The sequence below is a fragment of the Lethenteron reissneri genome, chromosome 14, assembly GCF_015708825.2.
Source record: "Lethenteron reissneri isolate LAM-NWPU_2019-01 chromosome 14, ASM1570882v1, whole genome shotgun sequence".
Classification (NCBI taxonomy): Eukaryota; Metazoa; Chordata; class Hyperoartia; order Petromyzontiformes; family Petromyzontidae; genus Lethenteron; species Lethenteron reissneri.
The window spans coordinates 3,252,545-3,324,633 of record NC_083792.1 but is presented as its reverse complement, the minus strand read 5'-3'; the positions used below and the strand labels follow the sequence as shown (position 1 = coordinate 3,324,633).

General features: G+C 48.0%; 3 protein-coding genes and 1 long non-coding RNA gene across 9 annotated transcripts; 1 reads left to right on the top strand and 3 right to left on the bottom strand.

The window, feature by feature from the left end:
• The first annotated feature begins 19,752 nt into the window (after positions 1-19,752).
• Positions 19,753-24,109, top strand: LOC133342183 (cholesterol 25-hydroxylase-like protein 1, member 2). Its single transcript, XM_061551151.1, has one exon. The coding sequence runs from the start codon at positions 19,888-19,890 to the stop codon at positions 20,872-20,874; it is 987 nt and encodes a 328-aa protein (XP_061407135.1). The 5' UTR covers positions 19,753-19,887; the 3' UTR covers positions 20,875-24,109.
• A 9,669-nt stretch (positions 24,110-33,778) lies between these two features.
• On the bottom strand, positions 33,779-52,072 carry PITHD1 (PITH domain containing 1). 6 transcript variants are annotated; one of them, XM_061551302.1, is made up of 7 exons: positions 52,039-52,072; positions 44,714-44,916; positions 43,964-44,007; positions 43,391-43,468; positions 41,386-41,490; positions 37,272-37,380; positions 33,779-37,029 (listed from the first exon to the last, which is right to left on the bottom strand). In XM_061551302.1, the coding sequence occupies exons 2-7, from the start codon at positions 44,912-44,914 to the stop codon at positions 36,928-36,930; spliced, it is 639 nt and encodes a 212-aa protein (XP_061407286.1). In that variant the 5' UTR covers positions 44,915-44,916; positions 52,039-52,072; the 3' UTR covers positions 33,779-36,927. The 6 variants fall into 6 exon arrangements, with proteins under 6 accessions (XP_061407286.1, XP_061407283.1, XP_061407285.1 ...); XM_061551299.1 differs by having other exon boundaries at positions 52,024-52,069; XM_061551301.1 differs by lacking the exon at positions 52,039-52,072 and adding an exon at positions 51,840-51,973.
• Positions 52,073-55,120: 3,048 nt separating this feature from the next.
• Positions 55,121-62,102, bottom strand: TASP1 (taspase 1). The gene is made up of 3 exons (XM_061551297.1): positions 62,084-62,102; positions 60,790-61,120; positions 55,121-57,579 (listed from the first exon to the last, which is right to left on the bottom strand). The coding sequence occupies exon 3, from the start codon at positions 57,528-57,530 to the stop codon at positions 56,349-56,351; it is 1,182 nt and encodes a 393-aa protein (XP_061407281.1). The 5' UTR covers positions 57,531-57,579; positions 60,790-61,120; positions 62,084-62,102; the 3' UTR covers positions 55,121-56,348.
• LOC133342258 (uncharacterized) lies at positions 62,101-71,622 on the bottom strand. Its single transcript, XR_009755109.1, has 3 exons — positions 71,554-71,622; positions 70,660-70,724; positions 62,101-62,163 (listed from the first exon to the last, which is right to left on the bottom strand). It is a non-coding gene; the product is annotated as an uncharacterized LOC133342258 (long non-coding RNA).
• Between the last annotated feature and the right edge of the window lie 467 nt (positions 71,623-72,089).

The window sequence follows — 72,089 nt, the reverse complement described above, 5'->3', positions numbered from 1 at the left end:
ACCTGGACGCACTGCGGTCGGAGTGCTTTAATGACCTCGACCGGCCCTTTCCAGGGTCGGTGCAGCTTTGGTGAGAGGCCAACCGGCACCTGAGGACAGTGTAGCCATGCCTGGTCCCCGACTTTAAAGGGCTTGGCTGTCACTGTCCTCTCCCGTATCCGTACATTACTCTCTTGGCTCGTGGCCGATGCGGCCTCGGCTGCTTGGCGGGCCTCTCTCAAATAAATGAGGGAGGTCTTTAGTGCCTTCGGCCATGCGTCGGCTCTTGCGGGAATGTCCGTCAGCTGCACCTCAATAGGCGGAACGGGATCCCGTCCGTACATCAGGAAAAACGGCGAGAACCCCGTCGCCGCGTGTGGGGCCACCCTGTACGCCGCTAAGACAGATGGAATGTGGAGGTCCCAGTCGGAATGGTTTTCGTCCACCACTTGGGACAGCATGGCCGCTATGGTGCGGTTAAGCCGCTCTACCATCCCATCGGTCTGGGGATGATACGGAGATGTTCGGACCTTTTTAGTGCCCAGGATAGAGCAGACGTCCTTCAATAGCTGTGAGGAGAAATTCCTGCCCTGATCCGTGAGCAACCGCTCCGGTGCCCCCTTATCAAGGACATAGCCTCCCACGAAGGCATCGGCGATGGTCTGTGCCGTTTGGTCCGGGAGGGCCCACGCCATCGGCCACCTCGTGCAGTACTCGACTCCGACCAACAGGTATTTATTTCCCCGTGGCGTGACCGGCAGTGGTCCCAGGATGTCCAACGCAACCAATTCGTTGACCCTGGTCACCGTGATGGGCTGTAGGGGCGCCCGGCTTACCCGGGGTGGCGGCTTTCGCCGTGCACATTCGACGCAGGTAGCGACCCATCGATGCACGTCAGCGGTCATACCTGGCCAAAAGTACCGACTCTGTAATGTGTACAGTGTCTTCCGCCCCGCCAGGTGCAGCAGCTGGCGGCCGTGTACGTCCATAACCAATTGTTGACGCAGCGACTCCGGAACTACCAGGCATCGTCGGCGCCCTGTCGGGTCCCATCGCATGAGGAGGTCCTCCCATACGATGTACTCCTCCCCCCCTGCCTCTGCTGAGGCGCGTAGCGTTCGCAGTGGGGCTTCCTCCAGCTGTAGCCGTCGCCAATCGTCCAGGGTCAGCCCCAGGTCGTGGTCGGTCAGCTGGACCTCACCCTGTGCGTCCTCCGCCGTGCGTACGGGAGCGATGACTGTCCCCTCCGGCCTCGCCTCCTTGCAGCGTGCCCCGCCTGTGGTGCATGCACAAGGGCCCTGGGGCGCCAGTCGGGACAATGCGTCTGCGTTGGCATGTCTGGTCCCTTTGCGATGCACTACTTGGTACCTGTACTCCTGCAGGCGCTCTATCCATCTGGCCAGCTGGCCCGAAGGCTGGTCGATGCGGAGCGAATACTGCAAGGCCGCGTGGTCAGTGCGGACCGTAAATTTGCGACCATACAGGTAGGGTCGAAATTGCTGCACGAAGTGAACGACTGCCAGGAGTTCCCTACGTGTGACGCAGTAGCGCTGCTCCGCTGATGAAAGCACGCGACTACCATAGGCGATAACCACCTCGCGACCCTGCTGGACTTGCGACAAAACACTGCCGATGCCCACATCGCTGGCGTCCGTGTCCAGGATAAAGGGGAGGCCAAAATCCGGAAAGGCCAATGGTGGTGCATCTGTCAGACGTGAGCGCAGCTGCTGGAATGCCTCTTCCTCCAGAGGGCCCCAATAAAACCTCTGGTTCTTCGCCGTCAACACGTGCAAGGGCTTGGCAATGGTTGCGAAGTTGGGTACGAACCGGCGGTAATAAGAAACGAAACCCACAAACCGGCATACCTCTGGAACAGCCCAGGCCCTCACGCAGGCCGTCTTTTCCGGGTCTGTAGCCACTCCAGACTCACTGACGACGTGGCCCAAGTAGCGTACCGACGACTGCATAAGGTGGCACTTCGACGGCTTGAGCTTCAAGTTCGCGTTCCGGAACCGCAGGAATACCTGACGTAATCGGTCAATGTGTTCCTCGAATGATCGGCTGAAGACAATGACGTCATCCAGGTAGATGAGGCACGTTTCCCATTGGAGGCCTGCTAAGGCCAACTCCATTATGCGTTGGAACGTCGCCGGCGCAGTCTGGAGGCCCATAGGCAGGCAGTTGAACTCGAACAGGCCCTGTGGTGTCCGGAACGCTGTTTTAGGCCGGGAGTCCGCGTCTAGTGGGACCTGCCAGAACCCGGACAATAAATCCAGCGTGCTGAAAAATTTTGCTCCCGCCAGTGCATCCAATGAGTCGTCAATACGTGGTAGGGGATATGCGTCGGCCAGCGTGACGGCATTGAGGCGTCGGAAGTCCACACAGAATCTCAGTGACCCGTCTGACTTCTTGACCAGGACCACCGGTGCCCCCCAGGGACTCGAGGATGGAGAAATTATGTCGGCCCGCAGCATCTCCTGCACCGCTTGTTGAATGTGCCCTTTTTCCATTGGGCTCATTTTATATGTGTTTTGGCGCAGGGGTGCGGCATCTCCCGTGTTAATGTGGTGCTGCGACAGATTTGTGCGCCCTAGGTCGAACGGTCCCCGGCTGAACACGTCCGAGAACTCATGCAATAACGAGTGCAGCTGCTGTTTCTGGTCGGGCGGCAATCCCGGCTCAGGCCCCGCCAGCTGGTCCATCCACGATTCGGCCCCTCTGTCCTCGGACTGGCTGATGCTGCCTACAAGCTCGGGCTTTGTCCCTGGGGCTCCTAGTGACAAGGGACTAACGTGGGCCAGAACTGTTCCCTCCTGCACCGTCGCTGTTCTATCGGAGGTGTTCAGCACCTGAATGAACAGATGCTGGTTCCTCTGTACAATAGTTTCGGCTCCCACCAGCGCATGGCGATCCATGGCAGCTGACGCCGGAGACACCAGGATGGGTGAGTCTGGTCGGGCTGTCACGAGGGGAGACCGATATTGCAGCGGAATCAGCATCTGGGCTGCCGGGGGAATGGAGACAGGCTTACTGACCAGAGCCTGCACATAGGGTACACCCCGGCTGGCCCCCTCCGCCTTTAGGAAATGGAGATGCGTTCCCTGGACTTCCACCCGCCCATTGGCCAGATCGATTTTCATTGGCATCCGCCTCAGAAAGTCCGTCCCCAACAGGCAGGGTACGGGCAACGTTGCGGAGACAAGTATGGGTCCTGCTACCGAGAGCTGCCCAATCTGTATCGGGGCTTCAACCTGGCCCAGGAAGCCCATGCTGCCTCCATTTGCTGCAATGAACGTTGTCTTGACAGGGACTAAAGGTCGGATTTTATCCGGCAGCATCTCGTGCATGGTGCTCGAGATGATCGTGGCTGATGCCCCCGTATCCACCAAGATACGTGCCGACACTCCCGCGATTTCACCGACCAGGACCGAGGTTCCCGACGTGGCCGCTACCACCCGCCTTGCCAGCTTCCTCCATTGTGTGGCTGAGTCCGGCTACTGACCAGGCGGCGTCTCGTTATCCTGTGGTGCATGGTGAAATGATGGGGGATGGATGTGAATGGACTGAAGATGGGGTTCCTCCCTTTGGAGTGCGTCGCAGCAGGGTGAACGCGCCCTTGTTACGTAGTGTGGGTTGCGGGCTGGGCTCTCTATGTGGTGCAAATTGCCCCCCCTTGGTGACGTAGGGTGGGCCCCCCTTGTGGTGTGGGGGCCCCCCCCATTGTAGGGGGCAGTGGGGACTGGGGGGTGGGCCTTCCCGTGAGCCCCTCCCTTCCCTTTGTCACGGGGGCGTGGTCCCCCTGGTTCCGTCTCGCTCTGCCGCAAAGCGGTGGCGAGGCGGCCCGTGGAACTGCTCCAGGGCGCAATGTCAATCTTGTGGGCTGCCTCCGCCCCCGGGCCGTTGCCCCTGGCAACTCGCCGGCGTCGCAGGTAACTGGTGACGTCACGCCCGCCGGCGACGTCACGCCCGCCCGCGACGTCACGCCCGCACGCGACGTCACGCCCGCACGCGACGTCACGCCCGCCCGCGACGTCACGCCCGCACGCGACGTCACGCCCGCACGCGACGTCACGCCCGCCCGCGACGTCACGCCCGCACGCGACGTCACGCCCGCACGCGACGTCACGCCCGCACGCGACGTCACGCCCGCACGCGAAACCACGCCCGCACGCGACGTCACGCCCGCACGCGACGTCACGCCCGCACGCGAAACCACGCCCGCACGCGACGTCACGTCCGCCCGCGACGTCACCTCCGCCCGCGACGTCACGTCCGCCCGCGACGTCACCTCCGCCCGCGACGTCACGTCCGCCCGCGACGTCCCTCCCGGCCTCGGCGCGACTGCCGACGCGGTCTCCGGCCCCGGCGCGACTCCCGACGCGGTCTCCGGCCCCGGCGCGATCCCCGACGCGGTCCACGGCCCCGGCGCAATTCCCGGCACGATCCGCGACACCACTTTAGGCCGCAACGTCACTTCCGGATGCAACGTCACGTCCGTTCGCGACGCCACTCCGGGTCGCGACGCCACTTCTGGTCGCGACGCAATCACAGGCCCCGGCGCTATCCCCGGCGCGATCCCCTTCCCCCGACCCGGACAATGGGGACCGGGGAACGACACCGACGGCGCCCACCCCGAGGAGACTCCCGGTAAGTTCGCGGCGTCGGAATTGTAATTGCTCGGCCCGACCGAGAGGCCGGGCGGGACGGCGTCACTCGCCTGGATCCTGTCGGCGTTCGGCCCCGGCGGGTTCCAGGTGACGTTGGCGGCCTCCGGCTCCGTGCGGCACCCCCTCGCCACATGCCCCTATCGACCACAACGGTGGCAGACCCACGGGGCGTTCCGTCGGGGGGGCTCGGCGCGATGTTGTAGAGGCGGCTGCCAGCGACGCGGCGGCTGGTCGCGCCCATGGTCCCTCTGCTCCGCCAGTCCCCGGATCGCCGCGTACACCTCCTGCAGCGATGGCTCCGTCTCAGACGTCGGGGGTCCGTCCCCAGCTGCCCCACAGGCAGCCTGCGGCGACGGTGCAGGTTCGGCGGTTGGTGTCGCTGGACCCAGTAGCGCCGCGGCAACGGCTCGGCTGTTCCCCCCCGCCGCGCCAGCCACCGGGCCCACGGGTGGCGCCCGGCCCATGACCTGCTCGTGGGCTTGGATGGTCCGGGCAGCCCACAGCGAGGTGCGTTCCCCCGGCGTCACCACGGGCATTACAACGCCGGCGCAGCAAGCGTAGGCGATGAGGTGCTCGACCACGAGGTCCTCGAGCGCTTCTTCAGCCAGGCGAGGGAAAGCTCTCCTCGCGAACACGAGCAGTGCACCCCTGTAGGCTAAAGGGGATTCTTTAGCCCCTCGCTGGCGATCCTGGAACCGTTTAAAGGCTCCTTCCGCCGGGCAATAGATCTCCCCCAAAGCCTCGTAGGCCGCCTGTAGCGTGGTCTTGCTGTGCGAGGGAAGGGAGGTGTAAGAGGAGAGTGCTTCCTTGCCCAGAACGGATGGCAGCGCTCGTAGTGCCTCTTCGTCTGTCCACTCGAGAGCGTGGAAGGCAGCCTCGAATCGGCGGACAAACTCCTCCCAGTCTTCTTCCTCAGCCACGAACTTGTCGACGGGCCCCAGCCGACGCGGCCGTCCGGCCACCTGCTCTTCGTGTTGGGTGTTTAGCCCTGGGGGTTTTGGCGGGACCGGCGGCGGCTGGCGTGACGAGGTTGGTTGCGGCTCTTGCCCGGCCGGCTGGTCGGCCTCCGGGTCCCGTGGCCTCTCCTCCCGTAGTACGCGTGGGGGTGGGGGTTGAGGTGCTGGCGGGCCCCCCATAGGGAGCCTCTGTAGGAGCTCCTGGAGTGCCCTCTCCACGCGGGCCATGCGGTCCTCCATGGGGTCCTCCATGCGATCCGGGCCCCCTGCTGCTGCTTCTGATAGCAGGCCCCCTTGTTGCCCAGGATGGGAAGGATCCCCGGCCCCTGCTTCCTCCTCCCTTGGCTCTTTCCCGCGCGGATTTTTCTTTGTAGCCATGAGATCCCACCGCTGCCACCAGATGTAAAGTAGGAGCCGACACCAGATTGCAGGGGTCTCGTCCTTTATTCCTTTCCTTCCATCCACACCTGTCCCCCAGCCGTCCCAATATCGTTCCCGCCAAAGGCCCCTTCTTCCCGCCCGTTCTCTCCTTATATCTCCTCGATCACTCCTCCCACTAACCCATCTATTGGTGGGAATCCTTCCCCTGACACCCCTACATTTCAATAATTTTATTTCTATTATTATTTCTTATATTTTTTATTTTTACCTATGTAACTTTACCGAAAAAACCTAAGAGTATGAATCCTTGCAATCACGAAAGCTTCAAATCTAGAATTCAATAACGAGTTCGTGTATCTGAGGATATGGAAAAATAAGAATGTGTTTTACCCTTTATAACAATACAATAGGTGTTAAGATGTTCAAACGTAAAATAGAAAGTTGCCAAAAATGTCCCAGATCTATAGGAATCGATTGAAATCTGTTGAGTGGATAGGGGGGCATAATTATGATGGACTTTTTTTTATTTATCCAGGAAATCCTCACGGAATCTTATGACTCATCTTTCAAGAGGTTCCTGTCAAGTTTTCTCAGTGGGGGGGGGGGGGGGGGGGGGGGGGCTAATATAGAACTATTTAATCACCTGCTTATGACTTATGATTCAGAGACGTGGTGGTTAAAGAAAATGTGTGAACATCAACTGAAAAGTGCGCAGAGAAGCATAGAGACATGCACAAAGTACCTGTTTCAGTTTCATTTATTTAGTAAAGCCCTGTGGGCCATTCGGCTCTTGAATCGGGTGCAACCGCAACAAACAAAAACAAGAAACAAAAACATGAACAAGAAAACATCTTAAAGTGACTATGTGCAAACAGAAAATCCAGGAAAAGACAGCAAATTATTCCACAAAAAGCACCGTACACCAACGCTGTGTGCAAAAATCCCAGTGGAAAGAGGAACATGTGGATTAGGAAAACATACGCGGGTTAGAAACATCGTTTTGATCTTCACCCGTCAGTGGATGGTACACGATGATGAATGTATGTCGAGACGCATGCTTAGAATTACACTGAGATACACAGAATGAGGAATATGTGGATTGGAGAACATAGGGAGGTCAACCTTTTAACTAATTTCTTTAGAACTGCTTTCTTGTCTTGAGTTTGTTCTTCCCCCGCAACCGATTAGCACGGTCAGCTACGTAAGGTGGGAAATAAGTTCAACATGATACCAATAATAATTCAAATGTTTCATGCGCATTCTATCCTCGGATCCCAATGCACAATGCATGGAAAGCAGGAAACAAAAACCGAACCAGGTCAACCGACCAAACTAAAGAGCGAAGGCCACTTTAAAGATATGGGGGTTTTTAAAGCAGACTTAAATATATCGACCGACTCTGATGATGATGATGTTTGGAAAGCCAAATGGAGTTTACACGAAGTCACACCTCATGAGAGGCTCGATGCAGCAGCTATGCAGTTGCTAATTTGCTCACGACACAGCTGACGAAAAGGCCTCCTCCAAAAGTTCTGGAGGGTACAGCATTTGTTCTACTATTCCATGCTGTCCAGAGACGTGTTGGAACTCTCCATTGTTGCCACTTGTTCGAAGTGGAGAGACCAAGTACTACGAAAGCACTTGCAAATGGCAACATCACCCCTCGCACTTTCCTGTTTTTCGCCAGCCAGTCCAGGCCTCCCAGCATACTGGAGCTGGCTTCTCATTATTGCTGGGGACATCGAATTGAATCCAGGCCCCGTTTTCCCTTGTGGCGGCTGCGGCAAGAACGTAAATGCAAATTCTATCTAATGCAACGGTTGTAAAGCTTGGTACGACAAACGCTGCACTACTTTAGCCCGCATCCCCAGTTCAAATTCCGGCTGATTCTGCAAATATTGTACATCATCCACTCCAACAATTCCACGTTGCACAACCACACTAACACCACCACCTCATCCATCGCAACAACCGTTTCAACCACAACAAAACGTTCACAACAAAAACGGCCTAAAATCCTTCAAATAAACATCAACGGCATCAATAACAAATCTCTTGAACTAAGCACCTTTCTACAACAAAACTCCATTAATATAGCCGCCATCCAAGAAATAAAATTAAAATCAACTTCTCGACCGCCCAACTTTAAAAATTTCACTTTCCTCCGTCGAGACCGACCAACAGCTGGTGGCGGTTTAGCTTTTTTCATCCATAACAGCATTCAACTTGAAGGAATTAAAATCCTATTGCCTCCTTCTGATATCACCACAGACGTCTTAAGCGGCCATATCAAATATCATCTAGGCCCACTCCCTACAATCAACGTCTACATCCCACCGACCAGTTCTTGCCCTCGCAACTATCAGTTCAATATAAATAAACTTTTACCAAACAACGACTCAATTGTTATTGGAGATTTCAACGCCCACAACAAACTTTGTCACTCTTCCCTTTCAGATGCACGTGGCAACCTCATTGCCGATATCTTGAACGGCTCCCCCTATGGGGTACTCAATGAAAAGATGCAAACCAGAGTTCCGTCATCTGGCACTTCATCCTCACCAGATATCTCAATAGCGTCAGGAAACCTCCTTTCATGAATCGACTGGCAAGTCTTTACGGCCCTTGGATCCGACCACCTACCAATTGTGTTGACCGTCAATGCTGCCAAGCCTTCACAAACTACTAAAAACCGCTTGTATTACAACTTTTAAAAAGCCAACTGGCCACTTTTTACTTCAGAATCAGAAGTATTATTTGCCGACAACATCAACCATATCCACATCCGCACATAACTCTGAAAAGATATTCAGAAACATCATCGCAACTACCACCAAGCACACCATCCTGACGGGTTGCTAAAAGCACCACCTTCCCTGCCTCCCTAAAGAAGCCTCAACTCGAATAAACCTACAAAATACTATGCCGACTGAAAATCCTACATCGCCACAAATCCCAGCCTTTAATATTGAAATCACAAAGCTAATCAATAAAGCCAAAACAGAACGCTGGCACAAGTTTGTTGAATCTTTTGACCATCGCCAAAACTCATCGGAACTTTGGAAGACCATCAAAGCCTTAGACGGACACTCCAAACCGTCACCCAATTGTGCAATCAATTTCAACAACGAATCCGTCATAAACAACAATAACATCACCAACCACTTTAACAAACTTTTCTCATCAGTCATCCCACACTCTTTCAATAAATTGGCCCGTCAAAAAATCTGTCAAATCAAGGAACTACCTCTAAACGGCATCCCCCAAATTACCCTTGAAGATGTGAAACTAGCTATCAAAAAAGCCAAAAATCATTCCGCAATTGGTCAGGATGGCATAGCTATGCCCCATCTCAAACACCTCGGCCCCCTAGGCATAAAGTTTCTCGCCTCCACCATTAACGCCTCACTACAGTGCAACCTCATTCCGGCCGTCTGGAAATCATCGACAATCCCACTTCCAAAACCCGGCAAAGACCTAAATCAAGCAATGTCCCTACAGGCCAATCTCCCTACTTTGCCCATCAATCAAGATTTTAGAGGCCCTCATCCTTCCAATCATCACCACCAACTTACCTCCATCATCTCACCAACATGGCTTTCGCCCTGCACACTCAACAACAACAGGTCTTCTCAACCTAACCACCCAAATTGCAAACGGATTAAATGAGAAAAAGTCCTCATCTCGCACTATTGTCACCTCCCTCGACCTTACAAAGGCTTTCGACACCGTTAACCACCTCACGCTCATCAACATCATCCAGGGTTCTACGCTACCATCATGTTTGCTGGTTTACAAATTACCTAAGGGGCCGCCAATCACGCGCTCTCTTTCGTAATATCAATCCTCCTCACGAAACATTCATGCAGGAGTACGCCAAGGTTCCATAATATTCCCAGCGCTGTTCAATGCCTACCTCCACGATCTACCAACTCCTCCAAAAGGAGTACAAGTAGTCAGCTATGCCGACGACATCACAGTTTACAATTCTAATCAAAATATACCCAAAATGGAAAACTCCATCAACTCCTATCTAAAACGGCTCAGCACTTTCCTAGCCAATAGATCGCTTCAACTCTCAACATCCAAATCAACAGTCACCCTTTTCACACCTGATCCTCATCAAGCAAACTTACATCCCAACGTCATAATAAACAACCAGCGCCTCCCACTAGCAAAAACCCCAAAAATTATAGGTGTAACCTTTGACATCATGTTTAGCTTTGCTCAACACGGCAGAAACATCCATGCAAAAGTTAACAAACGAAATAACATCTTACGAGCTTTAGCCGGTACATCTTGGGGTCAACAAAAGGAGACTTTACTCCTAACCTACAAATCCATTGGACGCCCCATCATCAATTATGCTAGTCCCATTTGGTGCCCAAACCTCTCCTGGACAGGTTACCAAAAGCTCCAAACCTCCCAAAACCGGGCACTTCGCCTCGCTACAGGATACCACCTCATGGCGCCCATTGACCATCTCCACCAAGAAACCAAAGTTCTTCCGATTCAAGAACACTGCAAGCTTCTCACCGATCAATATCTGGCTTCATGCCACTCGACAACGCATCCTTGCACAAAGCTACTCAAAGCCACTGCACCTGCTGGGAAAATGAAATACCCCTTGCTTTCCTTCAGCTCTGCCAACATGCAATCTACTTTAAATGCTCTTTCACCAAATAGCACCACCAAATCAATTTTGAACCACTTGTACACCGCTACCACCATGCACTGCCTGAACGCCTACAAGCCCAATGTCGTGCTAGGGGGTTGGCCCCCATCCATAGCGGACGACGACAAATCCCTGACCCATTTTCTCAGTTGCCCAAAACGCGGACCAAAAATGTAATCGATTGATCTCTGGCTAAACCCTTCCAAAGTGGCGAAACAATGCCACCTATAAACAGAAAATGTTGGAAGATATGGGTGTACAACAAAGGGGCTGTATTTTCAGCGAATTTATTTTGTGATATCCTCCACAAAGACGCTCATTATATTGTTTAGGCCAGGGGTCGGCAACCAAAATAACAAGAAGAGCCATTTCTTTCCAATTCGGTACAAAATTCAGTATTTCAAGAGCCGCAATGCATCTGAGTACATACTGTACATACGTACATATCGTCAAGAAGCAGCCCGTAAAGAGCCGCATGCGGCTCCGGAGCCGTAGGTTGCCGACCCCTGGTTTAGGCTTTCGTGTCACACTCCATGGGAGAATGTTAAGAGAAGTAAATGGGCTGAAGCACGACATATGGCAAGAAGGGATGATGGCCGATGGTTCACTGAGGATGGGGACTATATATTTGTAGGCATTTAATACAACATTTAAAGTAATGTATATTTTTACCTCAGCTTATGCTTATAGAAAAACCAAAATAGGGTGTACATATGTTTTCCTTTGGTTCAAGTTGCAGTATAACCATGAATTAGATTGTATTTGTGCTAAATGTCAGATTTCCATCCTTTCTATAATATCCTTAGCATTTACATCAATCACTCACAATCTTCTATATGTTCGAAATAAGGATGAGACATTTTTGGAACGACTGGCCGCTTGGTAAGTTCCTGTTTAGATTACTGCAGAGCTGCTGCTGCTGCTGTAATATCAATGACAGCTGGCCCATGCTGACAACTGATCTATTGGACCACAAGGTTGCGGAACAGCTTAAGTACATGCATGTCCTGTGCCCATACCGTACACATTTTTTTTTCTACAGCCTCAGACCAGTGTGTAAATCTTGCCCAACTGTGTATGTATCTACGTTGAACTTCTCTGTGTGTGTAAATATGGGGTGTGCAGCGATTAACATACTGTGCTACGAAGTCAATGACCCGAGTTCGATTCCCGCTCACGGCCAACACCAGTGACGATTATCTGAATTGGTTCTGGGCCTCCCATAGGTCGACTCAGCCTCAAATGAGCACCTAATGCGGTGTGTAAACATCGCCACTGGGGAGAAAAAGGCGGCCTGGCGTGGTGCTGGCCACCCACTCCATCGTGTGCTGTGCCGGCCTTCATAGGTATTAGCTAACAGCACTTGCCCCAACAGTCTGTTTAGGCTACACAGGGCATCTTTGTCTTTGTGATGGACCGTACTGTCAACTTGGTGACCTGGTATAGGTGGTATGTTGGAAGTTAGTTTGCTCTTGACATCCCCTAGTTGACTCAGCCTGAGTTAATTATCTGAATCTGGTGTAGAAGCAGCCTCACTGGACAGACAAAAGGTATCCAGGCGAGTTAACAAAAAAAACAGACGGAAACGTGGAAAAAAAATCACTCAGCATTCGTGCACGATGCAAAAAAACCACCAGCAGCTCCTGACGAAGATGTCACCATCAAAATAAATTAGGAAAAAATATGACCGAAGTGACAGCAAGGCGAGCGCTGGCCACGCCGATCGGTCCCAAGTTGGTGCATCAGGGCCCCCAGATCTTTTTGGGACGTATTGGCAAGTGGCGGTGGTGAGTGAAGAATTATAAGGTACGGTTTATACATCTCATCCAATCTACAGTGGTGATTATTTTTGTTAACACGCATATATTGTGGGATTCCACAAAACTCGCTGGGTTGCGAGGCAATACAGAAAGCGGGTCCATGAACACACATTGGCAGACCTTGAAGATCCCCTTGTTTGCGTGGTGGGTTTTCTCTGGGTACCTCAAGGGATTGGTCAAAATCCCAATTAAGGCCCCCTTCTAAAGTGTCACATTTTAATTGGTGATGCTGCAATTGGCAGTGGTGCACAAACCCAATAAAAATTAAAGCATTCATCAATAACACTGACATCATAGGATATATATAATAGGTGGCATATCTGTCAATGGGCTTTCATAATCACAAAATGTGTTTCTCCACGACCTTTTGTTGTCGAGTTCTGGGCACAAAAAAAAAAAATGCGCTTATATGGACTACAATATTCGAGCACTCGGAACGCTAACGCGCTTATGTGCACTACAGAATCAAATACGGCTCTGATGGCCGCGAGGACAAACCGCCAGCCTAGCAACAGGCGTCCTTAGCAACGTCGCCTTAGCAACGTCGTCGCAAACAACGGCTGTCCCTAGCAACCTCGTCCCTAGCAACGTCGTCGCCAGCAACGGCTGTCCATAGCAACGTCGTCCCTAGCAACGTCGTCCCTAGCAACGGCTGTCTATAGCAACGTCGTCCCCAGCAACGGCTGTCCATAGCAACGTCGTCCCTAGCAACGTCGTCCCCAGCAACGGCTGTCCATAGCAACGTCGTCCCTAGCAACGTTGTCCCCAGCAACGGCTGTCCATAGCAACGTCGTCCCTAGCAACGTCGTCCCTAGCAACGGGTGTCCCTAGCAACGTCGTCCCTAGCAACGTCGTCCCTAGCAACGTTGTCCCTAGCAACGTCGTCCCTAGCAACGTCGTCCCTAGGCAACGGGTGTCTCTCTCCCCGTAGTCGTGTGGATTTTCCTCTGGGTCCTCCGGTTTTTCCCTCCACATTAAGAAACAACGCACGTTTAAAGTATTTGGCTGCTATACATTTCCACATGATGACCCACTTCGTTGAGCTATACAGAAAAAAAGAGCTATATAGCTCAGTGGGCCTTACCTGGTAAAATAAAAAATAGTTAATAGTTTAATTTGATGATGAAAATTAATGAGAAGATTGAGTGGTTTAATGAGGTAAGACTGAAACTTGTAGGAATGAGTGATTGCATGAGGAAATAATTATCTACATTAAAAAAATTTGATTTAAAGCTTTCGTGACTGCAGGGATTCATATTCTTGTCACGTAGAAGGGAAATAATAAAATAATAAAAATATGAAAAAAATAAAAATTCTCACGATGTTTCGGCTGTGGATTTCACACCTGATGATGACTGCTTGTGTTTCAGTCGAAACGTCGTGAGAATTTTGATTGTTTAATATTTATTATTATTTTATTATTTCCCTTCTACATGACTTTACCGAAAGAACCAAGAATAATTAAATACATTTTAAGTCAAAAGCATTCAAAATGTCTCCCTCAATGGATCAGCGTTCATGTCGTGAGTACCCAGGTCCGCCTGGGGAGACGAATGATCCTCCAAGCCAAGGCCGGAGCCATGGAGTCAACATTGGGGGGGACCAAATCTTCCAGGGGGTCTGGGGTCCCCCCCCCAGAAAAAAAATCTAAATTAGAAAACGAATTTCCTGCCATTTCCTGCATAAAATATTAAAACATTCACTAACACATGGGATGGACTTGTACTGGTAGGAACGAAGTGGACCAGACCACCAATAGATTAATGTGTCCGTCCGTCCGTCTGTCCGACAAGATGGCCGCCCGCTCCCCCTGCGATCTGTGAACTAAACAAGATGGCCGTCGCTTCCGGCGCCTCACGGCGAAACTTTAAACTTCGCTTCAAATTTACTTTACTGAAACGCAGCACGTTTTTTTTTTTAACACAGAGACAAGATACATTTATATTAACACAGACACGAGATACATTTAATCGCCTTATTTGCGAGGCCTACTGCAGAAAAGGCTTCGCGAGGCCTACTGCAGAGAAGGCTTCGCGAGGCCTACTGCAGGGAAGGCTTCGCGAGGCCTACTGCAGAGAAGGCTTCGCGAGGCCTAGTGCAGAGAAGGCTTCGCGAGGCCTACTGCAGGGAAGGCTTCGCGAGGCCTACTGCAGAGAAGGCTTCGCGAGGCCTAGTGCAGAGAAGGCTTCGCGAGGCCTAGTGCAGAAGGCTTCGCGAGGCCTAGTGCAGAAGGCTTCGCGAGGTCTACTGCAGGAGGCTTCGCGAGGCCTCGTGCAGCAGGCTTCGCGAGGCTTAGTACGGGAGGCTTCGTGAGGCCTAGTGCAGAAGGTGGTGGTGGGGGGTGGTGGGGTAGTGGCGGTGGGGTTGGGGGGTGGTGGGGGGTGGTGGGGAGGTGGTGAGGGCTGGTGGGAGGGGTGGTGTTGAGGGTGGTGTTGGGGGGGGGCTGTCAACTGCGCGTCACCAAGTCGTCGGCTCCCGCGAAAATCGCTGCGTTTTGTCGTCACGGCATCGTCGATTTGATGGCGTCGCTGAGATAAAAGCGCCTCCTCGCTGAAGTTGGTCGCCGTGAAGTCTGCAAACAACCACTTCGCCCCCAAGTAGTTGAAGACGGGGGACAGTCGACACAGCGGCGTCCACACGACTCCTCGGCCACCCACGATCACCACGATCACCACACGCCGCCCTCACCACTTAAGCCGGGTGCGTTGCTAAGGGGCGGGGTAGAGGGCGGGGACTCGGAGCCTCTGGCGCGCATCGCTCCTCCCGGAAGGGGAGCACCCCACGAGCCAATCAGCATGGTGCTCAGAGCTATTGATGGGCACCGGGATACAATCGCAATTATCTCACAAGATATTTATTGGAGCTATTCCCAGGACTCAACAAATTGATCGTTTGGAAATGAAAGACTACGAGTCTTTAAATCTCACAGCGTTTCTTGTCAAAACAAACACTTTTAATTAACGTTACACTAGAATACAGTAATTTTTTCTTTAACTCCTCTATACCCGGTCGATATCCCTGTACCGGTACTAAGTATTATTCCTACCAGCCCACCCCGCAGGGTCCTGTTTATTTATTTTTTACAATAATGTCTAATAGTGTATTGTATTACATTGATGTTTATTTTTTATTTTTTTACCTTTTCTCGTTTCATTGTATGTAATGGCAGAGATATAAAGTACAACCATAACCACAATCATATGAACAGAAATCTATGCATTGTTATATGAAGACAAGTCCAGATGTTGTGGCCAAGGTTTAGCAAATTGTTGTTTTTATTTACATAGTATCGCAATTATTATTTTTAAAACATTTTTATAGCAATATATTGGGCGGAACATTTTGAACATATTTGATTATTGGGGCCTTGCTACAAGCAGACTAAATTCTAAAAAAAGTTTCGTGAGAAGAGTCTCAACGAATCCTCGTCAAGGTCCCAAAACCGAGAAGAAACCGCCTCAAGGTTACATTGCAGTCGGACCAGCCCCTCCGAATCCTCCAACTCAATGTCGAAGACTTGTCGGCAGCCAAGCACAGCCTCATTGAAGTCCTTGCTGTCCAACACACTGCTGATATAGTTTGGCTGCAAGAAACCCACATTGGAATGGAAGAGGCCAGCAGCTACTCCATCAAAGGCGACGACCTCCTGTGCTATCACCGACACCGTCCAAGGAAACCACCTGGCAACAACCACCTTCACAGACAGACACCGTGGCATTTGGTGGTGCACTTTGAAGCTATCACGTGAAGTGTCGAAGGCTCGCTAACAGGAGGTCTCGGGACAGACCCAGGTGCCATGGGTTGGCTGATTGAGATGGCCGGTACATGCACCACCAGCTGTACCCCCCACTCTGCCAACGTTCTGTATTTTAGCCGCCCGGTGCTCCGCTCGTTGTTGTGTCATTCCTCTGCCCTCCGTTGTTGCTGGAGGGTGACTGCATCCAACAGCAGCGTCCATCACGAGCCTCTGTCACAGAGGCCGATCTTGACACCGCTGGTACCAGTCATCGGCAAGTCCACTCAGATCCACATCCTCCCGTGCTGTTGTGGAGTGACTTATGCAGCCAGCTATGGCTACAAAGTTTGGTGGTACATGTTGTTTATGTCGTTTATGGTGAAATTTCGGTCACAGTTCCTATGATCACTGTTACATTGCTTATGGCTTTATTTTGGTTATATCGAAAAGTTTTTTGGTTTGGACATGTTTGTTTGTTGTAGTACGGAGTTAGAATGATGGTCAAAATTTAAAATTTAAATTAATAAAAGTAAAATAAAATAAAAATCACGACGTTTCGGAGGCAACACCAACCTCCGTCTTCAGGTGGAACCGTCACAGCACGATAGCTGTATCAAGTAAGAGAAATTCCAAGAAAGCAGTCCTTGTATATATACTGGTTGAGGGTGGGAGGAGCCAAGGTAGGCCCTGGATATTATTATTGTGAGGTTGAAGCACGCTGTTAGGAATGAGCCTTTGTTGTGTAGACTGGTTGAAAAGAGTTGTTAAGGTGAGGCTGATGTAAAGATGCGTGTAAATGGGACTGAGCCTTTTGTTATGTAGAGGTGGTGAGGCTGAAACCGCTGCCAGGAATGAGTCTTTGTTGTGTAGACTGGTTGAACTGGGAGGTTCTAAGAGTTGTTAAGGTGCGGCTGATGTAAAGGTGCGGCTGCTGTGAATGGGACTGAGCCTTTGTTATGTAGATGAAACAGCACTTTTTGCTACGTTGCTGGGATTAATTCTAGATTTGCCAAAATATGTGTGGTAAAACTTAAAGTAGGAAAACCAGTGTGTTAAACTGAAGAATAGTGCCTGTCAAATAAGATGGTCCAAATATGTGTAGTTAAATCTTTTTTGCATGGTTAATAACATCTTTCCAATGATTACTAAGTTTGTACCCATCATCACGGTTGAAATTATGTCTGTGTTTGTATATTTGGATGGCTTCGTGTACAAACCTTTGATGGTAGCCAGGAGGTTTGCAGAGCACCTTGGTCTCGGAAAAGACAATTTCATGAGAGCCCACAGCATTGTAGCAATGATCGGCAACGGCGGAAGAATCAGTTTTGCCGTGTTTCAGATCTGACTTGTGCTCGCGGACACGATCAGAGATATGACGTTTCGTTTCTCCAATGTAGCAATCACCACAACTGCAACTCAGTTTGTAGACTCCAGGGTATTGTAAGTCAGGAATGACATCTTTCACAGATGGAATTAGATCACGGATTTTATGTACTGTACTGAATCGGACTTGGATCTTATGTTTGTTTAGAATTTTGGAGATCTTTTTGGTCACGCCTGCTATGTATGGCAACGTGATAGTTTTGATCGGAGTTTCATGTGGCTGTTTCTGTATGGTGGGAGAAACAGCTTGGCAGATGGTGCGGTCAGAGTATCCGTTCATCCTGAGGGCCCGATGTACATGTCTTAATTCACTGGCCAGGTGGTGCGGCGTCGCTGTCGGCCGGCGGTGCGGCGTCGCTGTCGGCCGGCGGTGCGGCGTCGTTGTCGGCCGGCGTTGGCCGCCCCATCGCTGCTTGCTCCTCGACATCGCCGTCTTGTCTCCATGGCCACTTCTGACTCCAAATGTAATGGGTTACAGTAGACACTTGTAGAGGTAACTTCTTTATTACAATCCAACACTCCAACAGTCCTGATACTCTGTTACAGCCTAGGTACACAGCCTAGGTACACAGCCTAGATCCACTACTCTGGCTATGCTCTGGAACTCGCCCTCACAAGGACGTAGAGCCGGGAGTTCCAGAGTCCCACCACTGGCTCTCACAGCATCCCAGGGTCCTGAGATGGCTGGTCTTGGGTCTTGAGCTACAACTGGCCTCGATCGTCCAGGGAGCTGCCCTTTTATGCCTCGTCTCCAACGAGGGGTGGGGTTGAGTGCGCCCCCAGATATCCCACAGAGCACACACAGCCCCCCCCCCCCCCCCCCGTCGGTGGCGCCAAGGGGCTTAAGCGTCTGGGTTGCCTGGGAACCTAGCGCCTGGCGCCAAGGGGCTTAAGCGTCTGGGTTGCCTAGGGTCCCAGAGCCCCCAGCAGCCCCTCCCCTCTTATGTCACTACATATTCACGAGTGATGTGGTCTCGCCGTGTGGTGTGGGGGTGTAGTGTAGGGTGTTACAAATTCTTTATTTGTCATATGTGTGTGGGTGTGATGGGTGTGAACGATGAGGCTGGTAACTGGTGAGTGTCATGCGAGTCGTGGGTAATGTCTGCTGAGTTTCAGGAGAGTAGTTTCTGTTTAGTGTCTACCGAGAGGTGAGGGTCAGGTGGATGAATGGTGGTGAGTGTTGGTGTTTTGGGAGTGGCGAGGTGTCTGATGAGGGTCGTGTTAGGTGAGTGTCTGGCGAGTGGAGGAGTATGGTCGTTAAAACCCGCCACCACCCGACACAGCCAACTAATAAGGGTTGTCACGTAAACAGTACATGCCAATTCGTCACTAGTACAGCACACCGTGACGAATTGGCATGTTTGATTTGAACCCTTACTAGTTGGCTGTGTCGGGTGGTGGCGATCTAACCCCAAAAACCTCTCTTACGGATATCACATTTGATGTAAATTGACGACCATCTCCCAAAAGTGTTCCTTGCGACGAATTTAGTTGAATGGGCACTTTCATGTTGACAAAGCAACATAATAAAGTTGTTCATGGGGAAAAACAGGTTTGTTGAGATATAGTGCAACATACTCAAACGTTTGTCCCTGTGACTTAATGACAATGATAGCAAATGCAGGAATGATAACTAAATAGGCTATTATTTATTATGGTTCTTTAATGGCGTGCAAAACGAAAAAATAAAATCCAAAAATAGGGGCGCACTTAGCTTTTATCAAATGTGGCGCTGGTATGTTTCGTGGAGAAAATCGATTATTCTTGGAACAAACTACGGTAATAATTCGTTACAATTTTATAATAATCCTTTCGTGAAAAACAAAAATATTTTTTTTGCATTGCATGAAAATCCACGGAGCCTACCCAGCGTTACCCCCAGCGTGCAGAGGGGCAGGCGTTAGGCACAGATCACCAAAACCATGCACGGAGATGTGGCTGCTTGGGTTAAATCTACCCCTATCGCATACGTGACTTATACGAAGCTCACTTTCGTCATGAAAGGTTCCATGACTCGTGCATTTTAGACTGTGGTCTGCGGGTTTCTGCACACATTTCTGCTTTCCTTGCTGTTTCAATGTAACCTCGTCACTGGTTCCTCCTGGGGCTATATAGGTCCCCCTTCATGACCCGCACCTTTTGAGGACATCGTTCGACTTGTGCGACACCGCCTCCAAAACGCTACATCGGTGATAGATAGACATTTTTTAAAAGTACCTCTTAATTTTCCTATTTAACTGCGAGCTGTATTTAAATATCGAAGGCGTGAAAATTAACAATATCTCAATATATGCATGCACGTCAACTGCCGGGTATAGGTAATGCACACAGCAATTCGTTGCATGATAGTGTTATTTATCGAGAGCTCGCAGTAAATCGCAACATTGCCGGACGAGTGGAGATGGGTCATCAGATGATGCTCGAAGTCGTGCAGTCGGCAAGACTCTGCAAGCTGCTGGAATCGTGGACAGGCGAAGAGTCTTTGCTGCAGCCGCTGTGGGACGTCCTCCGCCTGAACTACGGGCACACGCTGCGTTCGCCCATCTTCCCCGCCGTCCTGTCCGTGATGGCTTACTACGTGTTCTGCCTGCTCTTCACCGCCGTGGGCCTCGTGGCTCGCCGGCTGGCTCCTCACTTGCGCCACTACAAGATTCAAGCGAGCAAAGAGGAGCCGAGCCTGAGGGCCGTCTGCGACTGCGTGGCGCTCACTATCTACAACAACGTCGTGTTCGTCTTGCCGGCCACGGTGGCTCAGTGGTATTGGCGGCCGGCCATCGACCTGCCAGAGAAGGCACCCAGCCTCTTTGAGCTTTGCCACGGCGTTCTGGCCTGCCTGCTGCTGTTCGACTTTCAGTACTTTGCCTGGCACCTACTGCACCACCGTGTGCGCTGGCTGTACAGGACTTTCCATGCTGTACACCATGAATGTACCGTGCCCTTTGCGTGGAGCACGCAGTACATGGGCGGCTGGGAGCTCATGAGCGTGGGCCTCTGGACCACCATCGATCCCATCGTGCTCCACTGCCACCTTCTCACCACGTGGACGTTCATGCTGCTCAATGTCTACCTCTCCATCGAGGATCATTCGGGGTACGACCTGCCCTGGGGGCTTCATCATCTGCTGCCCAGAGGCCTCTACGGAGGGGCACCGCACCACGACCTTCACCACCAGAAGCCGACGAAAAACTTCGCCCCTTACTTCTGTCACTGGGACAAGATCTTTGGGACATCCGTGGAAGCCACACCAATGGACAAGTCTCTGCAAGCGTCACGCTGATGCTACGAACGCAGAGATGAGTGCCTGCGCGTGGCGCAAATTCGTGTCGCCCTTGGCTACAGCTCCACACAGTTGGTCGGCCACAACGTAATCCACCTCACTATCTTGCCGGAGCGAAGTTCCGTCAGCAAATGACGCTGGGCGGGATGCGTTTCAGTTACCAGGATTTGTTCTCTTCTTTCGTGGCAAAACGCGGCGAAAGCCACGCGCAGCGATGTCTTATTTTAAACGCTAAAAAGGGGAGTAAATTGTCCCTTAATATATGTGACAAGAAGTTATCATGCTTGAGCTGGCCGTCACGCTGGCTGCTCGAAGTCAGTGTTCTCATCAAGTGACAGAGACGGTAACTTTTTGAAGCTGAATTTGCAATGGAAATAATGATAAAAATGTGAGCAATGATTGTACATCTTTACAACGGAATTGCTGTCGCAAATATATGGTCTCCATCACAAGTACATGTTAGTTATAAATGGACAGATTATTTTTTTATCCTTCATGTATGTATGTTGAATTTCGTTCGCACCGTACGTAACCAACCGTGCTAATCGGAGGTGTGAGGGTAAGGACCACAAACTAAACACAAAAAAGCAGTTCAAATGAAATTCGCTTTCAATCTCGAATTAAAAGTGTATAGCTGATGTTCGTCTATCAGAGAGCAGGTTGCACTTTGTAGTGGACTACAGTGTGGGTATGCCCATCTCCAGAGTCACCTGAAAGCAAGTGCAAGGACTGCATTATTTATATTTCGTACTTACAAGTTTAGCGACTGCATTGGTGCTCCTAATTTGTTGAATTGGTAGGCGGGGGCCGAGTTTGATGTGGAATTCACACGTCGATGCCTGCTTCTCCTGTCTAACGGAATTTTACAGGGGAAGTTGGGACAGTGGGTGGTTCATAATCAATCCGTATGGATCGATTTCATATTTATTTGGACATTACAGGACAGCCAAAATCAAACTTTTTTTAAATAATACTCTGTCATGTAATGAGCCCAAGTTTTAACATATTTGGTTTTATTATGCAAAGTATCAGAATTACTGGGTTGGAATGTCATCTACATTGAAATAATTATTCGTATTTCCATTAGGCACTTGGGTTGAACCGGTGGGTCGCATAGCGGTTCGTGACATCGGTGGTGATTACTGAAACGGTCCTGGACCAGCTGTTCGCTAGACCACTACCAGCGTGGTGTGTGTATCGTCAAACAGCCTCCAGGACTGACACGGTGTGGGGAAGCCTTCACCCAGCAGTGGATTGACAAAGGGCTGTAAATTATTATTTGTAGATACTTGGTGCCTGAGTGAAATATCGCAATGCGTTTTAACGAAATAATATTTTTTTGTTCAAACCACGGTAGTGTGAAAATTAAATTATTTATAGTGAATATGCAGTAGTAGATTGTAGACTGTGATATAATTTTGCCAATCTGGCCTCAGATATATTATTTCAGCTATTACAAATGCATGTCAACACTCATTAATAAGTAGATAACACCTTAATATAAAGAGGACCGCAGACCATTTTAACGATTAAACTATTAATTTTTTTACCAGGTAAAGCCCATATAGCTCGTTTTCATAAGCGACCTGGCCACAAAAGATAGCTCAACAAAGTGGCTTATCGCGTGGAAATTTATAGCAGCCAAACACTCTAAACGCACGTTCCAGATGTCGAGGGAAATACCGGAGGACCCGGAAAAAAATCTACACGACCACGAGGAGAACACGCAAACTCCAAATATACAGCAGCAGGCGTCAGGGTCGGGATCGATTCTACAACCTCCTGTATACCAGGCGAGGTAGTTAACATCTCCTAGCCACCGTGGCGTCCTTGGGCAATTGTTGGTAGCACGAGGTCACCGCGTGCCCTCCCACTTTTCTGTGGTTCTTCTTCCCTGCGCCCTCTGAGTTGCTCTCTCTCTACGAGGGCGAGCGAACACTGTGTGGCACATTACAGGTTGAAATTATTATAATAAAATCACATTCGCCGCTTTTTGCAAAGGTTTGCGGTTCTATTCCAGTGGCCATCCTGGTTAATACTGCAGTGTGTATTTACCAAATAATACATGCCATGTGCTTCACAGTGGATGTTGAAGATCCCCTGATGGCCGTTGTGTACTGGAGAACGGGCTACAAATGTGCGGAATTCGAAATTGACGCAGTAAATTACTCAATTGAGATTACACACAGCAACAATCATCTCCCCCCTACTGGCAGACTAATACCCTAGGTCGCTCCTGCAAATGAGACCCATCCTTGTCTTTTGAGGTCTCGCCTAGTTATATAATAATGTACTTGGATTATATAATAGACGTGTAATGGCATGTTACATAACGATCGCAACAAATGTTATTTATAGTGTCGTTACGGTTGTTCAGGGGCGGAAAAAAAGGCTTGCTAGGAACTATTTTCATGACGGGCACCTTTGTACGGCCTACGATGTGCCACGGTGCAGAGTGCAGAGAGGGGGCCCCAGGTCTGGCCACACGTTGGGCCAATGGGCCAAACCCGGCCTCGAGAACTCACCTAGCCTGGGCACGTCACATCACTCCAAGTCGCCATTCAAAAAAGGCCCCGCGGAGTTGTGAAGAGAACATAAATAAAAGTCACCCTTTTGTTAAGACGACGGTGTGAAAGAGTTGAGTGATTACCGGGCCCACTGTGTGTTATGTGGGCTCTGTAGAGGCTTGGCATAGCGGTGGGGAAGTTGGTGGTGGCTACAACCTGCGGAGTGAGGAATGCAATGTGGCGGCGTAAGTGCTTTATGGACACATCTCTCCGACATCTTGTATCTCTGATTACATCTTTCTCCTATCGGACATCTGTCTTCTGCCGCCAAACTCCTGGCTCATTGTCTGATCTTCACCCATCTGGGCTAGCGTTATCATCTTCTTGTCTCCACGCCTCTGCTCTCACTCCCCTCCAACAAAAGCAAAATGATTCCGCACGAGTTATTTCCAATCTCCCCTTTAATTTTGCACACTTCGCCTCTCCTCGTTCAACTCCATTTCCGATGTTTTTTACCTACGTGACTTTACCGAAAAAAAGAATATGAATCATTGCAGTCACGAAAGCTTCAAATCTAGAATCCATTTCCGATACCGGTATTTTGAAATACCTGACGCTAGTCAACAAATATCTTCATGTCCTTGCCCCACCTCATCTTGCCTCTCTGATCTCCGTCCATGTCCCCTCCGTTCGTCCTCTTATTCCCAATCTACTCTCGGTATATTTCTGTCCCTCCTACTCCTTGTGCACAATCCCGTTTTCGATCCTTCTCCCTCCTTGCACCCCTCCACGGGAATCAACTTCCCCTGTACATTGAGCAGCACTGCTCATAGACTCAACACTGCAACCCATAGACTCAACACTGCCCATAGACTCAACACTGCAACCCATAGACTCAACACTGATACCCATAGACTCAACACTGCCCATAGATTCAACACTGCTCATAGATTCAACACTGCTCATAGACTCAATACTGTCCATAGACTCAACACTGCCCATAGACTCAACACTGCCCATAGACTCAGCACTGCAACCCATAGACCCAACACTGCCCATAGACTCAACACTGCCCATAGACTCAACACTACCCATAGACTCAACACTGCAACCCATAGACTCAACACTGCCCATAGACTCAACAATGATACCCATAGACTCAACACTGCCCATAGATTCAACACTGCTCATAGACTCAATACTGCCCATAGACTCAACACAGCTCATAGACTCAATAGTGCCCATAGACTCAACACTGTCCGTAGACTCAACACTGATACCCATAGACTCAACACTGCCCATAGATTCAACACTGCTCATAGACTCAATACTGCCCATAGACTCAACACTGCCAATCGACTCAACACTGCTACCCATAGACTCAATACTGCCCATAGACTCAACACTGTCCGTAGACTCAACACTGCACCATAAACTCAACACTGCCCATAGACTCAACACTGCTCATAGACTCAACACTGTTACCCATAGACTCAACACTCCCCATAGACTCAACACTGTCCGTAGACTCAACACTCCCCATAGACTCACACTGCCCATAGACTCAACACTCCCCATAGACTCAACACTGCTACCCATAGACTCAACACTGCCCACAGACTCAACACTGCACCATAGACTCAACACTGCTCATAGACTCAACACTGCCCCTGTACATTAAACAGTCCCCGTCCTGAACATCCTCCTATTCCTCTCTTAAAACTTACCTCTTCTCTATTCCCATTCTCTTCCTCCCCTCGCCCCTCCACTCCTTCTCGTCCCTCCCCTACCCTCTCGTGATCCCGAAGTACCCTCCAGCACTGTCACTCATTCCTAAATGCGTGTATGCTCTTGCCAACTACACCATCATTTCATTCTGTCATCGTTTTGAAAGCTTATGTCGAGCGCCTTGAGTGAAGGCACTCTATAAATATAAATTAGATTAGAATACAAGTACCCCTCTATTCTCAATACATCTCCTATATGGCTGGAAACTCTTTTGCGGATATATCTCTTATCGCCCATGCCCCTCTTTTGCATACATCACATATATTTCGTATATATCTCTTCTGAATACATCTCTTTATATATCTATCTTAGCTGTTCCAAATATATATTCAGTCTCTTCTTTGTGCATACATCTCATATCTCTCTGAAACATATCACCTATATTTATTGTATCTGTCGTCTGAATAATCTCTCTCACACCTATTTTTCCAAAAACACATCTCTGGTATCTTGTTTATGAAAATATCTTCTACGGCTCGTCACTCCTTTTAATTCAACTTCCGTCGCATCCCTCGCGTCCCCATTACACATCTCTAGCAACTACATTCCCTCCTGCCTCTTATCAGTCCGTTGATATCGGGTATGGCCCAGTGAGCTAAGATGCTCTTTTACATTTTCTGTCAATGTCCATGTTTATATTTAATCGTGTATTTATTTCTACGGCATATCTTTTGCCGGTATCAAAGTATGTGAAAAATAATCTAGATTTGAAATTTTCGTGACTGCAGGGATCCATACTCTTTGGTTCTTTCGGTAAAGTCACGTAGGTATAAAATAAAATTAACTAAATCACGACGTTTCAGGCGCAACACAAGCGTCCGTCATCAGGTGGGACAACCACAGCAATAAACAATTGCTGAATTGTTTCTTGCTGTGTTTCATGCAATTGTTTCTTGCTGTGGTTGTCCCATCTGATGACGGACGCTGGTGCTGCGCCCGAAACGTCGTGATTTAATCGATTTTATATCTACGTGACTTTACCGAAAGAACTAAAGAGTATGTTGAAAAATAGAATATGTTTTACCCTTCATGACAATACAACAGGTGTTAAGATGTTTAAACATCAAATATACCTTTTGGCAAGGCATCAAGTCTGCATTAACCACACGTACTTGTGGCAAAACATTCGAACATGCCCTGCTGTCTTTGAAACGAATTGGCCTCCACCACAGACAGCCTTCTTCATATCTTTGTCTCAGCACCAGTGTCAGACCAGAGAACGCTAAAAGGCGAACAGTACAGAAACAATCCAAATATTAAGAGTTTTTAGAGCTCGGGTTGAGCAGTTATATCTCTTCGTTTTTATTTTATATCGGTGCCCCACGGCGCTCAGCACCTCGACTCATGAAGTCTGCATGTCCCTCAAGTAGTCAGTTTGTTTGATTATTTTGAATTGGAACATTTGCTCAGCATCACGCTTCGTCGTGGAGAGAGGGGTGGTTAACGTTTTTCGGTTGCTTGTATAATGATTGTAAAGTACACGACTCACTTCCGCAATTGTTCGAGTGTTGGTGCTGTCCAAGACGACTCGCTGTTCGTAATTGACGCGTGTTTAAAAATGCGGTGGCTACATTTGTGTCAAGGGCACGATGCAACTCAAATAAGTATGCCCATGCATACTTAACATTTGCAACTCAATAGTTTTTTATTGCAAGGTCAAATCAAGGGTAACGTATTATATATATATTTTTTAAGTGGGTTGGAAAGCTCACGGTATGTGAAATACCCATGTCAAGGAAGTGGCTTAGCGGTCAGAGTGCTGAGTTGGGACTGCTGAGGTCTTGAGGGTTGAATTCTGGAAGCTGCCTGTGACTCAACAGCGGCTCAAAAGTGTAGGGAATTAACGCTCACCAGCGAATTTACACACACACAGATACAAACTAACTTTTGTTTTACGATTGATTTGGCAAAATTACACTTCTTAGAATTATATATTTTTAAACAAATACCCTTGGTAAGTTTGACTGAAATACGACAGTCTTTTAGCATGTGGGGAAGTGGGGCCCCTGCCGTGTGTGTGAGAGCGGTTAGTGTAGCAGCGCTCTGCGCTACAAACCCGGCGGGCCAAATTAGATTCCCGCTCACGCCCAACAACAGTGACGATTATCTGGACCGGTTCTGGGCCACCCCTAAATCAACTCAGCCTCAAATGAGTACCTGGTGCGGTGCGTAAACATCGCCACTGGGGAGACAAAGATGGCCAGGCGTAGTGCTGGCCACCCACCCCCTCGTGTGCCATGCCGGCCTTCGTAGGTGATCGCTAAGAGCACTTGCCCCAACAATCTGTTAAGGCAATACGGGGGATCTTTGTCTTCATTTGCTATGGACAATTTCGAAAAACGTCACCGATTTTTTTAATGTTACATCCACACAGTGTTATTGACGAATGCGTTCAGTTCGTAGTCCAATATCGTTATCCACGAAATTTCATATTCACGAGCATCTCAGGAACGTATACCTCGCGAATAACGAGGAAATACTGTAGCACGTTTCATTTGGTTTACTGCCATACAGCACCGTCGCGTTCTCTGATGAATAACTGACATGCATCACCGAGTTAAACCGTTTCACATTTTTCATTCAATGGTTATTTTTGCTTAAATTTGAGATTGTTGATGAATTCGATTGGGCCAAAAAATGTTGTTTAGTGAAACTAAAATAAAATGTTTTAAATTTTACATATAAACCTGAATGCCCCCCTCGTGTCGTAATGCAAATACAGTAACGATGTATATACATGCCACCTCTTAATTTTGACAGCATCTTATTATACATTTTTTGCCTCTGCATCGATTTACTTGCTGCGTGTTGTTTCTAGACGTCTGCTTGACCAGATGTTCAGCTTAGATCGGATGTCGGCACCATTGATCGATCGCTGTGTAGTGCTAATACTTACGCGATCCGGGGGTAGAAATGCCCACGGGATCCCAGGTTTCGTTAAAGATGACGTCACAAAGGAAAGGCGGGGCGAGAGAGAGAGGGAACGCCCAGGAGGGGAGTGTTGACGTCACCGGATGAGGCGGGGCGATCGGGGCACATCCTGGTGGGATTGGGAGTGGAGCGGTCGAACGCGCCGTGACCTCGTGTGGAAAAGAAAGTGTGTGTCGTCTCAATCTTCGTCTGGTGGACTCATTACGCCTGTGTATATATTTTTATTCTCATAAAATTGTAAAAATGTTGTTTGATTTTCAACGCAGCCAACGAGGCGACTCGGTTTGTTTGGCTGTGTCGGGTGGTGGAGGGTTCACAAGCTCGAATTAACGTTATACCCACGTGATCTAACCCAAAATAAACCGATTATGATTTACCATTGCTGTTTCGTTATTTTTCGCATTCTGCCGATGTTCTATTTGTGCCAACGTCACTTTCTATTAATAAATAAAACGCGTCCTAGAATCGAGAGGAATTTACTCCGCAGTCGTGTACGTTCTATGAACAGACTCTAGTTCTAAACACAAGTCAACATTTTCCATAACAAGGCGATGGCTGTTTCCATTTACAATGCTTTTCAAAGTATAGTAAGTGCCCTCCATATCTGTCGGACCTCCTGATGCCCGAGCTCCAAAACCACCACCAGAACTCTCTGCAGCAGCTCTACCCAAGAGTTAGTCTCGACCCTGAGAGTCAGGGCCACGACCGCCATGCATCATTTCTCTATTGTCGGGCCCTCCACCTGGAACGCCATCCACCTCCACATTCGCAGCGCTGACTCTTTTACCTACCTTCAAGCGCCTTTTCAAAACTGAGACGATCTGTGAGCTGGGCTCCGCACGTGAGGGTCGCTGCCTTCGGGCAAGTGCAAATTGTGCGCATTTCAAATTAACATTATTATAAGTAATTGAATCCAGAAAAATGCGTAGAAGAGTCCAGCACACGTGGGTAGAGTTGCATCACTGGATGGTTCCAGTGATGCATCCTGAAAAACTGAGAGTACAAAACGAAGTAACTTAGCAATACCCTTGACCGTTTAAGTTACCATTTACATTGTCGAGCACAAAAAACACGTGGCGTGTCAAGGCTTGCCATGATCTTTGGTTGTTTATCTACATTGCATTTTGCCCCCCCTCCCTCACACTGTAAAAATCTACACAACCACGGGGAGAACATGCAAACTCCAAATATACAGGCGTCAGGGTCGGGATTTAACCCACGACCTCCTGTATACCAGGCGAGGTAGTTAACATCTCTCTACTGGTGCGTGATGTTGGGCCGCCTTCAAATGTAATTGCTCTCGGTCTACATTTATCTGCTGTTTTCCAGTTGTGTCCCTTCGAAAGCAATATTAGCTCGTTCAGAGAACTTGCCATTGGTGATTAAATTTCTTTGCTGTTTATCTTGGGCCCCAACTTTGCAGTCTTCTTATTAAGTTCCCCTATGGTATCCTGCCGTCCATTGCCATTGATTGGTAATAATGACGACGGCATCATAAAATCTAAGATGGGTCTAATAGAGCTGAAAAGTGCGCGAAGAAGCGTAGGTAGGTGCATGCTTTGAATTACGCAAGTGTGACAGAAAAATAATCTATTAATTTATATTTACATAGAGCGACTTCACTCAAGGCGCTTGACGCAGCTTACAAAACGGCGGCAGAATATAATGATTCAGATTGCAGGGGCGTACAAGGATTTAGGAATGAGTGATAGCGATAGTGGGTACTTAGGGATCACAAAAGGGTAGGAGAGGCACGTGAAGGAATGGACGGGCGAGGGGAGGGAAGAGGAAGAGAATGGGCGATGGAGAAGAGGCGAGGCTTTGAGAGAGGATTAGAAGGAATTAATGTGGTTGCATTTTTTTTTATCAGTGCTGGCAGGCCATGTGGCCAGATGACGAACGTGTTATCTACGTATCTCTTCCACAAGGAAGGACGTAGGGTGGATGTCAGGATGGCATCCGTTTCAAATTTCTCCATGGAGACATTCGCTACCACTGGTGATAAGGGAAAACCCATAGGGGTAACTTCATTTTGTTTGTAGAATGTACCATTCCACCTGGAATGGTACATTCTATAAACATGGCTTGCCAGCACTGAACCAATTTTTCAACCACATAAATTCAATACACCCATCCATCAAATTCACCAAGGAAGTGGAAAATGAGGGCAAGCTACCATTCCTGGATGTTTTGATTGAGAAGAGAGCTGATGGCTCGTTGGGACATTGTCTACAGGAAAGCCACCCACACAGATTCCTATCTAAAGCCTGATTCCCACCACCATCCAGCCCAGAAGATTTCCCTCATCAAAACACTACACCATATGGCCCCCGTTGCATCTCCGACCTAGCCAGTGAGCTTAAGCACGTACACCAAGCCCTCAAGATGAATGGATATTCAGACCACACAATCTGCAAAGGTGTATCCCCAACCATGAGGAGACAACCATCTGAGGACCCAATCAAAATCATCACCTTGCCATACATAGCAGGTGTTAGGAAGGTTCTGCATTGGGATGTTATGCACAGATTCATTCACAAACGTTTTGTTTGTGGGAGGAAACCAGTGTATGCCGGAAACAACCCACATATAAGAGGGTACAACATTCAAATGTCCACACAGATGTATTCGTGAACCAATTTTCTGTACTAATAATAATTTCAACTTGTAACACACCGCACAATATTCACTCACTCTCGACCGGACAGCATGACTCAGTGATGCAAGAAGGAGGCATCAGACAAGTGGGAAAGGCAGCCAGGCGGTGAGCCAGCACCAACAATCGCCCGAGCTCTGCAGTTCTCTATATATCAAGGTGCGTTCTTCCAATTAGTGATTAGTTTTCTACGTACTTTATGTGTTTACGGCCATCGCACGGCTACCTCGCAGTACCACCTGGTTTGGGAGTTTCACAAACCTCTGCGTGATCCACCAAGCCTTGCCTCTAATGCAGTGGATGGCACGAGTCACCACGCCTGGATCCAAACATTCACGCACGGTGATGGTAAGGAAACTGCAGGTTGCGCACGTCTCTTCCCAAAACCAACATTTCCACACACACCACATATCCACTGCTTTGCGAAATAGTACCCTACGTCCACCTGCTGGGTTTATCTTGAGTCACGTTTCGTGCGACGCAACAGACAGGCGCGTGGAAATGGAAAATACATGAACATGCTACGTGGGGGCTGTGGAGCATCCAGCGAAGGTTCGGGGCTGCCAATGTAAAGAGTACCGGGAAAACGTAAGGAATCACAGACTCCTTTAAAAAAAAATTCAAACTAATTATTGAACGACCGAGATTCCGCCGTGTAGCTCCCACATCTGGAACGCTCTCCCACCTAATTTCACGACTTCCGAGTCTGGCGCTTTAAAAGCGTAATCTCCTCGTGTATGCATGGGGTTTTTGGAGGGTAAACTAAACATCTCATTCATGGAATTGGCCAAACGCAGTACAGTATAGCAGTGTAGGGCATTTGAGGCTCGGCCAGTTTGTGCTGGATATATAATGATCATTACTAAGACCACACACAAGTTAACGTTGTTTTAGTTTAATTACTGGCAGAGATTGGCATCATCTGAAATGACCTCCAACTTAAATATGCTATTTGATCAAATTCGCCATTTGTAATTGGTACTTAAGTGATACACTTCAAATTTAGTGGGAATTTGCACAGAAATGAAATGAGGCATAGCAAATCGGTAATTGATATCTACATTACATTACGCCAGTAATTTACAATGTGTCTTGGTCAATGCGCCACTTTTAAAATATGTACAAATGGCATATTTGTAGATTGCGATTAGCACATAAAAGACATGTAATAGATAATTGGTGATTTGGATTTTCATGACACACACTAACCGAATCACAGCCTCGTGCAACCGAGGAATCCATTCAACCTCCCAATGTAGGGCGTCTCTCTGGTCCCACTGTTTAGTGATGTTAACGTATTACGTAAGGGATGCCTTTATTTTTATAGTGTAGCGGTGAGCATATCTCGCTGTACCCTGTGATGACATTTCCGAGCCCCAACGGATTCCGCACATTCCAGGAAGTGTCAACATTACTGGGGAGGTTGCTCCAATGTGACCCAACAGCAAAGAGGCACCACAAAAGACTTATGTAGCGTGCAGATATGAGTCCACGTCTACATGCGGTCAATGCGCTGCTCGCCGGTTACAAGCCTGAATCGGCTGTATCCACCACATTCATTTGTTTAGCAGGACAAATAAGCACACAATGCACGACTTAAAAGGGCGGTGACGTCTCTTTGCAGTGGCGTGTTCACCGCCTGTTGCAGTTCACGAGATTCGTGGTTTGAATCCAGCGGCCGTCTACTGCAAAGAGGATGTTAAATACATCGTGCTGTCATTCGCAAGAATAGGCCCTTGTGTGCTGGCATCATAGTTCAAATTTGCCAGACAGGTACCTCTCAAGTACTGCTATAAATCAGTACATATAGGAGGTGCCTCTCTGGCCTGTGTGTCCTGTGAAGAATGTCCAATGCCCTAAAACCTTGTGGATTAAAACACTTTTTATTTTTAAGGCAATGTTATTGACAGATGCGTGTTGAGTTGTTGTTAAACTATTAAACTGAAGATTTTTTTTTTTACCAGCTAAGCTCCACTGAGCTGCATAGCTCTTTTTAAATCCTTTATATTAAGTTCGCGTGCTTGCTTGCTTGCGTGCTTGCTTGCTTAGGACCATGCAAATCTTTCGGTCGTTTTTTAACCCACTTCCCGTGATCCAATCGAGCTGACATTTTCCACACAGACTCGTTGTGCCAGACAATTATTGTTCGTGAAAAAAATTCCCAAAATTTTACACTTTTTAGGCAAAAAAAAATGTATTTTACATATATTCAAATAGAACGCATTCATGGCTTTGGCTGAACGTCAGAGTGTAAGAGCCCAGAGCGTAACCCCTCCACAGGCCGTGGCGGAGTAGCGCAGTTGGTAGCGCCCTCGCTTCCCATGCCAAAGGTCGCGGGATCGATCCCCGCGTCCTCCACAGGCGAATATATTTTTAAATCCTTTATATTAAGTTCGCTTGCTTGCTTAGGACCGTGCAAATCTTTCGCTCGTTTTTTAACCCACTTCCCGTGATCCAATCGAGCTGACATTTTCCACACAGACTCGTTGTGTGTGACAATTAATTTTTGTGAAAAAAAAATCCAAAATTTTACACTGTTTAGGGAAAACAAATTAAATATTTAATTACCAATTGCTTAATGGTGGCAGACAATCATCTGACCCATAGGTGGCAGTCATCTCAAGCCAGAGGACGAGAGGACTCTAGCCGCCACGCATATAAAGGATTTATAGTGAAAAACTTTGTTTTTACGGGTTTACTTGTTCAGGAGCGACCTGGCCACAAATGATTGCTCACCGAAGTGGCTTATCATGTGGAAATTTATCTCAGCCAAATATTCTAAACGCATGATTCTAAATGTGGAGGGGGGAAAAAAAAACGAAGGACCCTGAGAAAAATCCACGCGATCTCAGGGAGAGACGTGCAAACTCCAAATGTACAGGTGTCAGGGTCGGGATTGACCCCACAACCTCCTGTATACCAGGCGAGGGAGTTAAGATCTCGCCACTACGGCGAGATGTTATGTGTGCTTGTGGACCACGACCAACGCAGCCGCACCAAATAATTTGAGTAAATGTATGGGTCATTTCTGCAGAGCACATTTATTCCACGGCGTTTCTCCCTCTTACAAATCATTAATAATACACATCTGTGGAGAGAAAAGCACAGTCCGGAGGAAGTTTGCAAACACCCACGTGTAATCGTGTATAAATTCATGGCTTTGCAAGCACACAGTCACGCATGTTTACGTATAAACAGTGCAAACAAGTTTGGCAGCAGCGCTTAAGGCTTCCACGCATGTAAGGCTACGACATCCCCAATCATACCGCCGTGTGATCATGTAAACAGGAGCCTTTTGCTATAAGAGAACAAACAAACGTCACACATTGTAGAAATAAAAAAAAACTCATTGTCGAGATTACATTTTTTTCCATTGTTCACGACTTGTCTGGTGACATAAACTTTAAAGAAATTAATCCACCTTGGTCGGTTTGGTTGTTACAGCAGCAGGTTTAAAATATCTGTGCTTAAGAAAACATGAACACAGGCCCTTTGCAGTGACCTATCCAATAATCACCTTAGGCAATGATCAATACGATGCTGGATGGATGAAGGCCTTGCCAAGTTGTCCTGTGACGTAATACGAGTTAAATTGATTACTCCGTCTTCTAAGTGCCTTGAGCGGAATGCATTGGCCAATTTTGCTCAAGTCGTAACATTGTATCACATCAGTACACACCTCAAGTAACGTGACATTGCACGTGCTATTCGAATCACCACCGACTGAACAAGGCCGAAGCGTCACCCGACTCAAACGAGTAAGGGAGGGGGGCAGTGCCCATCTTCATTTACAATTCCAAGCCAATGCTGCAAATTCCACGTTACTTTGGTGGGGGACAGTTGAACCATGGGTTGACCTACTTAACTTTTCAACAAAAAAGCAGTACTCATTGTTAACCCCCAGACGAATGCAATGCTGATTTTGCACACCGCACCCCGGCGGGGATTTTAAACGCTCACAACCTTTTGCTTGAGTCAGGCACTCTAAGTCACAGTGTCACTGGCCTGGTGGCTGTTGACTCCAACCAAAACGTCAGCAGGAAACGCACACGCAGTCAGCAGACTGCAGGGGACTTTTTGCTGCATCCAAAATTCAAATAACAAGCCAGGTTTTCAAAAACTAGGTTTCCTTCCAAGCAGCCAGAGACTCACAAAGGGTCAACAACCAACTCGCTAAAACAAGTACCCTCAAGCTTATTGCCATAAGTGGCAGAGAAAAATGCAGGAACAGGTGGAATATTGGAGAAGTATTTTGTATTTTGAGCCTTTTGACGTAGCTGTGCAAGACAATGAATGCGGCACTTTTAAGCGCAGTAAACATTTTAGGACAGGAGTGCGCCACCTTCACGTCGGGCTTAAAGAATAACACAAAACATGAAATGGCTCCTTGTTCTCTGGAGAAACACCTCCGCTGTGTGCTCCGGGCTGTCCAACATGAAGTTGAGAAACGAAGACTTTAAGTCGACTTTGGAGGTGTGCCCAAAGTGATGTCAATCGTGACGCCGTATAAAAAGTACGGCGACATTAATGGGGGATAGTTTACGGTTCACTTTGAAATGTGTGATGCTTTGCAAAGCTCAAAAGCGTAAAAGCATTGCCTCCATCTGTGTCTGTCACAGGAGAAGGGTTTTTGTGTTTTTTTGCAGAGGGGTTCGCAATAATTGTCCTAAACAGGATCCAATATAAATAGCATTCTATACTAAAGTTGCATTGCCATTACAAACTTTTCCAGAAAAAAAAAACGAGCAAATTGATCAAAAGGGTTGCAATAAATTTGGCGTTAAAAATCCAGCGCTGAACAGGCGAGGCGACGATGTCACACACAGACCTCAACTACCCACTACGTCATCTCACAGAAATGTCGTCTCACACCACGCGAGTCGGTGTGAAAGTAAATACTCCTGAGGACAATCATATGTTGGAGAGCATTCCAGAAATCAACGAGCATGGTTCCTCGCTTCTCATTAACAAGACTTCCATCTCATGTTGGACAGCCTGGCGCAACCTGTTTTTTTGTGTAGGTCCAAGAGATGTGTTTTGGGCTATCCTTCCTTCAACATATTAACTCTGCTTTGCCTTGGGCAACTTGATCCAAGCCGTTTTTAGACAAACCTCAACGATAATTTGCTTTATCGCCTGAAAATCAAGATGCCATGTTCAGTAGATAAATAATATTAAAGAAAAAAATGTCAAGATGTTAAACAGCATATTTGGTCAACACTGTCACATATCTGCTAGTCTTAGCCATAATCTTTAGAGAGTGGGTTTTTTTTTGCACAAATGAGCAAAAACGTATTGGTAGTACTTTGTGAAAAAGACGTCGGTCTTAGTTAAAACTATTGAAGGAAAGATTACCAAAAATGTAGAAATTTACTCAAATCTGAATATGAATGAATGGATGAAAAATAACTTGACGGTAGATTGTCAATCACCTGTGCTTCAGTCAACCACGCATGATAAACCACACACACGCACACACATCCCACCACACAAGCGTTGTTGCAGTCAATCGTACGTAAATGCATTCCACCATTCAGGCTGTCAACCGTACATGCATACAACCGCGCGTGCACTGAAACGCATATGACCAACCCCGCGCACAACCCGATCACAAACTGCGCAAACCCAGTAGTACATTTATTTTTCACCGTATCAAACCATTCATACATATCCATCACGGGCAACCCCTCTCTCACTTCCTGCCCCGCTTTCATCCTCTATGGCCAATCTTATATCCGTGAAGAAAATCGCTAAAAAATGCCCATCTGTGCAAGTTCCCGGAAGTAGTGCGGTTAATGGGGAAGGGGATCTACCGCAAAATATATATATTTTTTTACTAGAACTTGATTAATAACTTAAACCTTAAATCAACACTTCCAGCAAGGCTGCTATAACACAATACACACTCGACGTGTAACTGGCAGAACTCTGTCTGAGATGGTCACAATCCGCACGAACCGCGCCAATCCAAAACAAACACAGCGCATGGCATTACCGGCAATGACCGTCTGAAGCGGAGCCACATCGTTTCCCAGCGACGACGGTGACACCGCGGCAGGAATGTCATCACTGGGAACGTGAATCATAACAAATTAAGGGGGGGGGGGGGTCGCGTAGTTTACTGCCGCTCAGAGGATGTCCGTAGCAAATGCGTAGCGGGCCCACAGGCCTTCAGGAAATGTAGTGGGTCTGAGGGGAGAAGAGGTCGACCTTGTGGTCGGCTGGGTTGGCCGAGGCCTCGTATGTGCACAGGGTCACCTTGTGCTGGTGAGCCTGATGGGAACAAAAACGTGTCAGATTAGAAGCCAACAATCCAGATACGTTGAACCTCTTTTGCATCATACGCAGCCAACCGTGCAAATCGGAGGTACGTACGTGCGTACACCATCATGCTATATTAATTACGTACATCGAGCTGGTTGTGACAATTGTTGAGAGGCCAGCTCGATGAAGTGAGCGGCGTACCCGACAAATTGTTCCTCAACAACATTGCGAGCGAAGTAGCGAACACAAACCTGCATCCACTCTCCCCGCAACCCGATGTAGTAGATCCGCGTGGCTTCCGCACCGAAGTTGCGGGAGATGTGTATGGAGAGGTGGTAGACGCTGGAGAAGCGCGCGATCCTGACACGCAGCAGCGGGGGGGGGGGGGGGGGGGGGGGGTGTGATTTGGCGGCGGGGAGAGCAGGAGTGAAGGGAAACATCAGGCGAAACGCTTCTGCACATCAGCAGCAGTACTCACTCATTGTTGTCCTTCCCCCGCACATCTGATTAGCGCAGTTGGCTAAGTAAGGTAGAAAAGAAGCTCAACATTCACTCATAACTGTATTAACATTACTGGTTTATTGCCTACTAGCGGGAAGTACCTGGCGTTGCCCGGGCGAAAGAGACACACACATCGACTGACGCACACACAGACTCGCACACTCATCGACCTACACACAAATACACATCAACTCACACTGACTCGCGCACACACACATGACTACACAAACACACATATCGACTAACACACACAAAGTTCCTCTGTATAGCATGTAACAGACTGTAGGCGCAAGTGCTGTTAGCGATCACTTATGAAGGCCGGAACGGTACACGAGGGGGTGGGTGGCCAGCACCACGCCCGACCGCCTTTGTCTCCCCAGTGGCGATGTTTACACACCGCACCAGGCACTAATTTAAGGCCGAGTCGACCTAGGAGAGGCCCAGGATCGGTTCAGATAATCGTCACCAGTGTTGGCTGTGAGCGGGAATCGAACTCGGGTCGCCATGTTCATAGCGCAACGAGCTAAACACTACACTACCGCTACCCACGATGCTAACAGTACACGCATGGAATAATGCAACCAAAAAACATGTATTCTTGAATTAAACCACAGTCATTCAATATATTGTGGGCTGATGGATAAATCGTTAACATGCCTAGCACTGACATACAGGCTCACCTGTCAGATACGACCATACACCAATTACATGTGCTATATGGTAGAAATATATCATTCACAAATAGGCTGCTGTAACACCACAAGCCGTTACCATGTCTCAATATCAATAAACTTGATGCCTGTCAAACTAATGTTAAAACCAATGTGGACAATACACACATGACAAAACAATATGGCGAGTCATCTATTTACGCTGGTGATGCGTCCCCGGAAAACGCAACGGTAGGTGAAACAACGCAAATTAAGAGCTTCTATACCCTTTACTTAATTATATAAAGTTAGGATACTTTCCTGGGGGCGATTTTTTTTGGGGTAAAAACTCGCATGAGAAATATTACGTAAAAAACTACAAAGATAACAAAATGTGTAATGTAGCAAGTTTAAATAAATATTTATATAAATTGCCTCCGAGTACTCACCAAAGATAATAGTGGAGATTGCATCTATAGTAGAACACCTCTTAACGACGGGCCTCAATAGAGCCCAATGTGTAGTGTATAGTAGCATATAATAGTGGAGTGTGTAGTAGTGGAGTGTATAGTGTAGTTTAGTGCCTCCATAGAGCCCAATGTTTTCACTTCCCGACAATTTCCCTGTTAACGACGGGCTGTTGTAGGTACAGTAAACATTAATTAATGCATTAAGCATTATTATGCGTTTATAATATTTTTAGTATCTTTCTGTATTAACATCCATTGTTTAAATATTATAAAGTACTTTTTTGGGTGTATTTCCTATAATTGCGTACCGAGCAAATCACTTAACAACAAGGTGTCATGGAACCAATTACCGCCGTTAAGAGGGGTTCTACGGTGTAGAGGGTAGTAGTGAATCCTGTATGGCGATGTAAACAGAGGCTTTTGTATACTGCCCAGACTACAGGCGGTTTTCGGTTTATCATGGTCCGATTCACGATGCTCCACATTTACGACGTTTACATAACAGCACCATGGATCGATTCACTTTGCAAACACTTAGTTTACGACGCATCTTCCGACAACTCTGAACGCATTTGGACAGAGTATAAGTCTGGTGAGACTTGGCGTGGAGCTTTTATTATTCTCAAGTGTTTCTTGTGGATTTGTACTCACTAAACCCTGATCAATACGCCTGATGCTTATACTGTTCCTACTGTTTATGGGAAAAGAGGGTCCGATTTACGATGATCCGATTTATGACGAGTTTCCAGGAACCCATTGTGTCATAAAAGCGGGGACCACCTGGTATTGCTTTTATTTCTTTTAATTTTCTTCAAAACAACGTTTTAGTGAATCAATGCCTTTTCAAATCGAATTACGTTCCCCAATTAATTGGCAATGCGATTGAGAGACGATGTAAACAGGTGCAACATCGGGGACTTACTGCGTTACATTTCAGGTTAAGACAGTGTCTAACTGTAACCGCGTCGAGAAACCGAATGAAAACAGTGGGACAGGTTTAGGATTGGGAGAACGGAGGTATCATTTTTTTTTGCTAAAGAAAAAAAAACATACTTGATCACTCATAGGCAGAGAAAAGTTTTTGCTCTAAACTTAAACAGGAAGTCTGAGGCTGGTGCGAGAGAATTTCAAACTACAGGGACAACAAAGGAAAGAGCGACACCCACAACGCCTCGGTTAACTGGGGCCTTCGACGAAGCCACCACGATTGCTGGAGCAGAGCGCTCAGGGAACAAGAAGTGGGAAAAGGCAGGCGGGGTGGGGGGGTGAATCCATGCTGAATCGTGAAGATGATGAGGGTAATGTCGGACTGTAGTTCATCTGGGACTGCATTGGGAGCCGGTGGATGAATCGAGGTATTGGGGTGATGTGCTCTGTTATGGGCACGGGTTGGTTACAACTGTATGCAGCAGAAAAGTGGCCTAATTCACATGTTATACTGGTAGGAATCTCCTGGTTATACCAGCCCACAGGGGATTATTGTGTCCGTCCGTCGTGCAGGGAGGGGCTGGGTGGGGAGGGGAGGTTGGGGAGGGGCTGGGTGGGGCTGGGTGGGGAGGGTCTGGGTGTCGAGGGTGGGGAGGGGCTGGGTGGGGGGGTGGGAGGGGTGGGGCTGGGTGGGGAGGGGCTGCTCACCCCGTGGTGCCCTTATAAAACTCAACGTTTAACCTACTCACGCCGGCTTGTGCCCACCCTCAGTGTCGGGAATATTTGTGGAATACACCACGCGGCCATTGACCCTGGCCATTGACCGAGCAACCCAACGTTCCTACCAGCTCCCTCCGCAGGAATGTGTTCTGAAGAGCCAGTGCTGCAAATTCAGTAGAAAGCTGAAATCCTAAACTCGACTGCGTATTTCTCGGACCTCTTAACAGTTTGGATACATGATGATTGGTTATTAGCGCCCCCTGCTGACCAAACTATAAAAGGCACATGTAACGCAGCTTCTCAGAAGGTTCCAGTTTTGACGTTGGAATTTCTGACGTTCTTTTATTAAACTCTGGCAGAAACCGTTTCCCCGCCAACAATTTAATTCGGCCGTATTTGCGATTCCCTATGACCAAACCACCTGGATTGCGCCAAAACTCGTCGCATCTCCTACGTTAAGCAGAATGGAGCCTGCATAGAGACGAATAGGGTGACCCCCATACATAACAGTGTGCGATTAATAGGGCTACGTTGCGGGCGGTACTGCAACATTCATTGTAGTTTTGCACTGTTCCCACGTCTATGCTCCCCGACTAATGGTGAAAAAACTCTCACGACCCACACCGAGTGGGGAGACCCTTATCCAGCAGTGGATGTACAAGACAGCTGTACATTTGTACACAATCATGAATGGCAGCATGGGCTTTGCGTGCGCAAGCACAAAACACGATGCCGATTTTACCGCAGGACATGTCCCAGAAGTAGCGCGTTTACCACACTCCGATTAGCACGGTTGGCTACGTACGGTGCGAAAGAAGTTCAACATGCATACCTGCATGTTGCAGAGGTTACTGCAACGGTAAGAACAATATTACATGCTGTCTGCTTCACTGTGGATATCACTGTGGATAAGAGTAGGCCATCGTGTGCCAGCGTCAGGGCCCATATAATGCCCAATTCGAAAATCGGAATCGTACAAAGCAAACATCTCCCCCTACTGGTTCTCACCCGGTTAAACAAAATAAACCTCATTTTTTTAGCTTGTCAACGGCGGACCGCACTCTGGCGGAGCTCGTGAAAGGTGCACAGCCCCTTACTTGGTGGGGTACTCCAGCAGCCCCGTGTCGTCATGCTGGAGGCCGAACACCTGGTCGGGTTCCCGTGTCGTATCATCAAACGACATGTGTGGCAGGTTCTTGAAACTGTGGGGTACGCGCGCCGCGCACACACACACACACACTGCCAGGTCACAAGCGAGGCCCCCTCATCTGTGCGGCATCTGTGACATGTGTTGTGCTTAACAAACTCCCAAAAGTCATCTTCAGTAATCTTTCCATCTGATCGTAAAACTAAATAATTTGTATTTACCAGGCAAGGCCCGCTGAGATATATAACTCTTTCAGAAACGACCTGGCCACATATGATAGCTCAACACAATGGCTTATCGTGGAATTGTATAGCAGCCAAATACTCTAAAAGCATGTTTCTACATGTGGAGGAAAAATTGGAGGACCCAGATAAAAATCAACACAATCACAGGGAGAATATGCAAACTCCAAATACACAGGCTTTAGGGTCAGCATCGAACCCACGACCGCCTGTATACCAGGCGAGGTAGTTAACATCTCGCTACAACGGCACCCCTGAATGTGTTACCCCCACAATTTGATCCCGAATGTTAAACCGGTGTCGTGTCATGAGACAAAGTATCTGTTCACATCTCTCGCACAGCAGTGTTCGATGACAGCCCATGGGAGAGGATACCGCAAAGCTACCTTTGAGATCCCTTCAAGTTACGCACGGTCCAGTAGGGGGCAGCACTTTCCCAACCACTCCGCTACCACGAGTATGAAGAGTCACCGTGTCCATAGTACGGGGCTACCCACAGACTACAAAATTATCGTGGCTCCCTCACGTCACCTATCCTTGGAATGCCCTGAAGAGACGAGAGGCAAAAAAACACATTTCTGCATTATGAGAATAGGTTTCCCCCTTTTTTCTGGCAACAAAACAGGTGTTAAGATGTTAAAACACCAAACTGAAGCCTTTTACAAGGAATCATGTCTGCATTAACCACAATGCTTATGGTCAGCAAACAAAAAACACTCTGATAAGAAATGCATTGTCTTTGAAACCGATTGGTCCACACCAGAGACAGCTTTCTTTCCAGCCTAGTCTCAAAGGGTGTTAGGCCAAAGGACGCCAAAAGGCGCCTAGTCTCAAATGGTGTTAGACCAGAGGACGCCAAAAGGCTTGACCAAAAGACCCAAAGAATATCTTAACAACTGTTTTGTTGCCAGAAAAAAGGGGAAAACCTATTCTCATATTTTGGTACTGGCAAAGGAGGTCCCATTAGATATTTCTGCATTACCCGCAGAAACTGCCGATGTGGATAGGTGGCCACAATGAACTTGCAATCCAGAGATCGCCATTTCGACCTCCCGGCGTAGCAGTTGAAAAAATTATCAAGTTTATCAAGTTTCTAATAACCCTCCCCCTGCCTCTGTCCACCCAGCCGTATAAATGGGTAACACGAATCACAATTAAGTCGCTCGAAAGGTTGCATTTGATGGGGTAAAGTGTGGATGCTGCCACCTATTCTATAAAGTATGGCCAGCGTCAAACAGGTAAAATAATAATACAGGAACTCCTCCACTTACGAACGAGTTGGGTTCCAGGTCTGTTCGCAAATCGATTTGTTCATCCTGTCGATTCCAGACATGTTGTATGGCATCTACTCATACAAGGGAAATTACTTTAAAAGTTGTATAATCTCCTGTAGATGCAACTGGTTCGTCATGTTCTGCAGATGTAGATGCCACCACCACCATCATCTATTGTGCGGCGTTTTGAACTTATGGCTCTCGGTCCCAACAGGCAAATGGACATAGGGACAGTTTTGCTCGTATCTCTGAAAGTTAATAAGTTAAACCTTCGTAAGTAGTGGAGTCCCTGTATATGGGTTCTCTAGAGCCCCCTATAGCGGGAGGCCCCTTCCGCCAGCAGTGGTATGAGCAAGCAATTGCAGGGCTGCACCTTTACCTGCCTTTATACCCAGGCACTGCAGCTAAGGAAACGCGATGCGCATGCCAAGTGCCTTACAGTCTCATCTCCGCAGGGTGAGACTCATCTTCTCCCCCGATCAGCACAATTCCCTTCAGCTTCACATTCCCGGTGAACCTGGGCGGCAGCAGCAGCAGCAGCAACAGATGGGCGGAGTGCGGTATGGTAAAGTCGGTGGAGTGTACAACACTGATGGTAAATCAACACAAGACAAGGGGGGGGAGGGGGTCTAAGGGAGACGGGTGAAGGAATTGGATGGCTGGCTCGGGGCGGGCTAAAACCATGTCAGCAATTAATGGAGCGATTGGATAAATTATTACGTTTCAGGGTCGTAATTTGTATTCAGGTTTTACCATCCGATTTTTATAGTTTGCAAGTGTTGCGTCTCCTTTGTACAGGATAGTGGTGTTCACCACATTAGCCCAAGCAGAACAGGAGCGTTATTTGCATATACTTGGCATGAACGTAAGTATTTTCCAGCTTGAAATGTCTTCATCTCATGGCTCAGTGCAGAGAGCAAAGTTAGAATGTCATTTAGAGGGGTGGGGGTGGGGGGCTGGATAACAAACCAAAATGGAGGTGAATGTAATCGAAACAGACCTCCTTACTTACGGGATGTTGAATAGCAGCTCCTCATCCGCATCACTTTCAACAAACTAAAGTGAAATAAAAATGACGTGTTGTTATTACTTGATAACTGCAGTGATTACCATTGCGTCACAATTTCCTTTTGGTAGTATGACAAACAGTATTGTATGGCGAACAAAACACAAAATATCTATAACTGAAAATAATGTACTCTTTCCTTTGACCAAATCACACATATTGTGGCCCTTCTCATCAAATCTCAGAATCCAACCCAACCAGGGTTGAGAGCCTGGAGAGTGCTTGTATGGGTGACCACCGTGCATAGTAAGTTGTTACGGGCGCCGCATGGTCATGTTGTGGCAAGCAGAGGGCAGTGAAGTTTGTACTCCCATGCAGTCTTAGCACCCTCACCGACCCACATGGATGAGCGTGAGGTATCGTAACATAACTGCCACAACCTACACAGTGTGGGGAGGCCCTCATCCAGCAGTGGATTGACAAAACATATCTACTTTCAAATATACATTATTTTCCTAATCATACACAGCATAAGCTCGGCTAGGATGTAATACAGCTTTTGCCTTCACACACAGCATGGGCCAGGCTGCGTTGCAATGCAGTTCTCACGATCACCTCCGATTAGCGTGGTTGTATACGAAAGAAGTTCAACACACACATTCTTCATACGAAACATGAGCCAGGCGACTACGGTTACAATGCAGCTTTCACAGTCGTACAAACAAAAGCGCCGAGTTGTGTCCGAGCATCGCCTACTCTGCTCCGGTCGTTGCGCTCATCCCAGGGCCGGAAGACCTGCTTCCCCGAGCCGTCAATCTGCTCGTTGAGGCATTCGAGCCGGTCACGGTCGATCTTCAGGAAGAGTCCGTACTGCACGCCTCTCTCCGCGTCCTCCTCGTGGCTCTCCGCCTCGCAGTGCCCACCACCGTGGCCGTGTCCGTGTCCATGTCCAGCCATCACTGCGCAAACGCAACGGACGCGACATCTTCAATAACGAGTCATTTACAATGTCAGTTTAACACGTAGGAGGCACTCACGACCAATGTTATCTGTAACATTTTGGGTAAGAGCACGTAAATATGAACGTGTAGTTAATGCAAATTGGAGGTAAGGGGTGGGACAACAAACTAAACATAAAAGCATTTCACTGTATGTTGGTTAACTGTGAATAACCCACCCAATAATAGGTACTGCATATTCTCAGATTAGCATGATCCCTTGCAATGTAAATGACATTAACCCTCCTTTGATCGTTGCTCCTGACAGGCTCACTGCGACGACATCACCTTAACTCTGTTTAAGACCGAAACAGAACTCCTTCACAATTCTGGCTACACGCCCGATGAAGCTGTTTGCAATCACCAGCGAAACACTCCGTAAACGATGTGGGTGTACTCTCCAACACACAGGTGTGCTGAAGTAGTAACTAATTGGGAAGTTGATAATTGGTTTTTTACCCTTTTATCTGGCAACAAATACTCTGATGGTGCGGTGCATTGTCTTTGAGTTGTGTGCCTTTTGGTGTCATCTGGTCCAACACCATGTGAGACTAGGCTCTAAGGAAAGCCGTCTCGGGTGTGGACCAATCAATATCAAGGACAGTGCATACATTATCAGAGTTGTTTTTTGTTTGCATTCCAACTGCAGGTATTGTGGTCAATGCAAACATGACTCCTTGTAAAAAAGGTGTCAGTTTTGTTGCCAGATAAAGGGGTAAAAAACCAATTATCATATTTTGCTACTGGCAAAGGAGGTTCCAATGGTGTAATTGGGTAGTTTTGTTAGCGTGACAAACATTACCAATTGGCTAGTGCTGGCGGGTTTAACGAGATGTTTATATTTACGCGATCCAACCCAAAAAACACACTTATGATGTATAATGTATAACGCTTTGCCAAAACACTTCTGGATGAAGACCTCCCCACTCTGTGCTGATCACGGGGGTTGTTTGACCATTACTCTCGCGGTAGTAGAATGGTCAGGGGGCACTGCCGAGTTCGGTTTCCGCTCACCACCAATATCTGGCGAATATTTAAACCGGTCGTGGGTCTCCCTTAGGTCGACTCAACCTTCAACGAGAACCTGGTGTGGGCATGTAAACATCGCCACGGCGCGGTGGCGTTTGGCCACCCCGCCGCTTTGCGCGCGTGGTGTGCGCCTGCCCTTTATTAGGAGCTCACCGACAGCACTTGCCCCAAAAGTCTGTTTTAAATTCCATACGGGGAATCTTTGTCTTGTCTTTGTGTTGACGACCATATGTCTGTCGTCACGCTGGTCAGTGTAGGTTCGTGGTGGGGCGGGCGGGGCGCAGGACCATTTCAGATGTCACTCCACTGAAATTCGCAGTGGTCGGGAATCGAACTCGGGTGGATAGCGCAGGGCGTGAAGCACGCAGCGCCACCGCTCCACCAGCAACCCCCCGTAGCCACACAGCGCGAATACAACACTGAGCACTAAGGGGCCGTCCATAAATGACGTCACGCGATTTTGCACGATTTTTGACCCCCCCCCCCCCTTCGTCACACGGCGTCACAAAAAGTCAGACCCCCCCCCCCACAAATATGACGTCACAAAGCTCTGCCCCCACCCCCCAAAAAATTAAAACATGCTTCAAATCGCTTTAAACTATTGCCATTGTGGTGCGTATTTAATGTGGCGCTGCACTCTGATGTTGTAGGATAAAACATTTATAAAAAGTATATTTAATTAAGTAGAACGTGTTGTCTATTTATTTATTTTGCGCATTTTGATGTGACGTCACATTTCTCAAACCCCCCCCCCTCGTCACACATCGTCACAAATGTCTGACCCCCTCCCCCCCATAGGTGGGTGACGTCATTTATGGACGGCCCCTAAAGCACTGTTAATCAAGTGAATCATACAAAACTGATGAGTGTTACACTTATTATTCACATTGCAAACTATGATTAATCCACTGCTGCACAAAGGCCTCCCTCTCTCCAAACCAATAACACAGGAATGCGATAGTAATACAGTACAGTACGGTAATACAATCACGATTATTGCTTCGATACGAGTTACGGGCAATGTTACTGCACTAACGTAGTCACTGGCAATGTTACTGCACTAACGTGGTTAGTGGCAATGTTACTGCACTAACGTAGTCACTGGCAATGTTACTGCACTAACGTGGTTAGTGGCAATGTTACTACACTAACGTGGTTAGTGGCAATGTTACTACACTAACGTGGTTAGTGGCAATGTTACTGCACTAACGTAGTTACTGGCAATGTTACTACACTAACGTGGTTAGTGGCAATGTTACTGCACTAACGTAGTCACTGGCAATGTTACTGCACTAACGTAGTCACTGGCAATGTTACTGCACTAACGTAGTCACTGGCAATGTTACTGCACTAACGTAGTTACTGGCAATGTTACTACTCTAACGTAGTCACTGGCAATGTTACTGCACTAACGTGGTCACTGGCAATGTTACTGCACTAACGTGGTCACTGGCAATGTTACTGCACTAACGTAGTCACTGGCAATGTTACTGCACTAACGTAGTCACTGGCAATGTTACTGCACTCACGTGGTTAGTGGCAATGTTACAACACTAACGTAGTCACTGGCAATGTTACTGCACTAACATAGTCACTGGCAATGTTACTACACTAACGTAGTCACTGGCAATGTTACTGCACTAACGTAGTCACTGGCAATGTTACTACACTAACATAGTCACTGGCAATGTTACTACACTAACGTAGTGACTGGCATTGTTACTGCACTAACGTAGTCACTGGCAATGTTACTGCACTAACGTAGTCACTGGTAATGTTACTGCACTAACGTAGTCACTGGCAATGTTACTACACTAACGTAGTCACTGGCAATGTTACTACACTAACGTAGTCACTGGCAATGTTACTACACTAACATAGTCACTGGCAATGTTACTACACTAACGTAGTCACTGGCAATGTTACTACACTAACGTGGTTAGTGGCAATGTTACTACACTAACGTAGTCACTGGCAATGTTACTGCAGTAACGTAGTCACTGGTAATGTTACTGCACTAACGTAGTCACTGGCAATGTTACTACACTAACGTAGTCACTGGCAATGTTACTGCACTAACGTAGTCACTGGCAATGTTACTACACTAACGTAGTCACTGGCAATGTTACTGCACTAACAGTCACTGGCAAAGTTACTGCACTAACATAGTCACTGGCAATGTCACTGCACTAACGTAGTCACTGGCAATGTTACTGCACTAACGTAGTTACTGGCAATGTTACTGCACTAACGTAGTCACTGGCAATGTTACTACACTAACGTAGTCACTGGCAATGTTACTGCACTAACGTAGTCACTGGCAATGTTACTGCACTAACGTAGTTACTGGCAATGTTACTGCACTAACGTAGTCACTGGCAATGTTACTACACTAACGGAGTCACTGGCAATGTTACTACACTAACGTAGTCACTGGCAATGTTACTGCACTAACGTAGTCACTGGCAATGTTACTACACTAACATAGTCACTGGCAATGTTACTACACTAACGTAGTCACTGGCAATGTTACTACACTAACGTGGTTAGTGGCAATGTTACTACACTAACATAGTCACTGGCAATGTTACTACACTAACATAGTCACTGGCAATGTTACTACACTAACGTGGTTAGTGGCAATGTTACTATACTAACGTAGTCACTGGCAATGTTACTGCACTAACGTAGTCACTGGTAATGTTACTGCACTAACGTAGTCACTGGTAATGTTACTGCACTAACGTAGTCACTGGCAATGTTACTACACTAACGTAGTCACTGGCAATGTTACTGCACTAACGTAGTCACTGGAAATGTTACTACACTAACGTAGTCACTGGCAATGTTACCGCACTAACAGTCACTGGCAATGTTACCGCACTAACAGTCACTGGCAATGTTACTGCACTAACGTAGTCACTGGCAATGTTACTACACTAACGTAGTCACTGGCAATGTTACTGCACTAACGCAGTCACTGGCAATGTTACTGCACTAACGTAGTCACTGGCAATGTTACTACACTAACGTAGTCACTGGTAATGTTACTGCACTAACGTAGTCACTGGCAATGTTACTGCACTAATGTAGTCACTGGCAATGTTACTGCACTAACGTAGTCACTGGCAATGTTACTACACTAACGTAGTCACTGGCAATGTTACTGCACTAACGTAGTTACTGGCAATGTTACTGCACTAACGTAGTTACTGGCAATGTTACTGCACTAACGTAGTCACTGGCAATGTTACTGCACTAACGTAGTCACTGGCAATGTTACTACACTAACGTGGTTAGTGGCAATGTTACTACACTAACGTAGTCACTGGCAATGTTACTACACTAACAGTCACTGGCAATGTTACTACACTAACGTAGTCACTGGCAATGTTACCGCACTAACAGTCACTGGCAATGTTACCGCACTAACAGTCACTGGCAATGTTACTGCACTAACGTAGTCACTGGCAATGTTACTACACTAACGTAGTCACTGGCAATGTTACTGCACTAACGCAGTCACTGGCAATGTTACTGCACTAACGTAGTCACTGGCAATGTTACTACACTAACGTAGTCACTGGTAATGTTACTGCACTAACGTAGTCACTGGCAATGTTACTGCACTAACGTAGTCACTGGCAATGTTACTGCACTAACGTAGTCACTGGCAATGTTACTACACTAACGTAGTCACTGACAATGTTACTGCACTAACGTAGTTACTGGCAATGTTACTGCACTAACGTAGTTACTGGCAATGTTACTGCACTAACGTAGTCACTGGCAATGTTACTACACTAACGTGGTTAGTGGCAATGTTACTACACTAACGTAGTCACTGGCAATGTTACTACACTAACAGTCACTGGCAATGTTACTACACTAACGTAGTCACTGGCAATGTTACTGCACTAACGTATTCACTGGCAATGTTACTGCACTAACGTAGTCACTGGCAATGTTACTGCACTAACGTAGTCACTGGCAATGTTACTACACTAACGTAGTCACTGGCAATGTTACTGCACTAACGTAGTCACTGGCAATGTTACTACACTAACGTAGTCACTGGCAATGTTACTACACTAACGTAGTCACTGGCAATGTTACTGCACTAACGTAGTCACTGGCAATGTTACTGCACTAACGTAGTCACTGGCAATGTTACTGCACTAACGTAGTCACTGGCAATGTTACTGCACTAACGTAGTCACTGGCAATGTTACTACACTAACGTAGTCACTGGCAATGTTACTGCACTAACGTAGTCACTGGCAATGTTACTGCACTAACGTAGTCACTGGCAATGTTACTACACTAACATAGTCACTGGCAATGTTACTACACTAACGCAGTCACTGGCAATGTTACTGCACTAACGTAGTCACTGGCAATGTTACTGCACTAACGTAGTCACTGGCAATGTTACTACACTAACGTAGTCACTGGCAATGTTACTACACTAACGTGGTTAGTGGCAATGTTACTACACTAACGTAGCTACTGGCAATGTTACTGCACTAACGTAGTCACTGGCAATGTTACTACAATAACGTGGTTAGTGGCAATGTTACTACACTAACGTAGTCACTGGCAATGTTACTACACTAACGTGGTTAGTGGCAATATTACTACACTAACGTAGTCACTGGCAATGTTACTACACTAACGTGGTTAGTGGCAATGTTACTACACTAACGTAGGGCAATGTTACTGCACTAACGTAGTCACTGGCAATGTTACTGCACTAACGTAGTCACTGGCAATGTTACTACACTAACGTAGTCACTGGCAATGTTACTGCACTAACGTAGTCACTGGCAATGTTACTGCACTAACGTAGTCACTGGCAATGTTACTGCACTAACGTAGTCACTGGCAATGTTACTGCACTAACGTAGTCACTGGCAATGTTACTACACTAACGTAGTCACTGGCAATGTTACTGCACTAACGTGGTTAGTGGCAATGTTACTACACTAACGTAGTCACTGGCAATGTTACTACACTAACGTAGTCACTGGCAATGGTACTACACTAACGTGGTTAGTGGCAATGTTACTACACTAACGTAGGGCAATGTTACTGCACTAACGTAGTCACTGGCAATGTTACTACACTAACGTAGCTACTGGCAATGTTACTGCACTAACGTGGTTAGTGGCAATGTTACTACACTAACGTAGGGCAATGTTACTACACTAACGTAGTCACTGGCAATGTTACTACACTAATGTAGTCACTGGCAATGTTACTGCACTAACGTGGTTAGTGTCAATGTTACTACATCCGCCGTGCATCCGTTGTTTAAAGCGGGTCTACATTATGACTACTACTACTATTACCGTGTTTAATAACGAAGGTTAACAACAACCACAACAACAACCACAATAACAACAACCACAACAATATCAACAACCACAACAACCACCACCACAACAATATCAACAACCACCACAACAACCACCACAATAACAACCACCACAACAACCACCACCACAACAATATCAACAACCACAACAATATCAACCACAACCACCACAACAATATCAACAATAATATCAACCACAATAACAACCACAACATCAACAACCACAACAATATCAACAACCACCACCACCACGACAACAACCACCGCGTGTTCAAGTCGCTGCGAGTGGTCGCCGTCACCTGAGCCGAGCGACTGAGGTTGGGGGTCAGAGACCGCGGCGAACGACTCCAACAAAGACAAAGACGCCCCGTACAGAGTTAACAGCCTGTAGGGGCAAGTGCTGTTATCTTGCAGCACCAATGAAGGCAGCAACCACGCCCGGCCGCCTTTGTCTTCCCCAGTGGCGACGTTTACACACCTCACCCGGTACTCGTTTGAGGCAGAGGCGATCTAGGGGAGGCTTCAGGACCGGGTCAGATAAATCGTCACCAGCGTTGAGCGGGAATCGAACCGGGGTAGCCGGGTTAAGTAGCGCTAACCACTTCAACAACAATCACCACAACAACAACAACCACCACCACTACAACCACCACAACCACCACCTGCAGCGCGCGCACCCTCTCAGCTCGGTGACTCCCTCCCCCCTGAGCCCGGCCAAAGAGATCGCGGCGAATTTATAACCGCACACGACCCCCTCCCCCCACCCCCCGGGGGGTGACGTCACACGCGGGTGCCTGTCATTAGAGAGGAGCGGTGGCGCAGCGGTTTGGTTGAAGGGGAAAGTGTGTATAGTGTAGTGTATAGTGTAGTGTATAGTGTAGTGTATAGTGTAGTGTATAGTGTAGTGTATAGGGTAGTGTATAGTGTAGTGTATAGTGTAGTGTATAGGGTAGTGTATAGGGTAATGTATGATGTAGTGTATATGGTAGTGTATAGGGTAGTGTATAGTGTAGTGTATAGTGTAGTGTATAGTGTAGTTTATATGGTAGTGTATAGGGTAGTGTATAGTGTAGTGTATAGTGTAGTGTATAGGGTCGTGTATAGTGTAGTGTATAGCGTAGTTTATAGTGTAGTGTATAGGGTAGTGGATAGTGTCGTGTATTAACCTGGTCAAGGCCAATGATACCATCAGTAGGCCTGGGCTCTGGGTTGTTCTTCGTGCTTTCACGATCATGAAGGACCTTCATGATGGTGAGCGGGCCCCGGGTAAAACTACGTGGCCGGGAGTCAGAGCCATTCCCTGTACACCTTGGGGTGCAATAGGGATGTCCTCTGGCTCCCGCATTATTTAACATCTATTTCGACCACGTAGTTCGTGAAGCCTTCATCAATAGCTGTACCGGAGGAATTTCCATCTGGTAGATACAATGGGAGGCTGATCAAGGGATGGCTCCCTATTGCTCAACCATATTATATATGCCGATGATCTGGTAATTTCTGCTCACTCAGAGGAGGAGTTGGAGACGCTGCTGCTGAACCAAGAGCTTACCACTAAGAGGTGGGGCCTTACCATCAGTCCCACCAAAAATAAGCACCTGCCTGGGTATTTTTTACCATCGGACAATCCACCTACACAACTCCCAATTGGTGATGGGGAAGTAGTGGAAAGAGTGGAGAGTTTCCCATACCTGGGCAGTGTGCTTATGACCGGCTCTAGTTTGACAACAGAGGTCTCACTCCTAATTAGTTGAGCGGCATTATCTTTTCATCGGTTATGAAACGCTGTGTGGAAGCTACCTGGTCTGTCGCTCCGCACGAAGCTTCAGGTCTTCTCGGCCACAGTCATTCCCTCCCTCCTCTACGCTTGCGAAATGTGGACCCCCCCTAATGGAACATCTTCGCCGGTTCGAAACATTTAGGCTGGCCTGCCTACGATCCATCCTGGGTTTAACCAGGCTGGATTGTGTGAGAAGCTCACAAATCCTTGAAAGATCTGGACAAAATCCCATCGGTGAACTCCTCCGGCAGGCAAGGCTGCGTTGGCTGGGTCATGTAGCCCGCATGCCCAGCCACCGCATGCCTAAACAGCTTTTGTTCGGCCGGATCGAGGGGGCTAAACGGGCGCGGCACGGGCTAGAGAAGAGATGGAGTGATGTGCTACAGGAGGACGTGGATCTGAGTGGACTTGCCAATGACCGGTACCAGCGGTGTCAAGATCGGCCTCTGTGGAGGAGGCTCGTGAAGGACGCTGCTGGGCAGTTGGAGGCAGTCGCCCTCCAGCAACAACGGAGGGCGGAGGAGCGACGCTCACAACAACGAGCGGAGTGTCGGGTGGATAAAGCAGAGAAAGTTGGCACAGTAGGGGGCACAGGTGGTGCATCGGTCAGTCATCTCAGTCGACCCGTGACACCTGGGTCTGCCCCGTGACCTGCCAGCGGGCGTTCGACACTTCACGTGGCCTAAACATGCACATAGCCTGGCACAAGCGTCGTGGTGATGTCACCGCCACTTAGTGGCGAATGGCGGTTGTTGGTGTATAGTGTATAGGATCGTGTTTAGTGTAGTGTATAGGGTAGTGGATAGTGTAGTGTATATGGTAGTGTATCGTGTAGTGTATAGTAGTGTAGTGTATAGTGTCTTGTATAGTGTAGTGTATAGTGTAGTGTATATGGTAGTGTATAGTGTAGTGTATAGGGTAGTGTATATGGTAGTGTGTAGTGTATATGGTCGTGTATAGTGTAGCGTATAGTGTAGTGTATAGTGTAGTGTATCGGGGAGTGTATAGGGTAGTGTATAGTATAGTGTATAGTGTAGTGTATAGGGTAGTGTATAGTGTAGTGTATAGTGTAGTGTATCGGGGAGTGTATAGGGTAGTGTATAGTGTAGTGTATCGGGGAGTGTATAGGGTAGTGTATAGTATAGTGTATAGTGTAGTGTATAGGGTAGTGTATAGTACACGATGGTGGTGAGGCCGGTGCTGTTGCATGGGGCCGAGTGCTTGGAGCACAAGACAGAGGGAGGAACGAAGCTATGTCAGTCACAGAGATGAAGGATGTTGCGGTGGACGGTGGGTTTTAACAAGGGTGTGAGAAATTAATTAGTGTGAGGAAGACAAGTCGTCAACCGTGGAGATAAGGTGATCACATTAGCTTGTGCACAGGTGCGAGATGGATTGTTGCATCACTGGACCATGAAAGATGGTACCCCAATTTCCATCTCACCCTTTCACGTCATTTCGCAAATACCTCACTTCATTAATACCATGACCTGATTTGCGTTGCCTCAATGCACAGTTAAGTCGCTGATAGCATCCCTATTTTATTTTATCTATCGCCTTGGCCTTCACCTCCACGTACCCTGTAATTGTCTTTGACTTTTGTTGTTTCTATATTCGTCATCGCACCTTTCAGCCAGGCATCCCCAACGTCAACCGGAGGGTGTTACGGTGATGGTTTTGGAGAATTTTAGCCAACAGTGGAATGATCTTGGCTGATGATGAAATTTAATAGTTGCTTTGTGTGTCGTGTGTGATGCACATTAACTCACGCGAGATCTCAACAGTAATAGCGTGTCAGCACCCTTTAAGCCACGTGGTATGTGTTTACCAATCATCAGGTAAGTGCAGCCTGAACTTACTTCACTTGCATTTGAACAGAGAATAAATGTGTAAAGTTCGACTGTGGTGGCCCTTGAGGGGGTCATGTTTGGATAACCCTGTTGTCGATCAATCCACAAATACACACCAAGTAAGAACACTGCTGAAATAGCAAATGTGTTTATTTTAGCAGCATATATTGCAGTAGGCATATTCATTCGTACTCAACTTGATGACAAATGTGTAAAGCAGCAGCATTTGCACCTCAACTATGGCCCATGTGTTTAATTTTGATATCTGCGAACAATGGACAAAGTGCTCTTTCTTTGAAAAAAAACACTTTACAGCGTTCGTTAACTGCTCTAAATCTTAGCACATTATCACGTGAGATCACTGCAAATGGAAATGCTATAACCTGCCAAATGCCATACATTCAACTGACCATATATGCATTGATTTGACCCTATCTGCATTGCACAGCCAGCCTTATACCCTCACTTTAGTCAATTAAATCATTAAGTATTGCTCAAGTTAATACAATCACGCACAAGCTTCAGACAACACAGCCATGCACGTCATTGGTTACACCTTCGGGTGACATTGGTAAAGGTGAATTGTTTACGCTTAGCAGCATTTGCTTATCAATGTATCATGATTTCCTTTGTGTTTCAGCAAAACCAGTAGTACACACTTAAACACTCAAAACTACTCAACTACGGTGCTAATATGAACTAATGTTGAAATCCAAACCACACTGTGTATGACCTGAAAATGCAGATTAAAAAAGTGGAATATGCGTGCTTTGCACAATTCATAGGGCTACTCACTAATTTAAAGACAAAATGTCATTGGCGGCGCGACAAAATATTTACATTACTTGCAGAAAATACATTTACATTTGGAAACACTTTTACAATGCGTTTTGGTAATTCTAACCATGCTTACAAAAAGGTCGATCAAGGTAGCAATATTAAAGATTTACATTGACAGTCGTACGATTGCAATTCGCAATCGGGAAAAGTGTGCAAATTCAAACCCAGTTGGGGTGGAGTTAACTTGACCCCTCATCCACTGGGGTCGACAAGTACCATATTGTGATTGTGTCACAACATCGGACAACATAGGGCATGAACCAAGGTGGTAATCCTACGGAAGGACTCATGTCCTCCATGGTAATACGGAATTTCCACCACTGGCTATTTCTCATGGATTTTTATTGGTTGGGGGGGGGGTTAGGCAAGGAGGGCAGGGATATATTTACCAGGGTTTGTTGAGCCCTAGACAGCTCCGACTAAACTTAAACACTGGCCATAAATGAATAGGAGCACACCCTCAAACGCGCTTGAGTGGGGAGGACATTTCACTTTCATTACAAAGCCCTCTGGGCTTTGTTTAGCATGGCGGACCGCCAAGTCTGCAGACACCACCTTCAATGGCAACAGAGCGGCCGGAGACGGCAGCCGGAGGCAGCCTGGAGATGGAGGTCTTTGGCTTGCTGTCCTCTGTCGACATGTATCCGACGCACATGCTGTCTGTCGTGTGCGTCCACAGAAACTCCACCAGCATCGGCGGCGGGGGCTGCGACTCGCCCCCCGCATCTTTGCAGCTCTGGTGCCGGAGCACGATGGCCCCGCCCATGACGCAGTCCTCTCCGGCCAGGAAGGGAGAGTTGATGAACTTGTGCTGCATGGTGTGCAGCAGGGCCTGGTGGGCGTCCTCGGCTTGCATGGCGAGGGCGCACTCGCGGGACAGCATGGTTTTCATGAGGTGCTCCCCGCAGCCCGACGTGCTCACGGCCGTGGCGTGCGAGTTCGCGCCGCTCGCGTTCTCCGCCCAGCAACCGCACGCGTACATGGCCGCCTGGCCGATGCGGCCCGGGTGCTTCATGGCCAGGCCGCCGCTCGACACGGCCGCCGCGACGTGCCCGCTGGCGTCGATCACGACCGCCCCGACCGTGTCGAGCGGCGCCGCCGCCGCCGCGGCCTCTGCCTGCGCCGACAGCCTTCTCCGCTTGTGCAGAGTCTGCGATTCCTCTGCCATCTCCAGCTTGCGCTTGTTCCGCTTGAAGACGGAGACGCTCAGCTTCGTCACCAGCGACTCCTCGGTGCACGTCGGGATGCTGTGCGCCAGCGCCCAGGCCAGCGCGCCCTCACCCACGAGGAAGCACGGTGGGACCCGGCCGGCCGAGAGCTTGCCCTTGCGCCCCTCCAGCAGCAGCTTGTTGGCCACCAGAACGGGGTTCTTGATACGCTTCAGGGCCCCCACGGCGGCAAAGTGCAGCGCCTCGCCGTCCATGATGCTGGCGTCGCACTCCACCTCGCCCGCGATGTTCAGGTTCGAGCCCGTCCCCGCGTTGGTGAGCGGGGAGTTCTCCAGCTCCACCAGCGCGGCCGTCACCGCCCTGAGGGAGCCCGCGCCGGCGCGCAGCTCCTCAGCCGCCCTGCGGCAGGCCCTGCGGCACACCTGCTTGTACTCCCTGGCCTTGGCCTCCGAGTGGAAGCCTGCTCCTGCGTGCACGAGGACAAATCCGGTGGCGCGGGGCCGTGCGGCGGGCGGGGCAGGAGCCTCCTGCATGGCGCTGGGCGGCCCGGGGACGCGGAGGCATGCTGCTGTAACGCCCAGTCTGTGGCAAAAAGAGAATGTGGAGACAAGACGTGGTCTCGCACAGTCGGTCTACCTCTGCTTGAGCTTTCATCTTGGATACAAATCATCAAGTTTCTATTCACCAAGTCATTCGGAAGATGATGACTGGGCTATATTACGATGTGGACTTAAGAAACAATCAATTCTAAAATTAAGTAGAGTATGTCTGTAAATACAATATGTAGATTGCACGTAGGCTTTCGCAACCAATATTATTCATAATCAACGTTTTTGGGTTTAGATCGCGTTATTTATAAATGTGTCGTAACCCTCCACACGGCCAATCAGCAAAAAAGTGTCACGTTGACAAAAGACAAATAGTTCACCGCTTTAGCCCACCGGTGTGGTGAAGTGTGAAACCACAACATAAAAAAAAATTGTGGTTTCACGCTTCACACACCGGAGGGTTACAACACATTTAGAAATAACGCGATCTAAACCCAAAAACTTGATTATGAATGTAGATTGCAATAGACACTTAATTTTTGATGCATGTTCTATAATAATGTCAAGATCAAGATGTCATTATGGCCAAAGCCATTCATACCACTGCACTTTGCCAACACTTTCTACACTCTACCAGATCCTGTAGCTGCTGCCCAGTAGAAAAAACAGCGACTTCTGAGATCTCGATCTTAAGTCTCCCACCATCTGCTCCAAGGTCTCCTCTCCCCTTGGTCGTCAGACTCGTGGAGACCACTCCAATTGTTGCATCAGCAACTAGCCCCTCTTCCATTTAATACATTAAAACCATTCACTGCCCTCCATCAATGCACTACTCTGGATGCTCCAGGCATCTACATGAAAACGTAATTCCTGTACATTTGTATCCAAGTCATGAGTAAAGAATTTTTTGTGGAGGAGCACGGAAACTTTCATCCCTCCTCCTGAATTCTTCATCTCATGCCACTTTTACAATATCACTCAACTGGAAACCCAATGCGAATTTCCGAATATGAAAAGCATGTGATCACATGCACCGCTTCCCCAAGCAACTTAAAAATAAAGTATTTCTGGTTTCCAGTAGACAGTAATATATTTTCAAAGGTAGTCTTCACCAACCTGCAATGACTATGCCAAGCAGGTGTCAAAGTGTTCATCCAGCGGTGGATAGACAAAGGGGAGAACATTCGTTTTGTTTTATATCCCTCTGTGAATGGCTTCTTCCAGCACTTGGTATGATATTTATTACCACATCACTGAAAAGGTAAAAAACCTAAGATTACAATGTTGTTTGTGAAATTCCACCCAAACATATACGCAGGTCTGGCGGTCCCTGCAGGTCAGGCTAGTTCAATTCATAATCAAACCGCCGAGTTAAATTCACTGTGGCCGATTCATTACATCTCCGAGTCGATACAATTCCTCTACCACTGTTGGAAGTGACCAATCTATGAAGCATGTGGTCGAGCGCTCATCTCCACTCGTAGACCGGAGCCAGTTGTGGACATTCTAATCCCATGGAGGCATCCACTTTCATACCGTACTGTATTTCAAAACTCTTCAACAATAGCAGCATTCATTAGCGTGGCTCAACGAGACTGGCTAAAACACCCAGGGTTGCAAGATATTGTATGTACGTTGAACTTCTTTATCACCATACGTAGGCAGCCGTGCTAATTGGAGGTGCAGAAATATATGTAGAAATGCACAATTCTTGATTATCCATAATACAGGTTTTTTTGGGGTTTGATTGCATGAATTTAAATGTGTTTTTAAGCCCACCACCACCCAACACAGCCAATTATTAGTAAGATTTGCCATGTAAAACGTGCCAATTAGTTACTACTTCAGCATAGCGGTGTGTTGGACAGTAAACCCACATTTACAATTCGAGTATGACGTTTCGCTGGTCATTACAACCAGCTTCATCAGGTGATAGCCAGAATTGTGAAGAAGTCCTCCTCTTGTTTCAGTCTTAAAACGGAGGGAGTAAAGTGATGTTATCGCCGTGGAGAGGGGTTAATACAGAATAGTCATACAAGTTACAATGGATCATGTTCATCTGAGAATATGCCGTACATATTATCAACGTCACACATTACTGTTCTGTATTCATACACACAGAGAGGAAGCAGTGGCTATGAATCCAGCTTCCAGAGGACACGATTCCCGATCACGGATGACACCAGCGGCATGTAACATCTTGTTACAAAGTCCTGGGCCTTTCCCGATTCACCAACCCGCACTGATAAAGCGTGTTGATGTATTGTTTGGTCAAACACCAAACAGATACCTTTCGCAAGGCATCATCAGGTCTGCATTAGCCACACACACAGTACTTATGGTCAAAACATGCAAACAATGTCGATGCATATAAACGAGCATGTTTGTTCGCATGTTTTTCATAAGTTTGTGTGATGATTTGAACACGTGGTGCCTTGCAAAATGTATCTGGTGTTTGACCACCTGTTTTATTGCCACGAAAGGGTCAAACCGAATTTTATTTCACATCATTTTGTATACCGGCCAAAAAGTTCCCACTGATATGGTCAAACAACTCGCAGATGAGGGTCCGGCGTGGCGAGATCTTCATCATCCAGCAGATTGAGCAGGGGCGGAGTGGTCTGAACCGCATGAAAGTAAACCAAGTCTCACACTCTTAGCGTCTTAAATACTTGTGTAGCCACAGACAATGTTAACATTGACAATATTTAGCCCTTTGGCACACAGAAATGGCCTTCATCCAGCGGTATAGCCTGACAAGAGAGCCCAGCGTACGAACATTGTTGATAACGCTGCATTTCACAAGAGCGCTGAAGCTTTGCTACACGTGGATATTGACAATTTACTGCGCGTTAACCTCGGCACACGTCTCGCTTAACAATGCGTTTACTTTCGCGAGACGACACGCACACAACAAAAACAACAACACATTCTTCATTTACCAAAACAACCACGCACACGAATCGTGGCCAGATAAATGAACGGTAAAGAGGGGAGGTGAACGAGTACAGACACAGACAGACACACAGACAGACAGACACACACACACAGACAGACACACACAGACACACACACACAGACACACACACACAGACACACACACAGACAGACACACACACAGACAGCAGCAAACCCCGTGTGCTTCACGTGTCCGGGGCCTGGCGAGTCGGTGGGTCTCCGTTCCCAAGAGGTGTGTGGACGGGAGGGGATGGGGAAGAATAAAACAACACCGCACAAAACGAACCTTTAGCGAGTGTCGGATTGCCCCTGGAACGTCGCGACGCCGCGGCTTGCGAGACAAACCATTCCCAAGGGACGCCCGCCCGCCCGCCCGTCCGTCCGTCCAAGCGAACTCGTCAAGCAGAGGGGGGCTGCTGCTGCTACGACGACATCGCGGGTTGCTGTGCGAGACGGACGGTGGAGCGAGATAGGTGCCGGCACCCTCCTCCTCGTCACCCCCGGACACCCACGGACACCCCCGGGAGCGGCAGGGGGAGCGGCAGGGACGAGGCGCCTGTCCCGCGATGCCAGCAGCTGCAGCAGCAGCGCCGGGAGTGGAGCCGCGATGGGGCGGGCTGTGACCCGGAAGTAAAGAAAGACGAAGATTCACCCCCTCACCCCCACACCACTCACTCACCCACACCACTCACTCACACCACTCTACCCACTCACTCACACCACTCTACCCACTCACTCACACACCCCACTCACTCACTCACACCACTCACCCCCACTCACTCACTCACACCCCACTCACCCCACCCCACTCACTCACCCACCCCACTCACTCACCCCACCCCACTCACTCACTCACCCCCACACCACTCACTCACCCCACCCCACTCACCCCCAGTCACTCACCCCACCCCACTCACCCCACCCCACCCCACTCACCCCACCCACCCCACCCACCCCACCCCACTCACCCCACCCCACCCCACTCACCCCACCCCACCCCACCCCACTCACCCCACCCACCCCACCCCACTCACCCCACCCCACCCCACTCACCCCACCCCACCCCACCCACCCACCCCACCCACCCCACTCACCCCACCCACCCCACTCACCACTCACCCACACACGCACTCACACACACTCTACCCACTCACTCCCACCACTCTACCCACTCACTCACACACCCCACTCACTCACTCACACCACTCACCCCCACTCACTCACTCACACCCCACTCACCCCACCCCACTCACTCACCCACCCCACTCACTCACCCCACCCCACTCACTCACTCACCCCCACACCACTCACTCACTCACCCCCACCCCACTCACTCACCCCACCCCACTCACCCACCCCACCCCATTCACCCACCCCACTCACTCACCCCACCCCACTCACCCCCAGTCACTCACCCCACCCCACTCACCCCACCCCACCCCACTCACCCCACCCACCCCACTCACCCCACCCCACCCCACTCACCCCACCCACCCCACTCACCCCACCCCGCTCATCCCACCCCACCCGACTCACTCACCCACCCACCCCACCCCACTCACCCACCCCACCACACTCACCCACCCCACTGCTGTATGTACTATGTAGGCTTGTAGGGTATGTTGAACGTCTTTCGCACCATACGTAGTAGCCAACCGTGCTAATCGGAGGTGCCAAGGAAGGACAGACAAAAGTTAATGGTTGGGGCGGTTTATCCAGCAGTGGATTATGTTCTGTGGACTCCAGCATGTGCACCACATTCTGTTGTCTTTGCAAACCCATTTCAAGTCTACTACTATTTTTATTTTACCAGGTATGTCCCACTGAGCTGTATAGCACTTTTTCAGAAGCGATCTGGCCACAAATCACCAACCAACGCAGCGGCTTATCACGTGGAAATGTACAGCAGTAGCCAAATACTCTGAACGCGTGTTTCTAAATGTGGAGGGAAAACCCAGAGGATCCGAAGAAAAATCCTACGCGACCACTGGGAGAGAAAACACGCAAACTCCAAATATACAGCAGCAGGCATCAGCGTCGGGATCGAACCCACGGCCTCCTGTATACCAGGCGAGGTAGTTAACATCTCGCTACCATGGCGTCCCTGTGGTGTATTGCTGTGTGTAATCTCATCTTACGAGTAGCATTAAGGGCAGACAGTCCACACACAAGCCAGATACAGGGCGTGAAGGAAGGCAACGCCGGTTTTCCACATTCCTCACGTCAGGTGTGTCCAGATGAAGTAACAGAAGACCATCAAAAGCAGTGTTTGCTGTTCACAGCACCTGCTGTGAACAGCAGCGCAGTAGCAATAAGCGCCCAGTCACTCTGCAAGTACATTGTCCTAAATCGATTTGTTGTGATAACTCTTTGTTGATTGTGCTTTTTGTGTTGGTGCCTTTTCTTAATTTGTGTATTACATTTTGTTTAGTAGTAGGGTTTCCATTTACTTGTTTGTGGCTGTAAAATGAAAGTGTTGTGTTATTATGTCTGGATTGCAAGACTGCTAGGGCCACACCAGACCCATCAGAATCAGTCAAGAGACCAGAACCACTGTCAGCATCTAAAGCTTTGGTTCATGTCCGAAAATGGCCTGGGACATCGACTCATTGTCGGCACGCAATGATTCATCTATTGAAATGAAACATTATTTGGTGATGCTGCTGCTGCGTTGGCAGCGGTGCACAAGCACCAATTAACAACAACAACAAAAACATCGACACTTTCGTCCATACAAATGCGTTAAAAGGCAAACATATAATAGGCGACGTTTCATAACACATATTCATTCAAGGAAGTGTTATTGATGAATGTTATGATTTTCTCCCCCCACCCCGCCAATGATTAAAATGTAGTCTTACACCCTCTTCATTCCCCCGTGCGAGGATGACACCTTATATGGACAGATGTCCTTCCAACCGGTCACCTGCATGCATTGCACAGGAACATATTACGTTGTTTTGCATATTTAAAAAAAATGCAGTGATCTATTGTTAAATTATTGTTGGTTCACCAGCACATGCATGACCTTTGCAAACGTATATCGTCGGGCCCTTTTGTGTGGGCTACCAGTTAAAACTGGCTTCGTTTTGGTTGAACCCAAACATTCTTTCCGAGTGGGTGTGGATCCTGTGACACGGGTGACGATGGCATTGTCACAATCTCATTCTGGAACGTAAAATGAGTGCCTCTCCTAAAAGGACACAGATGCAAGGATGCAACACGCGCCAAATGCTCAATGCTTTGATTGCAGCATAGACAACGATACAGCATTTTATTTATAATAGGTTTTGTTATGCGTAAGTGCAGTGTGCACTTTGCTTTTTGATTTTGGTAGCATCCACGTCTTTACAGCATCACCTTTGTGGCCTCTCATAAAACCCATCACACAATCATCATTGACCATTCCATACTCTTTGGTTATTTCGGTAAAGTCACGTCGATGAAAAAGAAAAATAATAATACAAATAATAAAATGAAAATAATAAAATTTTGTTATTTTCATTTTATTAGTTTTATTATTAGATGAAAATAATAATACATATAATAAAATGAAAATAACTAAATTTTATTATTTCCATTTTATTATTTATTATTATTTTAATTTTTCATCTATGTGACTTTACCGAAAGAACCAAAAAGTATGGATCCTTGCAGTCACGAAAACTTTAAATCTAGAATTGACCATTCCAATCTCGATTTTAGGCTTTCGTGACTGCAGGAATCCATACTCTGTTTTTTTCGGTAAAGTCACGTAGGTAGAAAATAAAATAAATCACGACGTTTCGATTGCAACACAAGCAATCATCATCAGGTGGGAAAACCACAGCAAGACATTTTTTTTGGCTGAAGTGGGAGAGAGATGCCGTGGTAAGAGGTTATATAGGTCAGAGAGGGGGAGGGGCAAGGGAGGAGAGAGAGAAGGGGGGGGCGCTGCGTGGACGCTAGGAGAGGGACGTGAGGCTGGATGGAATCTCTCTCCCACTTTAGCAAAAAATAACTGTCTTGCTGTTATTTTATACCTACGTGACTTTACCGAAAGAACCAAAGAGTATGAGTATTGACCATTCCCTTAACCCTCCGCCCCCATCACTTTGACGCGAGCAAGTTACCCGATTCATGATTAAAATGTCACGATTCAGGTTGCGATTTAATTCAAGAATCTATTGTTGTATTTGCACTGCGGTGAATGTCGCAACCTCGAATTGATGTAGAGGTCACGTGAACCCATTACACCTGCCAGGGTTACTTGAGTGGTGCATGACTTTAATGTTTTCTTCGAATGCGTTTAATTGCTGGAACGTCCATTTTTCCACCAAGGCCCTACATGGGTCATTTTTGTAACTTAGCTTTAGGCTGAATATCTCATACCCACGTACACAAATGCAATCAATGAAAAAAAATACTCTCATCACAAACAGATCAATTCTTACACACGCTGCTTTGTGCGTATATCGCGAACTTAAACTATCGTGAATTGATGGAATGATACATAACCAACAGCAGACACGACTTATTCGCAATATAACAATGCATAGATTCATCGATTGCATTTGATTATTAAGCTCATGATACATGCATCATATCACGTGTGGAAAAATCTTGCTACTTTGGATTTGAATGAGGGGGAGGCCGTGGCAGTCGGGGGAGAGTGAGGTGGTCACCCACCTACCCCTATAGAGTCCTTGGCTACAGAAGGGTTCCTTGGCATATTTTTTACTTAAAACTTTCGTGACGGCAGGAATTTGTATTCTATGGTTCTTTCGGTAAAGTCACGTAGATAGAAAAAATGAAAATAAAGTGATAAAAAATTAAGTGATAACAAAAATAAGGTTTTACTTAAAACCTTCTGCTGCTAGACCACCCAGATGATATGGCTTACCAAAAATCCATGAAGAAGGTGCACCCCTTCGTCCCATCGTCTCCACCATTGGCTCACCCACCTACAAACTGGACCGATTTCTGTCTGAGACCCTACAACCATTCACTGTTAAGACCACCTCTTCTGTACTTAACTCAGCTCACCTGGTATCGTCAATTAAAGACATCTCACTGTCCCCAGGTGATTTGCTCGTTAGTTTCGATGTCGTTCCATTGCAATCATGAAGATTTGGTCCAACAAGGATTGAATGCTGATGTACCGGCCCTGGTCAGACACTGCCTCACCAACACATACTTCACCTGGAATGGAAATTCTACAAACAAACTGAAGGCACCCCAATGAGTAGCCAATATTTTCATGGAAAATTTTGAGACGGACGCCATCCAGGCATCCACTCTACGCCCGTCCTTGTGGAAGAGGAACGTGGATGACAAGTTTGTAATCTGCACACATGGCCGACCGGCTCTGAACCAATTATTTAATCACATCAATTCCATACACCCAGCCATCAAATTCACCGTGGAGGTAGAAAATAATGCTACCTTTCTTCGGTGTCCTAATCAAAAAGCGACCTGATGGCTCAATGAGCCATTCTGTCTACAAGAAAGCAACCCATACTGACGCCTAGCTAAAACCTGATTCCCACCACCACCCATCCCAGAAGAATTCCCTCATCAAAACGCTACACCATAGAGATCAATGTATCTCCGACTGTGAACACCTAACCAGTGAACTCAAACACGGACACCAAGCTCTCAAAGCGAATGGATACTCCGACTACACAATCCGCAAAGCCACCACCCCAACCGTGAGAAAGGAGCCATCTGAGGATCCAATCAAAACCATCACCTTGTCATACATAGCAGGGGTAACCAAAAAGATTTCCAAAATCATGAACAAACACAAGATCCAGTTACGATTTAACACAGTACGTAAAATCCGTGATCTGATCCCATCTGTGAAAGACAAAATGCCTGATATGCAATATCCCGGCGTCTACACACTAAACTGTATCTGCGGCAGCAGTTACATTGGGGAAACTAAGCGACATGTCTCGGACCGTGTTCGTGAGCATAAGGCAGATCTGAAACACGGTAGGACCAATACTTCTGCCGTGGCTGATCATTATTGTAATGCGGCTGGCTCACACGAAATTGATTTCTCTAAGACGATGGTACTTTGCAAGCCTACTGGCTATGAACAAAGATTCGTTCATGAAGCCATCCATATTTACAGACACAGACACCATTTTAACCGAGAAATAGGTTATAAGCTCAGAAATCATTGGAAAGATGTCATCAACCACTTTGGGTCATGACTTGATTTGTGTTTTCTTGTCAACCTCCACCGTCAGCAGTGTGGGTGTGTGGAGCGAGGTGCAATGCTTTGGTTGGTGTAGACCTGTCGGTGTCAGGGCCCTATTCTACATTAACATTAACTGCCCCGCCCATCTCTTAACCTTTATAGACAGTTTGCCTTCAGAAGCTAATCTCCCGGTTCCTGATGACGACCGCTTGTGTTGAGATCGAAACGTCGTGATATTTGTAATCACTTTATTTTTCTATCTACGTGACATTACCAAAAGAACTATATAATTTAGGGTTCCTTGGCAGTTTGCCGGCATTGGTTCAAGCAAGCCTGACTTTACTGGCACATGTCCAGAGTTTTTGTTGCTAATTAAATTATGCACTCACAAAGTATCGTGTGCCTCATAGGATGTGTAAAATATATACAGCACTTAGTTTATTTTAATGCGAAGGGGCATATGTAGAATGAGGCATATTGTCTGCTTATTTATTAAGGGATATGGTGAGATTTTGTAAAAGCAGTGTGATCTCCACTGTGAAAAATCTAAGAGATCTAGCAAAGCATGTAGCGAGGACGTAGTTTTTTTTGTCAGTGTGGGCAACAAAGTTGATGCATTCCCACTCCGCATATGCTAGTTTGGCTCTCTGCTGTAGTGCACATGGCCTGCTATTCCACTCTCCACGGGACAGAGGGCAGCACAACCCAAAGGCTTCAAAATCCATGGCAAAAATGCTGAGCACCCACCAAAAAAACGACTACCTAGTTGTGGGTTGTTACTGGCAACCATACATGACATTGACAAATACTGTAACTTTTTGAATTCCAACAATGACGATGTCATAGGCTATGACACGCGTCCCAAATACGCTTTAATCTATAAATGGCCACGATCATTGAAGGCATTTCAGAAAATTTGCATGGCGTTGGAAAACTCGACCATAAATTTTGTAGGATGAACGTTGGAGGGTAATAAATGCCCTTTCCTCCTTCTGACAAACAACCTTGTACCCATAAAGGAAGTCATACTGCGATAAAAGGCACTACGCAAGGCAAGTGAACTGTAAGCAATTCTGACATTGAAAGGCATCAGCCTTAGACGATTATTAAATTGACCCACTAATTAAGTTTTCGACGCAGAAGGTGGGGTTCTGTTGGTACAGCCGTGTCAATTGTGGGCAGTGGCTTTCATGTGAAAAACCACGGCATATGGGGGACCTGTTCCTCGTTACCAGATGTGTTTACCCCCAACTGCTTGTGGCAACAATCGTGGACAATTTCAATATGGCTCTGGTCGTCTGTCGGTGTCTAATTAGAGAGGGCTTGCGGTTTACAGCTCAAACAGGCGATACGTCACGACACGTTACCTCCTCCAAGGCTGTGCCGACCACCGGTTGTGAAGGGACATACTTTGGCTGTTGACTTTTACCAGTTTAGACGTTTGCTACCTGCTTGCTCGCTGTTTGACATGGCCGTTGGTGAACCATTAAACTGCTTATTAAAATCGGATACCCATCACAGGTGTATACAATTAAGAGGCACTGAAGCATAGGTGGGAATTCCACATGCCCATGATGGAGATCAGCCCATCCATGAAGCGACCCACTGAATACGTCCTCCACGAGATACTTTATTAATTTCGAACGATGATGTGAAAAATCGTCTGCTAACCGAGATTGAACTCGCAACCTCCCGATTATGAATCGAGTGCTATACGTCCGTGAACACGGAATGTAGGGCCATCAACGTTGCACGTTTACCGGGTTACATCCAAACAGAAGAGGCAGAAATGCAAACCATCGGTATAATTCCACAGCTCCATGGCGGGGGCCAGTCCCTCTCATAGGATGACCACATCCAGGATTTGTGTTCAACACAGGGACCAGTGAGCTATGTTGTGTATCCATCACTGTGGAGGCAGGGAAGGTGTGGCAGCCCGTGGTTATTCGCACGGCATGGCCACGTGTGTGCGGGGCTGAACCCACGTGTGTGTGTGTGAGCGTCTGTACCCAGTGTGTGTGTGTGAGCGTCTGTGTGGGGAGCGGTAGGGTAGCAGTTAGCGCGCTGCGCTATGAACCCGGCGACCCGGGTTCGATTCCAGTTCACGGCCAACACCAGTGACGATTATCTGAACCGGTCCCGGGCCTCCCCTAGAACGACTCAGTCTCAATCGAGTACCTGGTGCGGTGTGTAAACATCGCCACTGGGGAGACAAAGGCGGTCGGGCGTGGTGCTGGCGCCCCCACCCATTTATGTACCGTCCCGGCCTTCATAGGTGCTCGCTAACAGCACTCGTCCCAACAGTCTGTAAAGGTACCTGTGTGTACCTGTGTGTGAGTGGGGTAGGCTATGGTGTGTGTGTGTGTACCTGTGTGTGAGTGGGGTAGGCTATGCCTGTGTGTGTGTACCTGTGTGTGAGTGGGGTAGGCTATACCTGTGTATGTGTACCTGTGTGTGTGTACCTGTGTGTGTGTGGGGTTGGCTTTCCCTGTGTGTGCCTGTGTGTGTACCTGCGTGGGAACACGCATGCCTCAGCGGGGAGCGGTGGCGCAGTAGTCAGCGCAGACGCCCTACGCCACCAACCCAGTGACCCGAGTTCGACTCCGGCGTTTGCCGCTCACGGTCAACACCATTGACAATTATCTGAACCGGTCCTGTGCCTCCCCTAGGTCGACTCAGCCTCAAATGAGTACCCGGTGCGATGTGTTAAACTCGCCACTGGGGAGACAAATGCGGCCGGGCGTGGTGTTGGCCACCCCCCCCCCCTGGTGTGCCAGCCTGGTCTTCATAGGTGCTCGCTAACAGCACTTGCCCCAACAGTCTTTTGAGGCTACACGGGTGATCTTTGCCTTACCTGTGTGTGTGTGTGTCACTAGCTGTGTGTGTGTGTCACTACCCGTGTATGTCACTACCTGTGTGTGTGTCACTACCTGTGTGTGTCACTACCCGTGTGTGTCACTACGTGTGTGTGTCACTACCTGTATATGTCACTACCTGTGTGTGTGTCACTACCTGTGTGTGTCACTACCTGTGTGTGTGTCACTACCCGTGTGTGTCACTACCCGTGTGTGTCACTACCCGTGTATGTCACTACGTGTGTGTGTCACTACCTGTGTGTGTGTGTGTCACTACCTCTGTGTGTGTGTGTGTCACTACCTGTGTGTGTGTGTGTCACTACCTGTGTGTGTGTCACTACCTGTGTGTGTGTGTCACTACCTGTGTGTGTGTCACTACCCGTGTATGTCACTACGTGTGTGTGTCACTACCTGTGTGTGTGTGTGTAAGTGTGGGTGGGTGCGAAGCTGCGCCCTGTGAATGGGCGGCGCGGGAATGTGGAGTGGGAGCCGCCTCCCCTCCCCTCCCCCTCCCCTCCCTCCAGCCAGCAGTGACTACAAAAGCCGCACCCTGTCAGCGCCATCGCCACGCGGTTTTCTTCCTTATAAGGAGGCAGAAGAGGGTCTGTGCGAGGAGGGAAGTCGCCCAGCCAGCGTCACGGCACCGCTCCCTCCCTCCTCCCTCCCTCCCTCGGGGTGGGGTGGAGGGAGAGGCTCATGGCGAGGCACCTCACCCTGCTGCTCACCTCAACTCAATCTATATCCATACTCGTTTTGGTTCTTTCATTAAAGTCACGTAGGTATAGAATAGAATAAGTGACGACGTTTCGGGCGCAACACAAGCATCCGTCGTCAGGTGGGAAAGCATGGTCTGCTGCTGAGGCAGACTGTTTCAAATCAAGATTAAACTATATATCTATTTGTTTGTTACTACTGATGAGAGTTTTTTCGGTAAAGTCACGTATAAAAATAAAATAATATTTTTATACGTGACTTTACCGAAAAAACCAAAGAATAATTCATGCAGTCACGAAAGCTCCAAAATTAAGATTACTGATGAGAGCTCAACGTCGGTGGCTTATCGTCGTGTGGAAATGTATACGTACTTGTCAAGCCATTTATCAGTGCTGCCTACCTTATAACAGACCAATTCAAGACCTTCTTGGTCACCAGGTGCCCTTATACATCTCAACGTTCAACCTACAAAGTGTCGACAGAAGGGAGAAACACAACGCAAATAGACAAAACACATTTTGCCCGTAATGAAATGGCTGTACGCCGTATGGACCTGAAAACTCAATTTCCCTGTAAAAGAATACGGGGTAAACCGTATAGATTGACAGGTGTGTGTATATCAGCCAAATTACACTAAACACGTGAGGGTGATTCTAAATGCGGAGGGAAAAACCGGAGGACCCGGATAAAAATCCACATGACCACGGGGTGGGGAGAGAGAGAGACGCAAACCACAAATACACGGGGGTCGGGGTTGGGATCGAACCCACGACCTCCTGTCATACCAGGCGAGGTAGTTAACATCTCCTAGCCACTGTAATGATGATGATGAGAGAGAGAAACGCAAACTCCAAATATACAGCAGCAGGCGTCAGGGTCGGGATCGAACCCACGACCTCCTGCATACCAGGCGAGGTAGTGAACATCTCCTAGCCACCGTGGCGCCCCCGTCTCTGTCTCTGAGCTCACCTCTCGCCCTCACCTGCTGATTCAACTGAACACGCTCTCGTGCCTTATCCATCGCACCTTGTTCAAACAACACGAAAGCTCGACGCGATCGTCAATAACACCGTGGTCTTAAAAGGACAACGTATTCATAACAGGCGACGTTTCGGGCAACGGCCCTTCTTCATAGCGCAATTGCCTGAAATGTCGCCTTGTATAGATATGTCCTTTAAAGGCCACAGTGCTATTGACGAGTGTGTTGAGTGAGCTATGCTTGTTGCACCACGACCAAACGCAATACGACGAAATCATTTAGTACATTTTTAAAGACACCTTTTGCTTTACTAACCTCGCTCACCTCCATTCTCCTTCTCTCACCGCTGTCCTCACACCGTCACGCATTCCCACCGGACTCAGGTCTCACCTACCGCCCCGCTCACCTCACTACACTCACCTCAAGCCTTTCTTCATCCTCACCGATCTCACGTGCCTTGTGTTTTACTCGCTCGCCTCCATTCTCTCACCTCAGCTCTCTCTCTCTCTCACCCCTCACCCACCCTTTTGCATGTCGCCTACATGTTTACCTCACTGGATCACTCACCTTTCTGATCACACCTCACCCACCAAACCTCTCTCACCTTCCTCTTACATAAATGACCAAATCTCACCTCTACTTCACCTCGCCATTATCTCTCCTCTCTCTCTCTCACATCTCCATTCCCTCTCACCTCTCTTCACCCTCTCATCCTCTGTCTCATCTCACCCTCTCGCTCCACTCACTCTGTCCCCCCTAACCCCTCACCTATTTCTCACCCCCCTCCCCCCCCCAGACTTAGCGTGCTAAAGTTTGCGAAAACAGCTGTTTGAAAACAATCGCGGCAGGGA

Excerpts from the sequence above, each read along its gene's own strand:
- LOC133342183 (XM_061551151.1), top strand. The coding sequence starts at position 19,888 with ATGCATGCACGTCAACTGCCGGGTATAGGTAATGCACACAGCAATTCG.
- TASP1 (XM_061551297.1), bottom strand. The coding sequence starts at position 57,530 with ATGCAGGAGGCTCCTGCCCCGCCCGCCGCACGGCCCCGCGCCACCGGA.
- PITHD1 (XM_061551298.1), bottom strand. The coding sequence starts at position 46,213 with ATGGTCGTCAACACAAAGACAAGACAAAGATTCCCCGTATGGAATTTA. Across the intron at positions 44,917-46,137 it reads TTTTGGGGCAAGTGCTGTCG|TGATGGCTGGACATGGACAC; the intron begins GTGAGCTCCTAA and ends GCGTTTGCGCAG. Across the intron at positions 37,381-41,385 it reads CTGCTGGAGTACCCCACCAA|GATCGCGCGCTTCTCCAGCG; the intron begins GTAAGGGGCTGT and ends GCTGCGTGTCAG.